Raw genomic sequence first — 65,146 nt, 5'->3', positions numbered from 1 at the left:
TAATGTTAGATGAGTAGTGGAAATTTGCAGCAGCGTGCTAGTGACAAGAATGTTTTAATAGTGTCATAGAAATCACTTTGTTATGCAAAATAATTGCCGCGTTTGTTTTGAAATTGTTTAAAGCTTTCTAAATACTTTTATGGAAAACTCCATGTGGGTCTAAATTATCCCATATAGGATTTTTTTCCCCTTTTGTCCCTTTATAATTGTTGAAAACTTACGGAATTTGAATTTCAAGAATCATAGCAGCGTTACTGCGACAGATCTAAATTAAATATGGATTTACAAAAAAATAAAGAATATTTTAAATTCAGCTTTTTTTTTCTCGTCGAAATATTAAATACTAGTTGTGAGATATAAGGAATCTAGAAAATGAGTATAAACAATTCCTATGAATACTATCAGCTGAGTTTGGTATGATGGAGAGATTATAGTAGCTGTTTGAATGATACATGTCAATTACCAATCAGATGAACTGGCTTATTTTCATCCAATACATATATACCAGAAACTATGTATAATTGTTGATATTTATCTCTCATTGTGTAAAGAATTTTGTAAATATTGTAGAGAGAATGTTATTGTTAGTATATAACACATGCTAATAGATAGTAGAGATAATGTGATGGACTTAACACTGATGTAAGGATAGGCGTCCGTGGTGAGTTTTCACCGTGGTGTGTACGTGTGCTCGGTCAGATTTTGTTGCCCATATATGGTGGTGTTGAAAAAGACTTTGTTGCCCGTATATGGTATCGACAAGATATTGTTTCCATATATAGTAAATAAGAGTTTGTTGCCCATACAAATATGGTGTTGTGTGGAAATTGTATGGACAAGCTTTTGTTTCTTATATATGATAATGTGTTGGAAAGATTTTTCCATATATTGAAATTGTGTTGAAGAATTTGTTAACCTTATATAGTATTGGCAAGATTTTTGCTGTCTGTGTATGGTAATGATAAGATTTTTTCCCATATATGGAAATTGCATTGAAAAGATATTGCTAAACATACCAGTATGTGGTGTTAAGATTTAGTTAGCTGGTGAAAATTTTGTTGCCATTATATGGAAATGCCTTGTTAAGATTTGTTGCCCATATATGGTAATGTATTAAGAAGATTTTGTCCATATATGGTGTTGTGTTATGTCCACAATCACTGAGCAGTCATAGTCTGTGTTTTATCTGTCTTTCAATGGAAACTGAACCTAAATATGTATGAAAATAAAAACAGCAACATGATAACTGGCTTGGGTTTTCTTTCTCTACCAAATTCCTTTAATGTGCCGTATCTCCTTTGTACCTATCTTATGTAGGAAACACCGGACCATATCCACAGGATTTAAATGTGTCAATTTGGTATTTTCAGAGGAAAATTAATGCTTCAGACTTCAAAATTCTTAAAACAGTTTTATTCATTTGCCAAGACATGACTAACGTGTTTACCAGAAGGGCTTGCATCATCCCTAATTTTGTTTCGGATTAAATCATTTTCTCAGAATCCAGATACACTGATGAACCTAGCAAAGCCTTTTGGTGACATCAACCTTCTCAAGGTTTTGGTCAGAGAATCTTTGATGTCATCGACCTTCTCAAGGTTTTTGGTCAGAGAATCTTTGATGTCATCGACCTTCTCAAGGTTTTTGGTCAGAGAATCTTTGATGTCATCGACCTTCTCAAGGTTTTTGGTCAGAGAATCTTTGATGTCATTAACCTTCTCAAGGTTTTTGGTCAGAGAATCTTTGATGTCATTAACCTTCTCAAGGTTTTTGGTCAGAGAATCTTTGATGTCATCGACATTCTAAATATATACATATTGATAATATGAATATGAAGTCATCAAAAAAAATGGAAAAAGTCAGTAGAGGCAAAGATCAAGATGGCTGCTATCTTGGATGTCTGTTCAAAATAAATATAAGTAAGACATACACAGTGTGGTATCTGATTAATGGTCACCATTTATACAAAATTGGTTTCCCTTCCCCTATGGATGCTTCTGACCAGATTTAATAATTGAAAAATCTTGATCTACTTTTAATATAATATGCGGCAAATGGTGTTAAAATATAAAACAGTGGTGATTGAGTTATCATTGAGGCGTTCAGTGTCCAGATATTTGGCCAATATTCTTTTATGATAATTGGCTAATTTGATATACAGTAATTATATAAGTCCAAGGATATACACAAACACATAGAAAAAAAAAGAACAAAGTCTTCAAAATTTGGTTTTAGATTTATTCCTTTTTTCTGTGTGATTATTTTCAAAATAACCTCACTGAACATAACAAACATCTATAACACAGGATAGGAGAAACTCGCCTACTAGGAGGCTAGTTATACAAAAAACCTTCTCCGTACAAATTACAAATATTTCAATCACCTGATAATAGATGTAAACTAAAGTTTTAAGTAGTTTATATGAGCAACAATATGGCATACAAATTAAATAGGATTGATGAGGAGAAAACTGAACAAATGTCAATCTAAATGGTTTTGAAAATATCTAAATTATTTTTTAAGAACAGTACATGTATTATAAATTTGAAAACATGAATCTTCATACTCGAGTAAGAGCTGTATTATCGATCTTGATTAAGACTAAATGAAAATGCCCCAGAGCTCAACTTCATGATGAGAAAGTATGCAGAGCTCGTTCATGATGAGAAAGTATCCAGAGCTCGTTCATGACCAGAAAGTATGCAGAGCTCGTTCATGACGAGAAAGTATGCAGAGCTCGTTCATGACGAGAAAGTATGTAGAGCTCGTTCATGACGAGAAAGTATGCAGAGCTCGTTCATGACTAGAAAGTATGTAGAGCTCGTTCATGACTAGAAAGTATGTAGAGCTCGTTCATGACGAGAAATATGTAGAGCTCGTTCATGACGAGAAAGTATGCAGAGCTCATTCATGACGAGAAAGTATGCAGAGCTCGTTCATGATGAGAAAGTATGCAGAGCTTGTTCATGACAAGAAAGTATGCAGAGCTCGTTCATGACGAGAAAGTATACAGAGCTCGTTCATGACGAGAAAGTATGCAGAGCTCGTTCATGATGAGTAAATCAAATCACCAAGCAAACATGTCATTAATTTGTTAAAAATTAAGAGGATGGTTCATATGATTTTAAAATAAAGGGAAATTTGTTACCCGAGGGTCACGAGATATTTATAGAACTTTCTGACATCTTTATTATTAATGCCAGTACCCAAAACGGATCACAGCCTGAACATTTCAATAAGTTTCACTTCAAATGAATATTTTTTTGTAAGCACACAGGTACCATTACTTCAGAATGATTTGCGGAATTTGTATGAATAGAGTATTTCTATTAAAAATGTAGCTATATTTCAAACCTTAAACTCAAGAAATAAAATCTATTCCAAGGAAAAATTATGTATGGGTACACGTTCTAAGAATATATAACTTTAAACATTGATTTTGGTGGACAATTGTATATTTAATATTTATAGTTTTTTGAAATGTGATCTGTTTTAGGTACCAATTCATGGTCCTCTTGTCTAAATGTATAAATCAATGGTAAAATCATTTAGTTTAAATTTCATACCAGTAATGTTCCTATGTCTTTTCGAAAGATGTTTGATTTGGACAAAAATTTTATTCAAATGAATTTTACAAAAGTAGGTCCAATTAAATATTATCAAAATGAAGGATATAAAGATTGGTATGGCTGGTTGGAGATTCTTTTTCTGTCATAGGAATTTAATAATGATTGATACAGATCGAGACTTATTGATTGATGGAAGTAATTATTCTATACACACTTGATGATAGTAAATGTCAAAATACATATTACTCTAGTAACCTTTCAACTCAATTATGATACATGATTATTTAAAGCTCTATATAGTTTCCATTTGATGAACATTCTGGATACTCTTAATAACATTTGTTCATGAGCATGAATTATACTTCTAAAAGCAAAAGAATTATTACAAATAACAAAATTGGTACAGCAAAGCTAATTAACAAACCATGTTTTTATCATTTACAGGAGTATTTCAGCAGTATATCTAGAGTTACCTCCCCTTAAAATTGCCAGCTGTAATTCAAACATCATGTTATATAGATTTACGTGTAACCATAGTTATCCTGTAACTGTAATAAAGATTTACTTGTTACTATAGTTATCCTGTAATTGTAATAAAGATTTACTTGTTACCATAGTTATCCTATAATTGTAATAAAGATTTACTTGTTACCATATTTATCCTGTAACTGTAATAAAGATTTACTTGTTACCATAGTTATCCTATAATTGTAATAAAGATTTACTTGTTATCATAGTTATCCTGTAACTGTAATAAAGATTTACTTGTTACCATAGTTATCCTGTAACTGTAATAAAGATTTACTTGTTACCATAGTTATCCTGTAATTGTAATAAAGATTTACTTGTTACCATAGTTATCCTGTAATTGTAATAAAGATTTACTTGTTACCATATTTATCCTGTAATTGTAATAAAGATTTACTTGTTACCATATTTATCCTGTAATTGTAATAAAGATTTACTTGTTACCATAGTTATCCTGTAATTGTAATAAAGATTTACTTGTTACCATAGTTATCCTGTAATTGAGATAATTATCCAGGGGGACAGAACATCAACTTTGACACAATGTCGGGGGTGGGCTTGTTACAGGACAATAAAACAGCATTTTTCCTGAAGAACTGTAATTTACTGTGTATTGCCTACACAAGCCGAAACAATTGTTTTATAATTAAAAGTCTATGATAGATAGCCCACTCTAGTGCACTGCCTATGGGATACCTGAACGCATATTATATAGTCCACAGTTTTCATGTTTCTTGGAAGAGATTTTGTCAGATAATCCACTCAGACAGTCCCCTTCATCAGATAACCGGCAGAAGGCATTCTCAAATTTCATAGACCACAGACAATACACAGACTGTACAAGATATGGGTGGGCTTATTGACAGACATGGTCACATCACTGGATACATACAGAATACCATTTCAATTCTTTCTTGTATAGTAAACATCTCCACGAAAAAAGTAGACTTGGTTGTCAATCGAAATAAGGAGATAACATTCAAGAATGATTGAATGGTGTATAATTAATTTAATAAATACTTATTATTGGCTTTTTGATAATATTATATTTATCATAATAATTTATTTAAAAGAAATTTTTATAAATATATAAGTACGGGTGATAATATTTAGAATTTAGCATTTAAAAATAATGCCCAAAATCATTGTTTTCTGTACTTCAACAATATTAGAGGTTCAACTCGGTGAGAAACTTTAATTGACAGGTGTCGTATGTCGACACAAAAACGTCGGATAATAAATCGGCCGGCCTGCAGCATCCTATGACATATAGTAGTGTTTTCAGGTGATTCACGCTATTTTAAAGCAGTAATATTCCTGACGATTTAAACATTATAAAGATACAATGGTATCTTATCAGTCTAAGATCATCTGTCTAGCTGTACAAGTTTGGAATCATTTTTTTGATTCCAGGTTTTTACCTAGAAACAATATCTACAGCCCAACCAATGAGGCTTCACTCTGATGTATTTCATCAAATGTTTTCTGTTTGGTGTGTTAAAAGTTTAGAACCCGGGACTTTGGAACAAATTCTGAACCCATAGTCAATAAATATGTAATAGAATCTTCATAATAAATTACATATAAATAGACCATGGGTTCAGAATTTGTGCCAATTCCTTGTGGGTTAACACATCAGTTTACAGACAAATGAAAAACACAGTTTTTTCTTCACCTTAATTTATAAACCTGTCAAACTTAAATTTAAGAACACTTGCATAGCTTTTGTTAGTTTTTATAAATAGAATCAAAACTTATATAGCACAAATTAAACAGCTAAAAACAATTATCTGAACTTCTACAAACAGTAAGTTGATAAAAATATATTGCAGATTTGGTGTAACCATAAATAAATCTATAACTTAACAAGTGCTTGGAAAACAAGAAAATGAAAATATTTCACAAATAATAATTGTGTCACATATCAGGCAAAACAGAAAAATTAAACAATACTCTTGTCACATCAGGTGAAACAGAAAAATTAAACAATAATCGGGTCACATTAGACGAAACAGAAAAATTAAACAATAATCAACAGTCTCTAATCAAACATTCAGACATATATCTGTACCAAGCATACTGTATATTAGAAAAAGATTTTTCTTTAATTAATTATAAGATCGGCCACCGTTCTACAGTGGAGTTTGGAAACTTACTGATGGAATGCAAAACTCTTACTAATGTAGTAGTATTATTTTACCTTGCAATTTTTAAGAAAAAGAAATAAAACTTCCTTGGACAAAATGTATTTTTGGAGTTCAAATTTCATCAATTGATAATTTACAAAGTCCCGAAGGAAAATTTCATCTGTAAAAATGGTTGATCCTAAAGTTAAAATAAAAATATTCAATATATTTCAATGTTTTGGAGCAAGGTCATTGTTGATGAATAAAATTATTTATCAACATCATAAGCAAATTTCTGAATGTAACGATAATTTCTACACGAACAAATATATTATGACATGTTTATAGGCAAAAACGTTATATATACATTATTGTATCACAGTGAAAATACATTGTTGTATTTGTGTATCAAGCTAAAAATAACATACTAGCAGCAGACATGTACAAGCTTTCTCACTGGTAACACGGGGGCCTGTGTACAGGGATTGAGAAATGAACTATGGATATTGATAAGGGATACACCTATATCCAACTTAGTCACAAAATGAACAGACACACCTTACAGGTCAATAACTTTAGATTAAAACAAAGAGTTGCTCTTCCAATTTGAATTGGAAGTACATTTTCCCATGTTTATGGTATTTTCGTATCATATTTCAAGGTTTTTCAAGACCACAGAATAGTATTCAAGACTTTTCAAGACTAAAAGTGAGTTTAATAAATTTCAAAACCACACACAACAATATTCTGTGTGAGGACACGGCCCACTGGTCACGTCCTGTGTGAGGACATGACCCACTGTTCATATTCTGTGTGAGGACACGGCCCACTGGTCACGTCCTGTGTGAGGACACGGCCCACTGGTCACGTCCTGTGTGAGGACAAGACCCACTGCATGGTCACATCCTGTGTGAGGACACGGCCCACTGGTCATATTCTGTGTGAGGACACGGCCCACTGGTCATATTCTGTGATAGGACACGGACCACTAGTCATATTCTGTGATAGGACACGGCCCACTGGTCACGTCCTGTGTGAGGACACGGCCCACTGGTCACGTCCTGTGTGAGGACACGACCCACTGGTCATATTCTGTGTGAGGACACGGCCCACTGGTCATATTCTGTGTGAGGACACGGCCCACTGGTCACGTCCTGTGTGAGGACACGGCCCACTGGTCATATTCTGTGTGAGGACACGGCCCACTGGTCATATTCTGTGTGAGGACACGGCCCGCTGGTCACCAGTAAGATAATATAACACTGCGATGCTGTATGTACACAAATTATATACAAGGAATTCTGTATAACATGAAACGCTTGGTGTGTATAAACTTTCGTTATTTTTTGTGTGGTTGCTATGGAACTACAAATATAAATATAACAAATATTGTTTTATATATTATTGTTACATTATTTTTGCATTACAGTTTGTAGCCATGACATATTTTGAAAGCTCAAAATCAGGAAAGAAAGTCCACACTAACATTTCATGCTGTACAGTGGAGAACTGTTTTACAGTGAACACAATGAGAACATCTACATCCCTGTCATTTATAACCAATTCATTAAACCTGATGATTAGAAATAATTCTATTCACAAGAAAACTGGAGACAGAATGTGAATGTTTAAAATTTGCAGGATCAAGTGAATTTTTTTTATTGGTATAAAAACACCATGTTTCAAACTCAATTTTGTTAGCTGTAGTAGAAAGATCACTGAGGATTTCAGAATGAAATTATTGGAAAAAAAAGAATGAATGACTTTTAGTTCAGGAAATAATCAACAAGGAGTGTGATGGTGAAAAGATGTATCAAACACAGCCAAACCTCTGTATCTCGAAGTCAGCTCGGGTAGTGAAAACACTTATCACATGAATTCAACCGAGTATGCTTTACGTAAAATATTTACTGATTAAACTGAATTTATACTTCGAGTTATCAGACAACTAAGTTTGATTGGAGAGGTGTATTGTATGATTCTTTGCATGATTCTAACAAACAAATAGTAATGTTTGTTGAGAAATCATGTATTCTTCATATACTGACCTTGTCACCAGTGTTTGGAACTGATTTACTTGACAATGTTCACATCAAGAAATAAAATGATTTTAAATGACAGGGTTTTGGTAGCAAAATTTTGGCACACACAAAAAATAGGGTATTAATGAAAGTAGTTATTTGTCCTATATATATCCAAAAACAAATTCAAATCATCTCAGACATCTGTAAACTGTTGTGTTAGGCATCAATCTTAGACTATATATAAAACTAACTATGGCTGTCTTGTCCCTCGGAATCTGATTCATTCTACCAGTTGGTCATTAAAACCTCACATTCGAGGATAATCCGATTTATATTTGTAGATTTTAAAAAGTTTGAAATGCCTGTGATAAAAATCTTGTTTGAAAGCCAGGAGAAATGATTATACAAAGGACATTACATGATTTTCTATTTTGTATAAGATCGATTAAGATTATCAAGCTGAGTGAAGTAAGTCCAATGATAGGGCACTGTTTTCAAACTATATCTCATTCTTTGGTGATAAAATAATAGGAACCTACAGGAACAGCCACAAGGGTTATTACACATCCATAACAAATGTAATGAGTGTCACCTCAATGATAACAGGGTGGTTATGTAATGAGTGTCACCTCAATGATAACAGGGTAGTTATGTAATGAGTGTCACCTCAATGATAACAGGGTGGTTATGTAATGAGTGTCACCTCAATGATAACAGGGTGGTTATGTAATGAGTGTCACCTCAATGATAACAGGGTGGTTATGTAATGAGTGTCACCTCAATGATAACAGGGTAGTTATGTAATGAGTGTCACCTCAATGATAACAGGGTGGTTATGTAATGAGTGTCACCTCAATGATAACAGGGTGGTTATGTAATGGGTGTCACCTCAATGATAACAGGGTGGTTATGTGATGGGTGTTATAACACTGATAACAGGGTAGTTATGTAATGAGTGTCACCTCAATGATAACAGGGTAGTTATGTAATGAGTGTCACCTCAATGATAACAGGGTAGTTATGTAATGAGTGTCACCTCAATGATAACAGGGTGGTTATGTAATGAGCGTCACCTCAATGATAACAGGGTGGTTATGTAATGAGTGTCACCTCAATGATAACAGGGTGGTTATGTAATGAGTGTCACCTCAATGATAACAGGGTGGTTATGTAATGAGTGTCACCTCAATGATAACAGGGTGGTTATGTGATGGGTGTTATTACACTGATAACAGTGTAGTTATGTTATGGATGTTATGACACTGATAACAGGGTAGTTATGTGATGGGTGTTATGACACTGATAACAGGGTAGTTATGTGATGTGTTATGACACTGATAACAGGGTAGTTATGTGATGGGTGTTATAACACTGATAACAGGGTAGCTATGTTATGGGTGTTATGACACTGATAACAGGGTAGTTATGTGATGGGTGTTATAACACTGATAACAGGGTAGTTATGTGATGGGTGTTATGTCACTGATAACAGGGTAGTCATGTTTGGGTGTTATGACACTGAGAACACGGTAGTTATGTAATGGGTGTTATGACACTGAGAACACGGTAGTTATGTAATGGGTGTTATGACACTGATAACAGGGTTGTTATTTTATGGGTATTATGACACTGATAACAGGTAACTATGTGAAAATTATTTGCCGTCTTCAAGACTTCAATTAAATAATGGCTACTATTTCTCAACAGAGTATGTAATGAACAACATCAGTATAATATGACTACAAAACTATTTAAAACACAATCACAGGTATAAAGTTTACAAACACGGTGAGGAATATACATAATCATAAAAATAATCTTGAAAATTCATGGCATAAATAAAGAATGTAATACACAGCATGAACAGATCTAGCGAAACCAAATCTGTTCCGCTCGGCCTTCAGCACATTGAGTCTTTTTCTCCTGTATCCCATTTCTGTACTGTTGGTTTGAGGTAATGGGGAAATCCCTCTGATGTTGGCGGAATCCAATAAGAATTCAGCTTACAAAACTCAGCTGGCCTTTGAGGTCATGTGACATGATTGTCAATTGCTACAATTGCAGAGAACCAATCAGAAATCAGCTTAGAATATAAGCTTGATGTCTAGTGATGTTCCTGCACTCCTCTCATATCGCATTGGTATAGTGGTCTGACAGACGTGTGTAACAAGTGTTTTCATTGGACGAGAAATTGAGCTAGAGAGGTTATTTATGCAAAGGTCGTGCAGCAAAAATTCAAAGCAAATAAGTTCATCAAGTTCAAAGGTCACAGCATGAGATAATAAGTTCAAAATGCACACAACATCAACTTAGCTAGTACAACTGTATCTTAGATATTCCGTTCCCTTAATTATGCACAAATATATAGGCATAAAAAGTGTACAAATAAAAAAACTCAAAGTTTTTAACTATCACATAAATCAACTCAAATCTATACTGAAAGTTTCATGCCAATAAAACAACTACAACAATTAAGTTATGAAACAAGTTTGACTTGATCTAAATTTGATAAAGAACGCTCTCTTTTAAAATTCATTTAAGTTTTTAGATTTCTATATCATACCTTAGTAATCGTCATGTTCAACAAAAATTCAAAAAGATAAACTTGTGGGTAATGTTATTAATATTCAAATCAAGATGAACATGTTGTTTTTACACAAATAAAATGTAACTTGGTTACAAAGTGATTTCCTTCTCCTTCTGAGCTTCAGTAAATTTGCTCGACATTGTTTTTAATTATCTTTTTAGCCATGAAGCATTAGTTTTAAGAGAACCAAAAATTGAACACAAGATAAACTGCAGAAAAATCACTCTAATCATTACCATGGCTGTACTCATACCGTATACCATGAACAAAGTTCGTGTTTTCCATCAGTAATGCCATATAGCTCAGGACTGAATATTTCTAAATTCCTTCACTTTTGGAAATAACTCAAAAAGATAAACTTTAATGCCCTTTTTATGTGGATGAATGTCAGAATAGATTGATTCAGCAGACAGATTTACTTAAGCAGTTTGTTATTTCCAATTACTTAAATTAATATGCATCTTTAGCTGTAAAATGAATTTAGTCATTTTGAAGAAAAATATTTCAAATGAATAGAAGATGATTAGATCCAGCCAATGTTACACGTGGGAGAGTATAACTGGACCCAAGCCTCTCACAATGATTAAGGGACATCATCATTTGTTTCTTTTTGTTTTGGCATTCATATTGACTATAAACACCATGACTAGTACATCAAGGAGACTAAAACACAGATGAGATTTCTGTCCTAACAAGACGGGGGGGGGGGGGGGGGGGGGGGGCAAACAAATTATAATTTAGATGTGAACACTGCAATATTGGAATAATGTTAACTAATCAGTCATGTGATATCACGATTACCTCCCTTGGTTAGTGTAGCACAGGGGCAAGAAATTATATTCGTTAAATAATTGTGTTATATCTCGATTACCTCCCTTGGCTAGTGTAGCACAGGGGCAAGAAATTATATTCATTAAATAATTGTGTGATTTCTCATCTTAGGTTAAATGGCTCTTGTATCTCTAAGAAATAAAGTTTTGCCCCTGTGTAAAGTTTTATTATCACAATTAGCTTCACAAGGACAATTAAAAATGAGCACTTCAACATTTTTGATCATCGTATCATCTGTCACTACTGTGAGTATGCTTATATCTACTTAGTAGAAAGTCCATACATCAAACCAGCCTAAAATGTTATACAGAAATATAAAAGTCATATTTTTTAAAATATGCCACTTTTTCTAATTGAGGTCAATGCACCAAGAACTCCACCCCCAGACGCTCCTCCTCCAAATATTGTTGCAGCAGATTTTGACTTGGAAGCCTCAGCTCCGCCCTCTGGTGGGGCGGCAATTGTCACAAGATTATCAACAGAAGATGACTGAGTCGGTGACACAGACACTTTAGGAATCGCACCTTTCTGTGAAGTGTTTTTCTTCTCGTTAAGTTGTTCCGGTAATGACACCACAGAGTCTGTCCTTTGGCCCATTTTCCCGAGATAACCATACAGTGAAAAACCTGTGTTTTTGATACGATTGAGGAGATTTCCCTCCTGGTAGTCCACACCCGCCAATGAATGAGTCCTCTCCGGTGATGTTTTTGTTGGAGAACTGGTTGTCAAGGCAACACCAGTTCCAGAGGATGAAGTCACTGTTACGGCTTGTGCTTTTGACTTTGACAAATCAAAGTGAGACTCGGACACCAAACAGCCCGATGTTCGTGACGCCTGGCTGGCTCCTGATGTATTGACTTTCTTGTCAGAAGAACTCGCAAAGTCACGCTCATTTAAGATGGCTGCTAGTCCCAGCGACATGCTATAGGTCGTCGTTCCGCTCGACTGAACCATTGAAGTGAGCCGAGGTGTTGAAGATTTTGTTGATGTTGATCTACAAAAAAAAAAATCATTTTTTTGATTCTGTATTTAAAAATAAGAAATTTCTCAACATATATTAGCTATTGAAAATAAGTAAATATTCAATAGTGATCTCATTTTGCTAAATCAATTTTTATGTGAACTTTATATGTACTGACAAACAATACGTTCAATACCGCAGTACCAGTATTTGACAAATACAGTATATAGTTGGTATATTTGAGAGGAATTCAATTTCACCATATTCCCCATCATTAATATATGTATTTTTCTATATAATATGATCGATTTAGAAAGTTTACTGCAGAATGTTTATAAAAGTGTGCTTGCACAAAATTTAATATCCTTGAACTAGGTCAGACAGAGCAACCACGAAATATATTGACCCTTTGAAATTGATAAATAAGGTTAATAAGTCACAAGCAAAAGGCTGAACTTAACAAACTCTACGCTGCCTAAATGGCTATAACACTACAGACTAGGTCTGACCCTACAGACCGTCCTAATACATTAGTACTCTCAATAGTAGGATATATCAGCTGGCCAAGCCATGTAACATAAATAGAGCTATATACTTGTTTAGTTCAATGACATTTTGAATTCTTGCAGGAATTGTAATCTACAGGTAGATTTATTTTCCTGACTTTTGGGTGAAAATTTGTGCGGGGTGAAAAATTTAGTGATTTTCATTTAAAATGGAAGCATCAAATTTTAATGAATTAAAAATTTCACAATCTGGCTATTGGGGATATCTTATCTTTTTGAATTAGTAAGAGACTTGTTCTGAACAGTTCAGCCAGATTTGATAACTCTTTATGCTTATAACGACAACCATGTTTTTTTGTTATCATGTAACATATCATCTGTTATATATATAAACAATTATAAATGTCAAAATAACCTTTAATGAGTGGCTGTATCATCTCCCAAGAGAATTTACAACAAGTTCGCAAATAGCGTGTAAACAGTATTATAAGACAAAATAAATTATCAAAAAAATTAAATGTTTTCACAATCTTTGTAGTTACATATTAAACAAAAGAATAAACTTATGAAGAACATGAGAGTCAGCCATCATCGTACACCTGTAATTAGTTCACCTATAGTAGAAATAGTCAATTACTCTGGATCCTCCTGTGAAAATTCAATATGATAAATGCTGATGTAGTTTATAATACTGAAATTTACCAAACAACTCTAAACCAAGCCATTAGCATATAAAGCGTATAACTATCAGGTACCAAACATGCATGCATTACTGAATTAAACATGTTAATGAAGAAAAGACTTCAGGGAAAAACGTGGTACTTTTACTGTGAGTGACATCACAAATCAAATCATGCTTCTCAGGGCAGAGGCAGCTCTGTGTCCATCAAAAAAGGTGCATGCACTATAAACAGCTAAGACCACAACTGTGATTATGTAATCTGAAGTTGTGAAGTTACATCAAAGCAGACAGCCGTAAGAGCCTTACTAAACCATGACATTTTGTAATACTGGTCAATTGTAGCTTGTTGATGGGGAATTAAAATAAAAAAAACTTTTTGAGTTGGAATTATACATATTAGTAGAACTTCTACAGATTTTCAAAAAAAAAAACATTTTTTTTTCTCTCTCTTTCTTTCCAACATCATTTAGCCTATCATATATATATTTCCACTACTGTGTATCTGTGAATTGGATGAGCTAACAGATATGGTACGTTTTGAGTGGTGAAATGTCAGTTTGGATGGTATACAGATTCTTTCTGATTGAGAAACTTGTAGCGAGGTACTATGATGCTGTTAGGGAAGGTTTGGAAGGAGAGGAAGTGTGGGCCATACATTTAGATACAGGGAGCTACAATTGACTAGGTTTTTTTCTTTTTTCTTCTTTGGCCTTGGGATGAAATTTTGAAAATTCCAATTCAATAGCAATTGATTGCCATAAGTCAACTTACTCTATACATTCTACGTCAGAGTCAAGCTCCGATTCCTCCTCACTGTAAACAAATGATGGCACATTATCACTACAGTACTGCCATCTAGTGGTCAGAATCTTAAGGAAGGGGAGACAACTAACATCTTTGAATAATTGTGCAGAAAAAAAACTTTCTAAAAATGTCCATGCATTTAATAACTGGTACAAACATGAAGCAGAAAATTTCATGTCTACTGGTAGGGCTTAGTCCGACTCTAAAATTAATGTAATAGCTAAAACTGAAATCAAGATAAATCATCAAATCAACAGAAATTTGTAACAGAAATAAACTGCAATATTAAAAATATTTCAAAAAGTGTTTCACGAAAACAACAATATGGCACATACATCACATGACTGGATTGGAATCAGAAACAATAAGGTAGAATCGTAAACAGCGACGACAACACCGAAGCTCACTTACCCGACAAGTTGTGTTGGATGTTTCACTGTGGAGTTTGTGTAGGTGTTTATTGTGGAACTCTCCTGGAATCTCTTGTAGCACTCTCCGTTATCCTCGTAATCCTCTGTAACATACCAGACATTTTATGACTCTCGATGTGAGAGGAAAACGTGATATAAAGAATCATGTGACATCAACCAAAATACTGGTTTTCTTTGATAACAGCAACATGTGATCATTAGTTGTTATCATTCATCAAGTTATTATTTGTCTGTGAACCTCCTGATGTGATAATCTTTTAAAAAATTTTAACTGACATTTTCTGTTTCCCATTCCTTTATACTGACATTTTCAGTTTTCTATTTCTCTATACTGACATTTTCTGTTTCCCATTCCTTTATACTGACATTTTCAGTTTTCTATTTCTCTATACTGACATTTTCTGTTTCCCATTCCTTTATACTGACTTTTTCTGTTTCCCATTCCTTTAAAATGACATTTTCTGTTTCCCATTCCTTTAAACTGACATTTTTTGTTTCCCATTCCTTTATACTGACATTTTGTTTCCCATTCCTTTATACCGACATTTTCTGTTTCCCATTCATTAAAAAGACATACCATCTTCCTCTAAGTCACTAAGATTGTACACTTCTTCATTCAGTTCCAGTTTCCTCTCGCCCTTAATTTGAACCCCTGGACGAGACTCAAAGATTCCTCCCAGGTGGGGCGTGGCCAGCTGTTGCCAATGGCGCAGAGTGACAGAACCTGGGGTCAAAGCAAAAGGTCAAACCTTTATATGGTAATAATTTACACAAACACTCTAATCACACCATGTGACAGTTTTAAGGTGATGGTTTCTGAAATTCTCACAGATTTATACAGATTAAAAAACTTTATCAAAAACATCTATATCCGAAACAAAAGGCATTCTCTTCAACTGATTTGAATACAGACTTTCAAATTTTAACAGCAATAATTGGGAAAAGAATGGACTGAAAGGTTACATTGTCAATGATTACTGATTTGGATTACCTTGGATATATCTACAGAACTTCAACAGAAATAGCAGCTTAACATGTGTAGTTTTAAGGTATATGTGTGTCATAAGTCCCTATTTAATTTACTTTTCCTGGGATTATAAATTGAACATCCAAAATTTCACTTATGGAAATTCCAGTAAGTGGACAAGGATTGCTACAGTGCTAAAACTCCTACCCTCTAGTGGCTTGATGATCTTAAGTTTCTCCGGGAGTCGATAGTGTGAGCTGTTACTTCCTGGATAAGAAAACTGGGAGAATCCAGATCGGAAACTTCCAGTGGAAAGTGTACTGTCTGGAGTTGGACACATCCCGGGGGTATCAGTTGATTCCTGGGCATCTGACTTACCGGTATCAGATCTGGATATCAAAGATAAACAAATAAATTATACATACAAGATGCTACAATGTAATATGTTAAAAGGCTCATGAAAATATCATATATTACATTGACAAGAGTGTGAGATTACATTTATCATAAACCTGGTACATGTAACTCATATTCATGAGAAAATAAGGGGGGGGGGGGGGGGGGGGGGGGGGGGAATCAAAAATTCGAATAAGATCGGCGCACTGCATATTTGTGATATATACGATGTCAACTAAAATTCAAACTTAACAACCTGAAGAACAAGTTTCATAACACAAGGTTTAAAATTTATGCCATCAAATGAGATTTTATAAAAAAATCATATATTGTGTGATGCAATTTTTATTTTTCATCAAATTTATATAAACATATTAGTAATATACTGGTAATAACCAGGTATAAATGTCCATTACCCCGTCCTTACCTGTGGTAATAACCAGGTATAAATGTCCATTACCCTGTCCCTACCTGTAGTAATAACCAGGTATAAATGTCCATTACCCCGTCCCTACCTGTGGTAATAACCAGGTATAAATGTCCATTACCCTGTCCCTACCTGTAGTAATAACCAGGTATAAATGTCCATTACCCCGTCCCTACCTGTGGTAATAACCAGGTATAAATGTCCATTACCCTGTCCCTACCTGTAGTAATAACCAGGTATAAATGTCCATTACACCGTCCCTACCTGTAGTAATAACCAGGTATAAATGTCCATTACACCGTCCCTACCTGTGGTAATAACCAGGTATAAATGTCCATTACCCTGTCCCTACCTGTAGTAATAACCAGGTATAAATGTCCATTACCCTGTCCCTACCTGTGGTAATAACCAGGTATAAATGTCCATTACCCCGTCCCTACCTGTGGTAATAACCAGGTATAAATGTCCATTACCCCGTCCCTACCTGTGGTAATAACCAGGTATAAATGTCCATTACCCTGTCCCTACCTGTGGTAATAACCAGGTATAAATGTCCATTACCCCCGTCCCTACCTGTAGTAATAACCAGGTATAAATGTCCATTCCCCCGTCCCTACCTGTGGTAATAACCAGGTATAAATGTCCATTACCCTGTCCCTACCTGTAGTAATAACCAGGTATAAATGTCCATTACCCCGTCCCTACCTGTAGTAATAACCAGGTATAAATGTCCATTACCCTGTCCCTACCTGTAGTAATAACCAGGTATAAATGTCCATTACCCCGTCCCTACCTGTAGTAATAACCAGGTATAAATGTCCATTACCCCGTCCCTACCTGTAGTAATAACCAGGTATAAATGTCCATTACCCCGTCCCTACCTGTAGTAATAACCAGGTATAAATGTCCATTACCCTGTCCCTACCTGTAGTAATAACCAGGTATAAATGTCCATTACCCCGTCCCTACCTGTAGTAATAACCAGGTATAAATGTCCATTACCCTGTCCCTACCTGTGGTAATAACCAGGTATAAATGTCCATTACCCCGTCCCTACCTGTAGTAATAACCAGGTATAAATGTCCATTACCCTGTCCCTACCTGTGGTAATAACCAGGTATAATGTCCATTACCCTGTTTCTACCTGTGGTAATAACCAGGTATAAATGTCCATTACCCTGTCCCTACCTGTGGTAATAACCAGGTATAATGTCCATTACCCTGTTTCTACCTGTGGTAATAACCAGGTATAAATGTCCATTACCCTGTCCCTACCTGTGGTAATAACCAGATATAAATGTCCATTACCCTGTCCCTACCTGTGGTAATAACCAGGTATAAATGTCCATTACCCCGTCCCTACCTGTGGTAATAACCAGGTATAAATGTCCATTACCCCGTCCCTACCTGTGGTAATAACCAGGTCTAAATGTCCATTACCCCGTCCCTACCTGTGGTAATAACCAGGTCTAAATGTCCATTACCCCGTCCCTACCTGTAGTAATAACCAGGTATAAATGTCCATTCCCCCGTCCCTACCTGTGGTAATAACCAGGTATAAATGTCCATTACCCTGTCCCTACCTGTGGTAATAACCAGGTATAATGTCCATTACCCTGTTTCTACCTGTGGTAATAACCAGGTATAAATGTCCATTACCCTGTCCCTACCTGTAGTAATAACCAGGTATAAATGTCCATTACCCCGTCCCTACCTGTAGTAATAACCAGGTATAAATGTCCATTACCCTGTCCCTACCTGTGGTAATAACCAGGTATAAATGTCCATTACCCCGTCCCTACCTGTAGTAATAACCAGGTATAAATGTCCATTACCCTGTCCCTACCTGTGGTAATAACCAGGTATAATGTCCATTACCCTGTTTCTACCTGTGGTAATAACCAGGTATAAATGTCCATTACCCTGTCCCTACCTGTGGTAATAACCAGGTATAATGTCCATTACCCTGTTTCTACCTGTGGTAATAACCAGGTATAAATGTCCATTACCCTGTCCCTACCTGTGGTAATAACCAGATATAAATGTCCATTACCCTGTCCCTACCTGTGGTAATAACCAGGTATAAATGTCCATTACCCCGTCCCTACCTGTGGTAATAACCAGGTATAAATGTCCATTACCCCGTCCCTACCTGTAGCAATAACCAGGTATAAATGTCCATTACCCTGTCCCTACCTGTGGTAATAACCAGGTCTAAATGTCCATTACCCCGTCCCTACCTGTAGTAATAACCAGGTATAAATGTCCATTCCCCCGTCCCTACCTGTGGTAATAACCAGGTATAAATGTCCATTACCCTGTCCCTACCTGTAGTAATAACCAGGTATAAATGTCCATTACCCCGTCCCTACCTGTAGTAATAACCAGGTATAAATGTCCATTACCCTGTCCCTACCTGTAGTAATAACCAGGTATAAATGTCCATTACCCCGTCCCTACCTGTAGTAATAACCAGGTATAAATGTCCATTACCCTGTCCCTACCTGTAGTAATAACCAGGTATAAATGTCCATTACCCCGTCCCTACCTGTAGTAATAACCAGGTATAAATGTCCATTACCCCGTCCCTACCTGTAGTAATAACCAGGTATAAATGTCCATTACCCCGTCCCTACCTGTAGTAATAACCAGGTATAAATGTCCATTACCCTGTCCCTACCTGTGGTAATAACCAGGTATAAATGTCCATTACCCCGTCCCTACCTGTAGTAATAACCAGGTATAAATGTCCATTACCCTGTCCCTACCTGTGGTAATAACCAGGTATAATGTCCATTACCCTGTTTCTACCTGTGGTAATAACCAGGTATAAATGTCCATTACCCTGTCCCCACCTGTGGTAATAAGCAGGTATAATGTCCATTACCCTGTTTCTACCTGTGGTAATAACCAGGTATAAATGTCCATTACCCTGTCCCTACCTGTGGTAATAACCAGATATAAATGTCCATTACCCTGTTTCTACCTGTGGTAATAACCAGGTATAAATGTCCATTACCCTGTCCCTACCTGTGGTAATAACCAGGTATAAATGTCCATTACCCTGTCCCTACCTGTGGTAATAACCAGGTATAAATGTCCATTACCCTGTTTCTACCTGTGGTAATAACCAGGTATAAATGTCCATTACCCTGTCCCTACCTGTAGTAATAACCAGGTATAAATGTCCATTACCCCGTCCCTACCTGTAGTAATAACCAGGTATAAATGTCCATTACCCTGTCCCTACCTGTGGTAATAACCAGGTATAAATGTCCATTACCCCGTCCCTACCTGTAGTAATAACCAGGTATAAATGTCCATTACCCTGTCCCTACCTGTGGTAATAACCAGGTATAATGTCCATTACCCTGTTTCTACCTGTGGTAATAACCAGGTATAAATGTCCATTACCCTGTCCCTACCTGTGGTAATAACCAGGTATAATGTCCATTACCCTGTTTCTACCTGTGGTAATAACCAGGTATAAATGTCCATTACCCTGTCCCTACCTGTGGTAATAACCAGATATAAATGTCCATTACCCTGTCCCTACCTGTGGTAATAACCAGGTATAATGTCCATTACCCTGTTTCTACCTGTGGTAATAACCAGGTATAAATGTCCATTACCCTGTCCCTACCTGTGGTAATAACCAGGTATAATGTCCATTACCCTGTTTCTACCTGTGGTAATAACCAGGTATAAATGTCCATTACCCTGTCCCTACCTGTGGTAATAACCAGATATAAATGTCTATTACCCTGTCCCTACCTGTGGTAATAACCAGGTATAAATGTCCATTACCCCGTCCCTACCTGTGGTAATAACCAGGTATAAATGTCCATTACACCGTCCCTACCTGTGGTAATAACCAGGTATAAATGTCTATTACACTGTCCCTACCTGTGGTAATAACCAGGTATAAATGTCCCATTACACCGTCCCTACCTGTAGTAATAACCAGGTATCAATGTCCATTACCCTGTTTCTACCTGTGGTAATAACCAGGTATAAATGTCCATTCCCCTGTCCCTACCTGTGGTAATAACCAGGCATAAATGTCCATTACCCTGTCCCTACCTGTAGTAATAACCAGGTATAAATGTCCATTACACCGTCCCTACCTGTGGTAATAACCAGGTATAAATGTCCATTACACCGTCCCTACCTGTGGTAATAACCAGGTATAAATGTCCATTACCCTGTCCCTACCTGTGGTAATAACCAGGTATAAATGTCCATTACACCGTCCCTACCTGTGGTAATAACCAGGTATAAATGTCCATTACCCTGTCCCTACCTGTAGTAATAACCAGGTATAAATGTCTATTACCCCGTCCCTACCTGTAGTAATAACCAGGTATAAATGTCTATTACCCTGTCCCTACCTGTGGTAATAACCAGGTATAAATGTCCATTCCCCGGTCCCTACCTGTGGTAATAACCAGATATAAATGTCCATTACCCTGTCCCTACCTGTGGTAATAACCAGGTATAAATGTCTATTACACCATCCCTACCTGTGGTAATAACCAGGTATAATGTCCATTACCCTGTTTCTACCTGTGGTAATAACCAGGTATAAATGTCCATTCCCCGGTCCCTACCTGTGGTAATAACCAGATATAAATGTCCATTACCCTGTCCCTACCTGTGGTAATAACCAGGTATAAATGTCCATTACCCTGTCCCTACCTGTGGTAATAACCAGGTATAATGTCCATTACCCTGTTTCTACCTGTGGTAATAACCAGGTATAAATATCCATTACCCTGTCCCTACCTGTGGTAATAACCAGGTATAATGTCCATTACCCTGTTTCTACCTGTGGTAATAACCAGGTATAAATGTCCATTACCCTGTCCCTACCTGTGGTAATAACCAGATATAAATGTCCATTACCCTGTCCCTACCTGTGGTAATAACCAGGTATAATGTCCATTACCCTGTTTCTACCTGTGGTAATAACCAGGTATAAATGTCCATTACCCTGTCCCTACCTGTGGTAATAACCAGGTATAATGTCCATTACCCTGTTTTCTACCTGTGGTAATAACCAGGTATAAATGTCCATTACCCTGTCCCTACCTGTGGTAATAACCAGATATAAATGTCTATTACCCTGTCCCTACCTGTGGTAATAACCAGGTATAAATGTCCATTACCCCGTCCCTACCTGTGGTAATAACCAGGTATAAATGTCCATTACACCGTCCCTACCTGTGGTAATAACCAGGTATAAATGTCCCATTACACCGTCCCTACCTGTAGTAATAACCAGGTATCAATGTCCATTACCCTGTTTCTACCTGTGGTAATAACCAGGTATAAATGTCCATTACCCTGTCCCCACCTGTGGTAATAAGCAGGTATAATGTCCATTACCCTGTTTCTACCTGTGGTAATAACCAGGTATAAATGTCCATTACCCTGTCCCTACCTGTGGTAATAACCAGATATAAATGTCCATTACCCTGTTTCTACCTGTGGTAATAACCAGGTATAAATGTCCATTACCCTGTCCCTACCTGTGGTAATAACCAGGTATAAATGTCCATTACCCTGTCCCTACCTGTGGTAATAACCAGGTATAATGTCCATTACCCTGTTTCTACCTGTGGTAATAACCAGGTATAAATGTCCATTACCCTGTCCCTACCTGTAGTAATAACCAGGTATAAATGTCCATTACCCCGTCCCTACCTGTAGTAATAACCAGGTATAAATGTCCATTACCCTGTCCCTACCTGTGGTAATAACCAGGTATAAATGTCCATTACCCCGTCCCTACCTGTAGTAATAACCAGGTATAAATGTCCATTACCCTGTCCCTACCTGTGGTAATAACCAGGTATAATGTCCATTACCCTGTTTCTACCTGTGGTAATAACCAGGTATAAATGTCCATTACCCTGTCCCTACCTGTGGTAATAACCAGGTATAATGTCCATTACCCTGTTTCTACCTGTGGTAATAACCAGGTATAAATGTCCATTACCCTGTCCCTACCTGTGGTAATAACCAGATATAAATGTCCATTACCCTGTCCCTACCTGTGGTAATAACCAGGTATAATGTCCATTACCCTGTTTCTACCTGTGGTAATAACCAGGTATAAATGTCCATTACACCGTCCCTACCTGTGGTAATAACCAGGTATAAATGTCCATTACACCGTCCCTACCTGTGGTAATAACCAGGTATAAATGTCCATTACCCTGTCCCTACCTGTGGTAATAACCAGGTATAAATGTCCATTACACCGTCCCTACCTGTGGTAATAACCAGGTATAAATGTCCATTACCCTGTCCCTACCTGTAGTAATAACCAGGTATAAATGTCTATTACCCCGTCCCTACCTGTAGTAATAACCAGGTATAAATGTCTATTACCCTGTCCCTACCTGTGGTAATAACCAGGTATAAATGTCCATTCCCCGGTCCCTACCTGTGGTAATAACCAGATATAAATGTCCATTACCCTGTCCCTACCTGTGGTAATAACCAGGTATAAATGTCTATTACACCGTCCCTACCTGTGGTAATAACCAGGTATAAATGTCCATTACCCCGTCCCTACCTGTGGTAATAACCAGGTATAAATGTCCATTACCCTGTCCTTACCTGTGCCTTTGTCGTTTCCTATTTTCCTCATCCTCAAAGAAGTCCTCCTCATTGAGTTCATTAGCTCGACGGATAGACAACTTCCGAAGTGCCGTTTCTAGGTCGTTAGAGCCTGGTATACCCGGTCGTCCGAGGCTGTGCTTCTTTACGTCACTGTCATAAAGATTGTATACATTGATTACATGTGTTCTTTTTACAACCTAAAGTTGTCCTTTGGAATGTCTAACTGTTATCTCATTTTATTATGGAATTAAGGTTTCGGAATTACATACGAAAAAAAACAACATATAATTTCCCTCCAATCTAGGATAGTTGACTGGTATGATACAATTACTTTGATTTGATATGATAATGAACCCCTAATCAAGTTCATAGCCGATCAGAGAAACCACTCACCCTTAGAGGCTGTCCAGATCAGCCGATCAGAGAAACTACTCACCCGTAGAGGCTGTCCAGATCAGCCGATCAGAGAAACCACTCACCCGTAGTGGCTGTCCAGATCAGCCGATCAGAGAAACCACTCACCTGTAGTGGCTGTCCAGATCAGCCGATCAGAGAAACTACTCACCCGTAGTGGCTGTCCAGATCAGCCAATCAGAGAAACTACTCACCCGCAGAGGCTGTCCATATCAGCCAATCAGAGAAACTACTGACCCGTAGAGGCTGTCCATATCAGCCAATCAGAGACACTACTCACCCGTAGAGGCTGTCCAGATCAGCCGATCAGAGAAACTACTGACCCGTAGAGGCTGTCCATATCAGCCAATCAGAGACACTACTCACCCGTAGAGGCTGTCCAGATCAGCCGATCAGAGAAACCACTCACCCGTAGAGGCTGTCCAGATCAGCGGTGTACCCATCACTCTGCACAGACTCAGTTTCCGAGAAATACATGGAACTTCGATTGGACATGTTCGCTGACAGAGCCCCGAGTTTTCCGACAGATGAGGCAACTCCAGACATAGCAGGAGAGCGAGCACCTGAATCCAGACTGTCATTGAGACTGAGTGTGGAGAGTCCGGACAGACCAGACATTCCGGAGATTCCAGAAGTCTTCTCCGTCCCAAAGCTGTTACTGTTACTGATACCATTGTGTTTACTGCTCGCCTTCTTTGCTGCCTTGGCGGTCTCAAAAATCCTCCAGTTATGAACTCTGCAAGTCCAGTTTTAAGGAATTAATATATTATACCATAAAATAGTAATATTAGCAGATTTATCCCCTTTAATAACTAAACCTAATAAATATGTATTGAATTGGAGTTATCTCCCTTTCCTAAGTTTGATCTTATTTACATACTGGAAGTATTATTTTATCTTATTTGAAACCCCCTTTAATTATTAACCCTTATGACAATCGTATAATATAGCTCTGTAATTCCAATGCAGTTATGCCCCCTTAATAACTTTACCTAATATTGATATGTACACATCATACATTTGTAATTATATTGGAGTTACCCTTTTATACAGTCAAACCTGTCTATAGCGACCGCCCAAGGGGAGGCAGAAAAACGTTCACTATAGACAGGTTGCCTTTATAGACAGGTCAAAATTATTGCACCAACCAATTTACTTAAACCTGCCATAAATAAATTGTCATTGAACAGGGCATTCAGAAGACCAGTCAGAAGTTAAATAAATGCATAAACTTTATAAATCTGAAGGGTTTAATATTTAATGATTTGTGGACCCAAACACAAAATATAACTCAAAATGGTCTTATGGATAATTTTTTTTAAATATTTTGTTCTGAAATAATGCTTTATGTATCTATCAAATTATCTCCCTTTCTTTCATAAATAAAGAAAAAGAATACACAATAATTAATAAATTAATTATATTTGTGTTACTACTAATTATTTTGTGTTATAGTCTTACTTCTTAAAACCAAAATTTTTTTTTTTCTGACCCAAATTGAAATCCGGATATTTGTGTCAGTTTACGACTTTTTATTAGTATTGACTAATTAAAGATGGCGGCAGTACAAACGCTAGTACCGACAGCTACGATTAAGAAAGGCATTATTGGCTTTCATGTGAGTAAATCTTGTTGACAGATATGACCAGTGTTTGTTATTGAAGTGATGTATCCTAGTTGTAATCACAAAATTAACTGACCGTGTCAAATGAAGCCACCTGTGCAAAGTTGTAATGTAATACCGACACGCATAGTGACCCGACTCCTCTCTTACCGAGCCCCAGGCCAGGGCAGCTACAGTAATTATAGGCTAACAGGTGGTAGGGGTCTTTTGTTTATATACTCAGGCCAGGGTTGTGGTGGTCCTTTGTTTGTATAATCAAGCCAGGGTCGATGTGTCTGAATTTTCCGGGGATTTTATGAGGGATGACTGCCGAGAGCAGAAGATGGCTGACAGAAATCGGTCGCTATAGAAAACAAATTAGCGACCGCCGTTCCGAAATCACCGGTCGTTAGCCACATTAGACAGGTAGTTGCTATACAGAGGGTCGTTATATAGTAAAATCTCACGGGGAATCTTAAAACCGGTCGTTATAGACAGGCAGTCGTTATATACAGGGGGTCGTTAGAGCAGGTTTGACTGTTTTCCTTCCCCTTACCTGTATGATTATATTAGAGTTATACCTCTTATATATCTTACCCTTACCTGTATAATCCATCACCTTACCTGTATTATTATATTAGAGTTATCCCCCCTTATATTCCTTCCTCTTACCTGTATTATTACATTAGAGTTATCCCCCTTATATTTCTTCCCCTTACCTGTATTATTATATTAGAGTTATCCCCCCCTTATATTCCTTCCCCTTACCTGTATTATTATATTAGAGTTATCCCCCTTATATTCCTTCCCCTTACTTGTATTATTATATTAGAGTTATCCCCCCCCCCTATATTCCTTCCCCTTACCTGTATTATTATATTAGAGTTATCCCCCCTTACATTCCTTCCCCTTACCTGTTTAATTATATTAGAGTTATCCCCCTTATATTCCTTCCCCTTACCTGTATTATTATATTAGAGTTATCCCCCCCTTATATTCCTTCCCCTTACCTGTATTATTATATTAGAGTTATCCCCCTTATATTCCTTCCCCTTACCTGTATTATTATATTAGAGTTATCCCCCTTATATTCCTTCCCCTTACCTGTATTATTATATTAGAGTTATCCCCCCTTATATTCCTTCCCCTTACCTGTATTATTATATTAGAGTTATCCCCCTTATATTCCTTCTCCTTTCCTGTATTATTATATTAGAGTAATCCCCCCTATATTCCTTCCCCTTTCCTGTATTATTATATTAGAGTTATCCCCCTTATATTCCTTCTCCTTACCTGTTTAATTATATTAGAGTTATCCCCCCTTATATTCCTTCCCCTTACCTGTTTAATTATATTAGAGTTACCCCCCTTATATTCCATCACCTTAACTGTATAATTATATTAGAGTTACCCCCCTTATATTCGTTCACATTAACTGTATATAGTTATCAGTTTATACTCACTTCCTCTCTGCTGGTGAGTAACCTATAGGAAAGTCTATTTCTGATTTGAGAGATGACTCAAGTTCCGAGGCGATGGAGTCATTCGGAATACTGAGTAGTGATGTCGACAGGTAGCTATGTTTAGCTACGTTAGGTTTCTGTTGCCGTCGCAGCTTCCGTAACTCCTCCTGGTTCTCCTCCAGTAATTCCAATACCTCATCATGTTTATCTTTGTACTCGGCAAGCTGTAATACACCAATTAAATATCAGTTTACATCAACTAGCTGCCCCACACCAATCAAATATCAGTTTACATAAACTAGCTGCCCCACACCAATCAAATATCAGTTTACATAAACTAGCTGCCCCACGACAATCAAATATCAGTTTAGATCAACTAGTTGTACCACACCAATCAAATATCAGTTTACATCAAGTGGCTGTACCACACCAATCAAATATCAGTTTACATCAGCTAGCTGTTATACACCAATCAGATATCAGTTTACATCAACTAGCTGTTATACACCAATCAAATATTAGTTTACATCAGCTAGCTGTACAACACCAATCAAATATCGGTTTACATCAGCTAGCTGTACAACACCAATCAAATATCGGTTTACATCAGCTAGCTGTACAACACCAATCAGATATCAGTTTACATCAACTGGCTGTAACACACCAATCAAATATCAGTTTACATCAGCTAGCTGCCCCACACCAATCAAATATCAGTTTACATCAACTAGCTGTACATTACAACACCAATCAAATATCAGTTTACATCAGCTAGCTGTACAACACCAATCAAATATCAGTTTACATCAGCTAGCTGTACCACACCAATCAAATATCAGTTTACATCAGCTAGCTGTACCACACCAATCAAATATCAGTTTACATCAGCTAGCTGTACCACACCAATCAGATATCAGTTTACATCAACTAGCTGTTATACACCAAACATAAGTCTGTTTGCCTCTTGGTCTTTTACCTCGACATCCTCAGATATAATGAAGATTTGACCTTGACCTTGACCCAAACTTACCTCCTTTGTCAGGTGTTTCTGTGATGACTGTGAGGCCTCAAGGTGCTTCTGGAGCTCAAGGTTTTCTGCTGTTAGCTAGACAAAAAGGCAATTTCTTCAAACAATGTCTGGATACAGTCCCTTAAAACACAATACTACTGTCTACAGAATGTTTACTCCCCTTCAACTTGAACGGAAATGGAAATCAAAACATATTAAGAGTTGGAGAAAAATTCATCGTTACCATTATATACTTACAACTTTACATCATTATTATTATATACTTACAACTTTACATCGTTACCATTATATACTTACAACTTTACATCGTACCATTATATACTTACAACTTTACATCGTTACCATTATAAACTTACAACTTTACATCGTTACCATTATATACGTACAACTTTACATCGTTACCATTATATACTTACAACTTTACATCGTTACCATTATATGCTGACAACTTTACATCGTTACCATTATATATGTACAACTTTACATCGTTACCATTATATGCTGACAACTTTACATCGTTACCATTATATACTTACAACTTTACATCGTACCATTATATACTTACAACTTTACATCGTACCATTATATACTTACAACTTTACATCGTTAGCATTATATGCTGACAACTTTACATTGTTACCATTATATGCTGACAACTTTACATCGTTACCATTATATACTTACAACTTTACATCGTTACCATTATATACTTACAACTTTACATCGTTACCATTATAAACTTACAACTTTACATCGTTACCATTATATGCTGACAACTTTACATCTTACCATTATATACTTACAACTTTACATCGTTACCATTATATACTTACAACTTTACATCGTTACCATTATATATGTACAACTTTACATCGTTACCATTATATATGTACAACTTTACATCGTTACCATTATATACGTACAACTTTACATCGTTACCATTATATACTTACAACTTTACATTTCCGCTGGAGGTCGACTAGCTGAGCTAAAAGGTTGGTGATCTCCTCCTTTTGAGAATATGTTTCTTCTGTCTTTAGAGCAAGTTCTTGTGAGTAAACTTCAATCTGGTCTTTTACTTCCCCTACAGATCAAACAAAAATAATAACTAGTCGATAAAGATTCCATTTCAAACAGCTAGCTAAATCACAATGAAATTACTTTTAGAAGTTTACATTTTATTTTATTATTAAGAACAAATTAAGTTGATGTTTCGATTACACGAGAATGAGATTTATTAAAAGACAAAGATTTTTAACATGATCATGGTATTCATCCATCAGCAAAACCATAACTGGTAATAAGCCCATGCCTGGCAATAAATCCACCCAGGACTATTACATTTAAAGGAAATACTGACAAATGCTATTTCATTCTCATGTAATAGGCCAAACATCCTCTTGTATGAGCCAATGTTTATGAGTAGGCCCCCGGCCCATCTCCCTCTATCAGCCAAAGCTTATGTAGAGGTCCCCTTGCCCATCCCCCTCTATCAGACAAAGTTTATGTACAGCCCCCCGGCCCATCTCCCTCTATCAGCCAAAGCTTATGTAGAGGTCCCCTTGCCCATCCCCCTCTATCAGACAAAGTTTATGTACAGCCCCCCGGCCCATCCCCCTCTATCAGACAAAGTTTATGTACAGGCCCCCTGGTCCAACCCCCTCTATCAGACAAAGTTTATGTACAGGCCCCCGGTCCATCCCCCTCTATCAGACAAAGTTTATGTACAGGCCCCCTGGTCCATCCCCCTCTATCAGACAAAGTTTATGTACAGGCCCCGGTCCATCCCCCTCTATCAGACAAAGTTTATGTACAGGCCCCCTGGTCCATCCCCCTCTATCAGACAAAGTTTATGTACAGGCCCCCGGCCCATCCCCCACTACGAACAAAAGTTTATGTACAGGCCCCCTGGTCCATCCCCCTCTATCAGACAAAGTTTATGTGCTAGTCCCCCTGGCCCATCCCCCACTACGAGCAAAAGTTTATGTACAAGCCCCCTGGTCCATCCCCCTCTATCAGACAAAGTTGATGTCCAGGCCCCCTGGTCCATCCCCCTCTATCAGACAAAGTTTATGTACAGGCCCCCTGGTCCATCCCCCTCTATCAGACAAAGTTTATGTACAGGCCCCCTGGTCCATCCCCCTCTATCAGACAAAGTTTATGTACAGGCCCCCTGGCCCATCCCTTTCTATCAGACAAAGTTGATGTCCAGGCCCCCTGGTCCATCCCCCTTTATCAGACAAAGTTTATGTACAGGCCCCCCTGGCCCATCCCCCTCTATCAGACAAAGTTTATGTACAGGCCCCCTGGCCCATCCCTTTCTATCAGACAAAGTTGATGTCCAGGCCCCCTGGTCCATCCCCCTTTATCAGACAAAGTTTATGTACAGGCCCCCTGGCCCATCCCCCTCTATCAGACAAAGTTTATGTACAGGCCCCCTGGCCCATCCCCCTCTATCAGACAAAGTTTATGTACAGGCCCCCTGGCCCATCCCCCTCTATCAGACAAAGTTTATGTACAGCCCCCCGGCCCATCCCCCTCTATGAGACAAAGTTTATGTACAGGCCCCCTGGTCCATCCCCCACTACGAGCCAAAGTTTATGTTCTAGTCTCCCGGCCCATCCCCCTCTATCAGACAAAGTTGATGTCCAGCCCCCCGGCCCATCCCCCTCTATCAGACAAAGTTTATGTACAGCCCCCCTGGTCCATCCCCCTCTATCAGACAAAGTTTATGTACAGGCCCCCGGTCCATCCCCCTCTATCAGACAAAGTTTATGTACAGGCCCCCTGGTCCATCCCCCTCTATCAGACAAAGTTTATGTACAGGCCCCCTGGTCCATCCCCCTCTATCAGACAAAGTTTATGTGCTAGTCCCCCTGGCCCATCCCCACTACGAGCAAAAGTTTATGTACAGGCCCCCTGGTCCATCCCCCTCTATCAGACAAAGTTTATGTACAGGCCCCCTGGTCCATCCCCCCTCTATCAGACAAAGTTGATGTCCAGGCCCCCTGGTCCATCCCTTTCTATCAGACAAAGTTTATGTACAGGCCCCCCTGGTCCTCCCCCTCTATCAGACAAAGTTTATGTACAGGCCCCCTGGTCCATCCCCCTCTATCAGACAAAGTTTATGTACAGGCCCCCTGGTCCATCCCCCTCTATCAGACAAAGTTTATGTACAGGCCCCCGGTCCATCCCCCTCTATCAGACAAAGTTTATGTACAGGCCCCCTGGCCCATCCGTTTCTATCAGACAAAGTTGATGTCCAGGCCCCCTGGTCCATCCCCCTCTATCAGACAAAGTTTATGTACAGCCCCCTGGCCATCCCCTCTATGAGACACATGTTTATGTACAGGCCCCCTGGCCCATCCCCCTCTATCAGACAAAGTTTATGTACAGGCCCCCTGGCCCATCCCCCACTACGAGCCAAAGTTTATGTTCTAGTCTCCCGGCCCATCCCCCTCTATCAGACAAAGTTTATGTACAGCCCCCCTGGCCCATCCCCCTCTATCAGACAAAGTTTATGTACAGGCCCCTGGCCCATCCCCCTCTATCAGACAAAGTTTATGTACAGCCCCCCGGCCCATCTCCCTCTCCCCTCTATGAGACAAAGTTTATGTACAAGGCCCCCTGGTCCATCCCCCACTACGAGCCAAGTTTATGTTCTAGTCTCCCGGCCCATCCCCCTCTATCAGACAAAGTTTATGTACAGCCCCCTGGTCCATCCCCCTCTATCAGACAAAGTTTATGTACAGGCCCCCGGTCCATCCCCTCTATCAGACAAGTTTATGTACAGGCCCCCTGGTCCATCCCCCCCTATCAGACAAAGTTTATGTACAGGCCCCCCGGCCCATCCCCCACTACGAGCAAAAGTTTATGTACAGGCCCCCTGGTCCATCCCCCTCTATCAGACAAAGTTTATGTGCTAGTCCCCCTGGCCCATCCCCCACTACGAGCAAAAGTTTATGTACAGGCCCCCTGGTCCATCCCCCTCTATCAGACAAAGGTTGATGTACAGGCCCCACCAGCCCATCCCCCTCTATCAGAAAAAGTTATGTACAGGCCCCCTGGCCCATCCCCCTCTATCAGACAAAGTTGATGTCCAGGCCCCCTGGTCCATCCCCCTCTATCAGACAAAGTTTATGTACAGGCCCCCTGGTCCATCCCCCTCTATCAGACAAAGTTTATGTCCAGGCCCCCTGGTCCATCCCCCTCTATCAGACAAAGTTTATGTTACAGGCCCCCCGGGTCCATCCCTTTCTATCAGACAAAGTTGATGTCCATGCCCCCTGGTCCATCCCCCTCTATCAGACAAAGTTTATGTACAGGCCCCCTGGTCCATCCCCCTACTATCAGACAAAGTTTATGTGCAGGCCCTCTGGCCCATCCTCCTCTATCAGACAAAGTTTATGTACAGCCCCCCGGCCCATCCCTTTCTATCAGACAAAGTTGATGTCCAGGCCCCCCTGGTCCATCCCCCTCTATCAGACAAAGTTTATGTACAGGCCCCCTGGTCCATCCCCCTCTATCAGACAAAGTTTATGTACAGGCCCCCCCTGGTCCATCCCCCTCTATGAGACAAAGTTTATGTACAGGCCCCCTGGCCCATCCCCCTCTATCAGACAAAGTTTATGTACAGGCCCCCTGGCCCATCCCCCTCTATCAGACAAAGTTTATGTACAGCCCCCCGGCCCATCCCCCTCTATGAGACAAAGCTTATGTACAGGCCCCCTGGCCCATCCCCCTCTATCAGACAAAGTTGATGTGCTAGGCCCCCCTGGTCCATCCCCCTCTATCAGACAAAGTTTATGTACAGGCCCCCCCTGGCCCATCCCCCTCTATCAGACAAAGTTTATGTACAGGCCCCCTGGCCCATCCCCCTCTATCAGACAAGTTTATGTAACAGGCCCCCCGGCCCATCCCCCACTATCAGACAAAGTTTATGTACAGGCCCCCTGGCCCATCCCCCTCTATCAGACAAAGTTTATGTACAGCCCCCCGGCCCATCCCCCTCTATGAGACAAAGTTTATGTACAGGCCCCCTGGCCCATCCCCCTCTATCAGACAAAGTTGATGTGCTAGGCCCCCTGGTCCATCCCCCTCTATCAGACAAAGTTTATGTACAGGCCCCCTGGTCCATCCCCCTCTATCAGACAAAGTTGATGTACAGGCCCCCTGGCCCATCCCCCTCTATCAGACAAAGTTTATGTACAGGCCCCCCCGGCCCATCCCCCACTACGAGCCAAAGTTTATGTTCTAGTCTCCCGGCCCATCCCCCTCTATCAGACAAAGTTGATGTCCAGGCCCCCTGGTCCATCCCCCTCTATCAGACAAAGTTTATGTACAGGCCCCCTGGCCCATCCCCCTCTATGAGACAAAGTTTATGTACAGGCCCCCTGGCCCATCCCCCTCTATCAGACAAAGTTTATGTACAGGCCCCCCTGGCCCATCTCCCTCTATCAGACAAAGTTTATGTACAGCCCCCCGGCCCATCTCGCTCTATGAGACAAAGTTTATGTACAGGCACCCTGGTCCATCCCCCTCTATAGTCAAAGTTTATGTACAGGCCCCCTGGCCCATCCCCCTCTATCAGACAAAGTTGATGTGCTAGGCCCCCTGGTCCATCCCCCTCTATCAGACAAAGTTTATGTACAGGCCCCCCCTGGCCCATCCCCCTCTATCAGACAAAGTTTATGTACAGGCCCCCTGGCCCATCCCCCTCTATCAGACAAAGTTTATGTACAGGCCCCCCCGGCCCATCCCCCACTACAAGCCAAAGTTTATGTTCTAGTCTCCCGGCCCATCCCCCTCTATCAGACAAAGTTTATGTACAGGCCCCCCGGCCCATCCCCCACTATCAGACAAAGTTTATGTACAGGCCCCCTGGCCATCCCCCTCTATCAGACAAAGTTTATGTACAGGCCCCCTGGCCCATCCCCCTCTATCAGACAAAGTTTATGTACAGGCCCCCTGGTCCATCCCCCTCTATCAGACAAAGTTTATGTACAGGGCCCCCTGGTCCATCCCCCTCTATCAGACAAGTTTATTGTACAGGCCCCCTGGCCCATCCCTTTCTATCAGACAAAGTTGATGTCCAGGCCCCCTGGTCCATCCCCCTTTATCAGACAAAGTTTATGTACAGGCCCCCTGGCCATCCCCCTCTATCAGACAAAGTTTATGTACAGGCCCCCCGGCCCATCCCCCACTACGAGCCAAAGTTTATGTTCTAGCCTCCCCGGCCCATCCCCCTCTATCAGACAAAGTTGATGTCCAGGCCCCCTGGTCCATCCCCCTCTATCAGACAAAGTTTATGTACAGGCCCCCTGGCCCATCCCCCTCTATGAGACAAAGTTTATGTACAGGCCCCCTGGCCCATCCCCCTCTATCAGACAAAGTTTATGTACAGGCCCCCTGGCCCATCTCCCTCTATCAGACAAAGTTTATGTACAGCCCCCCGGCCCATCTCGCTCTATGAGACAAAGTTTATGTACAGGCCCCCTGGTCCATCCCCCTCTATAGTCAAAGTTTATGTACAGGCCCCCTGGCCCATCCCCCTCTATCAGACAAAGTTGATGTGCTAGGCCCCCTGGTCCATCCCCCTCTATCAGACAAAGTTTATGTACAGGCCCCCCCTGGCCCATCCCCCTCTATCAGACAAAGTTTATGTACAGGCCCCCTGGCCCATCCCCCTCTATCAGACAAAGTTTATGTACAGGCCCCCTGGTCCATCCCCCTCTATCAGACAAAGTTTATGTACAGGCCCCCTGGCCCATCCCTTTCTATCAGACAAAGTTGATGTCCAGGCCCCCTGGTCCATCCCCCTTTATCAGACAAAGTTTATGTACAGGCCCCTTGGCCCATCCCCCTTTATCAGACAAAGTTTATGTACAGGCCCCCTGGCCCATCCCCCTCTATCAGACAAAGTTTATGTACAGGCCCCCTGGCCCATCCCCCTCTATCAGACAAAGTTTATGTACAGCCCCCCGGCCCATCCCCCTCTATGAGACAAAGTTTATGTACAGGCCCCCCTGGTCCATCCCCCACTACGAGCCAAAGTTTATGTTCTAGTCTCCCGGCCATCCCCCTCTATCAGACAAAGTTGATGTCCAGCCCCCCGGCCCATCCCCCTCTATCAGACAAAGTTTATGTACAGGCCCCCCCTGGTCCATCCCCCTCTATCAGACAAAGTTTATGTACAGGCCCCGGTCCATCCCCCTCTATCAGACAAAGTTTATGTACAGGCCCCCTGGTCCATCCCCCTCTATCAGACAAAGTTTATGTACAGGCCCCTGGTCCATCCCCCTCTATCAGACAAAGTTGATGTGCTAGTCCCCCTGGCCCATCCCCCACTACGAGCAAAAGTTTATGTACAGGCCCCCTGGTCCATCCCCCTCTATCAGACAAAGTTTATGTACAGGCCCCCTGGTCCATCCCCCTCTATCAGACAAAGTTGATGTCCAGGCCCCCTGGTCCATCCCTTTCTATCAGACAAAGTTTATGTACAGGCCCCCCTGGTCCATCCCCCTCTATCAGACAAAGTTTATGTACAGGCCCCTGGTCCATCCCCCTCTATCAGACAAAGTTTATGTACAGGCCCCCTGGTCCATCCCCCTCTATCAGACAAAGTTTATGTACAGGCCCCCTGGTCCATCCTCCTCTATCAGACAAAGTTTATGTACAGGATCCCTGGCCCATCCGTTTCTATCAGACAAAGTTGATGTCCAGGCCCCCTGGTCCATCCCCCTTTATCAGACAAAGTTTATGTACAGGCCCCCTGGCCCATCCCCCTCTATGAGACACAGTTTATGTACAGGCCCCCTGGCCCATCCCCCTCTATCAGACAAAGTTGATGTACAGGCCCCCTGGCCCATCCCCCTCTATCAGACAAAGTTTATGTACAGCCCCCCGGCCCATCTCCCCCTCTATGAGACAAAGTTTATGTACAGGCCCCCTGGTCCATCCCCCACTACGAGCCAAAGTTTATGTTCTAGTCTCCCGGCCCATCCCCCTCTATCAGACAAAGTTTATGTACAGCCCCCCTGGCCCATCCCCCTCTATCAGACAAAGTTGATGTGCTAGGCCCCCTGGTCCATCCCCCTCTATCAGACAAAGTTTATGTACAGGCCCCCCCTGGCCCATCCCCCTCTATCAGACAAAGTTTATGTACAGGCCCCCTGGCCCATCCCCCTCTATCAGACAAAGTTTATGTACAGGCCCCCCGGCCCATCCCCCACTACAAGCCAAAGTTTATGTTCTAGTCTCCCGGCCCATCCCCCTCTATCAGACAAAGTTTATGTACAGGCCCCCCGGCCCATCCCCCACTATCAGACAAAGTTTATGTACAGGCCCCCTGGCCCATCCCCCTCTATCAGACAAAGTTTATGTACAGGCCCCCTGGCCCATCCCCCTCTATCAGACAAAGTTTATGTACAGGCCCCCTGGTCCATCCCCCTCTATCAGACAAAGTTTATGTACAGGCCCCCTGGTCCATCCCCCTCTATCAGACAAAGTTTATGTACAGGCCCCCTGGCCCATCCCTTTCTATCAGACAAAGTTGATGTCCAGGCCCCCTGGTCCATCCCCCTTTATCAGACAAAGTTTATGTACAGGCCCCCTGGCCCATCCCCCTCTATCAGACAAAGTTTATGTACAGGCCCCCCGGCCCATCCCCCACTACGAGCCAAAGTTTATGTTCTAGTCTCCCGGCCCATCCCCCTCTATCAGACAAAGTTGATGTCCAGGCCCCCTGGTCCATCCCCCTCTATCAGACAAAGTTTATGTACAGGCCCCCTGGCCCATCCCCCTCTATGAGACAAAGTTTATGTACAGGCCCCCTGGCCCATCCCCCTCTATCAGACAAAGTTTATGTACAGGCCCCCTTGGCCCATCTCCCTCTATCAGACAAAGTTTATGTACAGCCCCCGGCCCATCTCGCTCTATGAGACAAAGTTTATGTACAGGCCCCCTGGTCCATCCCCCTCTATAGTCAAAGTTTATGTACAGGCCCCCTGGCCCATCCCCCTCTATCAGACAAAGTTGATGTGCTAGGCCCCCTGGTCCATCCCCTCTATCAGACAAAGTTTATGTACAGGCCCCCCCTGGCCCATCCCCCTCTATCAGACAAAGTTTATGTACAGGCCCCCTGGCCCTCCCCCTCTATCAGACAAAGTTTATGTACAGGCCCCCTGGTCCATCCCCCTCTATCAGACAAAGTTTATGTACAGGCCCCCTGGCCCATCCCTTTCTATCAGACAAAGTTGATGTCCAGGCCCCCTGGTCCATCCCCCTTTATCAGACAAAGTTTATGTACAGGCCCCTTGGCCCATCCCCCTTTATCAGACAAAGTTTATGTACAGGCCCCCCTGGCCCATCCCCCTCTATCAGACAAAGTTTATGTACAGGGCCCCCTGGCCCATCCCCCTCTATCAGACAAAGTTTATGTACAGCCCCCCGGCCCATCCCCCTCTATGAGACAAAGTTTATGTACAGGCCCCCTGGTCCATCCCCCACTACGAGCCAAAGTTTATGTTCTAGTCTCCCGGCCCATCCCCCTCTATCAGACAAAGTTGATGTCCAGCCCCCCGGCCCATCCCCCTCTATCAGACAAAGTTTATGTACAGCCCCCCTGGTCCATCCCCCTCTATCAGACAAAGTTTATGTACAGGCCCCGGTCCATCCCCCTCTATCAGACAAAGTTTATGTACAGGCCCCCTGGTCCATCCCCCTCTATCAGACAAAGTTTATGTACAGGCCCCTGGTCCATCCCCCTCTATCAGACAAAGTTGATGTGCTAGTCCCCCTGGCCCATCCCCCACTACGAGCAAAAGTTTATGTACAGGCCCCCTGGTCCATCCCCCTCTATCAGACAAAGTTTATGTACAGGCCCCCTGGTCCATCCCCCTCTATCAGACAAAGTTGATGTCCAGGCCCCCTGGTCCATCCCTTTCTATCAGACAAAGTTTATGTACAGGCCCCCCTGGTCCATCCCCCTCTATCAGACAAAGTTTATGTACAGGCCCCCTGGTCCATCCCCCTCTATCAGACAAAGTTTATGTACAGGCCCCCTGGTCCATCCCCCTCTATCAGACAAAGTTGATGTACAGGCCCCCTGGTCCATCCTCCTCTATCAGACAAAGTTTATGTACAGGATCCCTGGCCCATCCGTTTCTATCAGACAAAGTTGATGTCCAGGCCCCCTGGTCCATCCCCCTTTATCAGACAAAGTTGATGTACAGGCCCCCTGGCCCATCCCCCTCTATGAGACACAGTTTATGTACAGGCCCCCTGGCCCATCCCCCTCTATCAGACAAAGTTGATGTACAGGCCCCCTGGCCCATCCCCCTCTATCAGACAAAGTTTATGTACAGCCCCCCGGCCCATCTCCCCCTCTATGAGACAAAGTTTATGTACAGGCCCCCTGGTCCATCCCCCACTACGAGCCAAGTTTATGTTCTAGTCTCCCGGCCCATCCCCCTCTATCAGACAAAGTTTATGTACAGCCCCCCTGGTCCATCCCCCTCTATCAGACAAAGTTTATGTACAGGCCCCCGGTCCATCCCCCTCTATCAGACAAAGTTTATGTACAGGCCCCCTGGTCCATCCCCCTCTATCAGACAAAGTTTATGTACAGGCCCCCGGCCCATCCCCCACTACGAGCAAAAGTTTATGTACAGGCCCCCTAGTCCATCCCCCTCTATCAGACAAAGTTTATGTGCTAGTCCCCCTGGCCCATCCCCCACTACGAGCAAAAGTTTATGTACAGGCCCCCTGGTCCATCCCCCTCTATCAGACAAAGTTGATGTACAGGCCCCCCAGCCCATCCCCCTCTATCAGAAAAAGTTTATGTACAGGCCCCCTGGCCCATCCCCCTCTATCAGACAAAGTTGATGTCCAGGCCCCCTGGTCCATCCCCCTCTATCAGACAAAGTTTATGTACAGGCCCCCTGGTCCATCCCCGTCTATCAGACAAAGTTTATGTCCAGGCCCCCTGGTCCATCCCCCTCTATCAGACAAAGTTTATGTACAGGCCCCCTGGTCCATCCCTTTCTATCAGACAAAGTTGATGTCCATGCCCCCTGGTCCATCCCCCTCTATCAGACAAAGTTGATGTACAGGCCCCCTGGTCCATCCCCCTACTATCAGACAAAGTTTATGTGCAGGCCCTCTGGCCCATCCTCCTCTATCAGACAAAGTTTATGTACAGCCCCCCGGCCCATCCCTTTCTATCAGACAAAGTTGATGTCCAGGCCCCCTGGTCCATCCCCCTCTATCAGACAAAGTTGATGTACAGGCCCCCTGGTCCATCCCCCTCTATCAGACAAAGTTTATGTACAGGCCCCCCCTGGTCCATCCCCCTCTATGAGACAAAGTTTATGTACAGGCCCCCTGGCCCATCCCCCTCTATCAGACAAAGTTTATGTACAGGCCCCCTGGCCCATCCCCCTCTATCAGACAAAGTTGATGTACAGCCCCCCGGCCCATCCCCCTCTATGAGACAAAGTTTATGTACAGGCCCCCTGGCCCATCCCCCTCTATCAGACAAAGTTGATGTGCTAGGCCCCCTGGTCCATCCCCCTCTATCAGACAAAGTTTATGTACAGGCCCCCCCTGGTCCATCCCCCTCTATCAGACAAAGTTGATGTACAGGCCCCCTGGCCCATCCCCCTCTATCAGACAAAGTTTATGTACAGGCCCCCTGGCCCATCCCCCACTACGAGCCAAAGTTTATGTTCTAGTCTCCCGGCCCATCCCCCTCTATCAGACAAAGTTGATGTCCAGGCCCCCTGGTCCATCCCCCTCTATCAGACAAAGTTTATGTACAGGCCCCCTGGCCCATCCCCCTCTATGAGACAAAGTTTATGTACAGGCCCCCTGGCCCATCCCCCTCTATCAGACAAAGTTTATGTACAGGCCCCCTGGCCCATCTCCCTCTATCAGACAAAGTTTATGTACAGCCCCCCGGCCCATCTCGCTCTATGAGACAAAGTTTATGTACAGGCCCCCTGGTCCATCCCCCTCTATAGTCAAAGTTTATGTACAGGCCCCCTGGCCCATCCCCCTCTATCAGACAAAGTTGATGTGCTAGGCCCCCTGGTCCATCCCCCTCTATCAGACAAAGTTTATGTACAGGCCCCCCCTGGCCCATCCCCCTCTATCAGACAAAGTTTATGTACAGGCCCCCTGGCCCATCCCCCTCTATCAGACAAAGTTTATGTACAGGCCCCCCGGCCCATCCCCCACTACAAGCCAAAGTTTATGTTCTAGTCTCCCGGCCCATCCCCCTCTATCAGACAAAGTTTATGTACAGGCCCCCCGGCCCATCCCCCACTATCAGACAAAGTTTATGTACAGGCCCCCTGGCCCATCCCCCTCTATCAGACAAAGTTTATGTACAGGCCCCCTGGCCCATCCCCCTCTATGAGACAAAGTTTATGTACAGGCCCCCTGGCCCATCCCCCTCTATCAGACAAAGTTTATGTACAGGCCCCTCTGACGAGCAATCATGATGAGCTACCCCCCTGGCTCATTCACTTTGACGAGCAATGTTGATGAGCAAGCTCACTTGGATTACTCATCATCATACAACAGATAAGGGTTTTCTTACCGAGCTGTTCCAGACAGTCAGTCACCAATTTTTGCTCCTTTTCCTCGAATTCTGATGTTTCAGCACTTAGTTGTACCGTCTGAAAAAATAAAGACAAAAAAATACATTAAAATCTTTGACAGGTTCTTTGTTCTCCTCTTTATATGTGTAAGAATTCACTGTAAATTATTAAGCAAGTATTATATTTAATTATTAGTATTGTTTGCCTTTCTCTGATTGTCTGTATTTTTCCAATATAAGTTACAAACGTGTAAATATTGATGCGTTGCCAAAAAAAAACCCTGCCAATTTCACATCACTAATTCTTAAAAATTCACGAAAATATTGTAATAGTACCAGAACAAACAAGCAAACAGGGTATTTCTAAGGCATTACGTATCCCTATCAGTAAAATAGTAGCAGTAACCTTGACCTAAAAACCTTCAAACTCAAACTTGTCTGAGATATTATGGTCCTTTCTAATTGTGTGAAGCTTGATCAAAATCCTTCAATGAATGAAACTGCTAGAGTGCTGACAAACTTTAAAGTTACACTACATACAAGATGGACAAAGAGGAAACTTATAGTGCCACCGGTTTCAGTGGTAGGGGACATATAAACTCTCTAAATAAACAATGATTCAGTACATTACTGTATCCCAATAACAAATCAAACCATTGTCATTCCTCAACATTCCAGAAATCCAACAAGCCTGACAAGGTTCCAGACTCAATGTTCTCTCATTACACTTCTTGTATCCTGCATTATCACAGCAGCATTAACAAGCATGCTGGGTATTGCTAAATCAATACATGTCCCCTCTCAGCCCCTGCTAAAAATAGTAACAGTGATCTTGACCTTGACCTAAAAACCCTAAAACTCAAACTTGATCTGTAGAAACTCCAACTGAAGTGACATACCAACTTTCACTAACATACCTTGAAGCATGGCTGAGAAAAGTGCAGAAAACTGAGTGGACGGACGGACAGACAGACAGACAGACGGGGAGGAAACCTATAATCTCCCGACTTTTCATTGGTAGGGGAGTAATAAGGCGGTCTCAAACAAAAACATCAGACTTACCTCAATGCGGAGTTTGATATTTTCTTCTTCCAGGGATTTAACCTTTTTCTGTAAACTTGTGGCCCCCAAGACATAAAGGCCTTCTGTGTTTCCACTGTGAGACAAAACATTATGTCATATGGTTACAGAGTAACACTGTGAGACAAAACATTATGTCATATGATTACAGAGTAATACTGTGAGACAAAACATTATGTCATATGGTTACAGAGTAATACTGTGAGACAAAACATTATGTCATATGGTTACAGAGTAATACTGTCAGACAAAACATTATATCATATGGTCACAGAGTAATCAAACTGATGATTTTTGTTTTGTTTTACCTGTTTATTTGTGACTATCATTGTAAAAATCAACAGATGATTTTCATACATCCAAGACCAACCAGCAAATCAACTTATATACTGCTACACTTTAATACAATGTTGATCTGTGTTATGTATATACTGTGTATCTATATAAAGTCTAATTAGTTATCTGTGTTATGTATATACTGTATATCTATATAAAGTCTAATTAGTTATCTGTGTTGTGTATATATACTGTATATCTATATAAAGTCTAATTAGTTATCTGTGTTGTGTATATACTGTATATCTATATAAAGTCTAATTAGTTATCTGTGTTATGTATATACTGTATATCTATATAAAGTCTAATTAGATATCTGTGTTGTGTATATATATACTGTATATCTATATAAAGTCTAATTAGTTATCTGTGTTATGTATATATACTGTATATCTATATAATGTCTAATTAGTTATCTGTGTTGTGTATATACTGTATATCTATATAAAGTCTAATTAGTTATCTGTGTTATGTATATATACTGTATATCTATATAAAGTCTAATTAGTTATCTGTGTTATGTATATATACTGTATATCTATATAAAGTCTAATTAGTTATCTGTGTTATGTATATATACTGTATATCTATATAAAGTCTAATTAGTTATCTGTGTTATGTATATACTGTGTATCTATATAAAGTCTAATTAGTTATCTGTGTGATGTATATACTGTATATCTATATAAAGTCTAATTAGTTATCTGTGTTGTGTATATATATACTGTATATCTATATAAAGTCTAATTAGTTATCTGTGTTATGTATATATACTGTATATCTATATAAAGTCTAATTAGTTATCTGTGTTATGTATATACTGTATATCTATATAAAGTCTAATTAGTTATCTGTGTTATGTATATATACTGTATATCTATATAAAGTCTAATTAGTTATCTGTGTTATGTATATACTGTATATCTATATAAAGTCTAATTAGTTATCTGTGTTATGTATATACTGTATATCTATATAGTCTAATTAGTTATCTGTGTTATGTATATACTGTGTATCTATATAGTCTAATTATAGTTATCATTATCATGTAGAGGACCTCGGAGAGTGGCAAAATTCATTTATTTTGGGAATATTTGTGGGAACTTGAGTGGCCAAATGTATTTATTTTAAGTTTGTATTCAAGTTCTACAGGCCAAACCTACAAGCTTAATCTCAATCTCTGTTGAGCCTTGTCAAGCTGCAATATATATTCATATGGGTAAATATAAGTTTTTTATTTTTTTACAAGAACCTAATTCATCCTACCAAATATTAAGATCCAGTACTTCACAGTATGGTGGGTACCAACAAAATTAATAACCTCTTAGCCACATTGTCATATTAACACAATGTTCCAAGGTTGTTTTGACATCCAACCTAAGACAAATAGAGTTATGTGCCCTTACTTCGGAGAATCATCTGTAGGTGTGCTGTCAGACTCAGAGTGGGTCAGAGCTTGGAGGAGCTCATCCTTGCGTAGAATTTCATGTTTAAACTGGTTGAGCTGTCAAACAAAAATGAGTGTGGTAATGACCATTATAGGGTAATCATAGTCAAACTCAAATATCTCGATCTTACAACATAGAATTATATGGGAATCATAGTCAAACTTAAATATCTCTCGATCTTACAACATAGAGTCTTACAGTTATCATATAGTCAAACTCAAATATCTCGATCTTACAACATAGAGTTGTACAGTTATCATAGTCAAACTCAAATATCTCGATCTTACAACATAGAGTTGTACAGTTATCATAGTCAAACTCAAATATCTCGATCTTACAACATAGAGTTGTACAGTTATCATAGTCAAACTCAAATATCTCGATCTTACAACATAGAGTCGTACAGTTATCATAGTCAAACTCAAATATCTCGATCTTACAACATAGAGTCGTACGGTAATCATAGTCAAACTCAAATATCTCGATCTTACAACATAGAGTCGTACAGTTATCATAGTCAAACTCAAATATCTCGATCTTACAACATAGAGTCGTACCGTAATCATAGTCAAACTCAAATAGAGTCATAGTCTTTATACACTGTCATCCATAGTTCCTATACACTTTAACTGCAGAAAATGTTTTGAAATTCAGTAAATAGCTACTTATGGTGATTCTGTTATAGTCAATCAATAGCCGATATGGTTATTCTGTATCTGTATATTACTGAAAGAAATCAAATTTTAGGGTGATCTACAAATCCTCAACATGTAACATATTTGTCATATCAATATGTCTTTTTAGAAGTTTTATTAAACTCAGAGCATAACTTGGAAAATCGGCCCCTTTCTTGAACCCACCCTACCCCACCCCTCATCGGGATGGGATATTCTCATAAAAAATTCCCATTGTCAAATGAGTAATCTTCAAGAAAATGCAAAATTGATTAAGTTTCTGATTCACTTATATTTCAACAAGTCAAAATATATAGTTCTGATTTTATTGATGGCAGTTTATTTCTTAAACATGAACACGTTTTAATGATAAAGCATGAATTGATTTCAAATTTTACATTTTGTCAACTGTTCCTGGGTAATTCTGTCCATTTCTAACATACCAGGTACACTGTACATTCAAATAACATCAAATTTACAACTTCCTTTACTTTATCAAATCTTCACAAAGGGAGATAAACCTACACTGGTTGTTATATCAAATCTTCACAAAGGGAGATAACCCTATGCTGGCTGTTATATCAAATCTTCACAAAGGGAGATAACCTATACTGGTTGTTATATCAAATCTTCACAAAGGGAGATAACCCTATGCTGGTTGTTATATCAAATCTTCACGAAGATAGATAACCTTATGCTGTTCGTTATATCAAATCTTCACAAAGGGAGATAACCCTACGCTGGTCGTTATATCAAATCTTCACAAAGGGAGATAACCCTATGCTGGTCGTTATATCAAATCTTCACAAAGGGAGATAACCCTACACTGGTCGTTATATCAAATCTTCACAAAGGGAGATAACCCTATGCTGGTCATTATAACTCACCTTTTCTGTTGCCTGGGAAACCTGTTCCTCTAACGATTCATTTTTGTCTGTTAGGTCCTGGTTTTTCTGGAGAAGTGTCTGACCTATACGGGCAGCTAGTTCAAGGTCACGCTCTTTCTGAAAACCAATCAGAATATCCAGTGTGTCATAATTGTAAACCCCCAGGAAAATGTCTCTTTGTAATCTGATGTAAGACTGGAGTGTTTAAACTAAAATACATTTTGTCAGGAGCAGTTTCCAAACTGATACATGATTTTAAGATACATGAGCACAGAAATCTAATTACACAAGACACAATTTAACAGTATATTCAAATGCTTCTCAGAAAATTGGATTTTCTAAAAAATAACTGCTGTGGTCAAACCTGATTATCACTCTCAGCTAGCTATATATTCCAATAAGTCAGTAAGTGTGTTTAATTACTCAACGCAAATAAATCTGATCTTCATTAAGAGGCCACCAATACAAATAGGCTTACCAAATTAATCTTATTTCTGAGTTAATTATACAAAGAACATCTTCAAAAGGCATGGGTTCTTTCCTCAGCACTTTCTTTTTTAATAGTTGCATTTTATTTTTTTTTTATTTTTTTTATCATTTTGATTTTATTGATTTTCGATATCACATAAGAAGTAATACAATATGGAGATATGTAAGTATCGACAACATCAACAAATGGGTAAGTTACAGGTATAAAATAATCCATTGTACTTATCTAATCACCTTACATTATGCACTATATATTACAAGAAAAGACTTAAACCGATATAATATATAACAATAATCATATACCCGGTAAGGTAAATTTTATGTCTACACATACAAATTGTATGTGTGTAGCATCCTATATCTACATTACACTGACTGTGTGTGTATGGATTTCCTTCAGGTTTTGTAAGGTAGCATACCTTTAATTAACATTTAAGTAAAAAAACAGTTTTGATAATACAATTTGACAAATAGCCTTCCCCAATGAATGTTAGTAAGTATATGGCAAGAATGGAACATTTTCTTTTCTGTAGGACAAAGGTCAATTTGTAGGTAAACTTAAAAGTGATCTATTTTTTCAACATGAAACACTGGCTCACGTAGAAAGTATGAAGTACCATCGAAAAGAAGTGTAGGACATGGATTCAAACTAAAGATGGAAGATGGAAAGACTGCTGGACAGATAAAGACAATGAAGCCCCCCCCCCCCCCCCCCCCCCCCCCCCCCCCCTTCCCCTGCCTTTTCTCTTGGGGGATTCAGAAACTAACAGTCCATCAAATCCTTCAGAAATCATTACTTACAAGATATTAGATAATAGTCATTATTATGATGATAATATATTTCACAGTAATTTTACAATTATCAGGAAATGCTGAGTTTAAACCAGGTTGAGATTATAACATGAGAAAAATGCAGGTTTATTATCCAAGTAACGAAAATACAGGTTTATTATTTATTATCCAAGTAACGAAAATACAGGTTTATTATCTAAGTAACGAAAATACAGGTTTATTATCCAAGTAACGAAAATACAGGTTTATTATCCAAGCAACGAAAATACAGGTTTATTATTTATTATCCAAGTAACGAAAATACAGGTTTATTATCTAAGTAACGAAAATACAGGTTTATTATTTATTATCCAAGTAACGAAAATACAGGTTTATTATCCAAGTAACGAAAATACAGGTTTATTATCCAATAACGAAAATACAGCAGCAATGGCTGTCTGTCTCCTTCCCGAGTCGCCCAGAGAAGCAATGCCATTCCAAGTCTTTGCATTTATTGATTTTACATTTCCTTAGATAATTGCAGACTGTTTTGTTACTTAAACTGGTCATGAAATAAAATAAACACATATTAGAATTAATGACATTTTCTCTCAGTCATTCTAGGAATGCCCTACAATTTGTTGTTGTGCTGCTTCTCAAGAAAAATTAGTAAAAAAAAAAGATCTCACTTTCTATTCATTACCTATACTGTAAACAAAACACTAGCAAAACAAGTGGTACGTGCAATACTCTGTATTGACAATGGCGACAAGTCATGATAAATGAGCGAATGTTGTGTTCCTAAAGCCGGATTTCAAGTTCTAGGGCAAAGACAAACATCTTGTTAAATTGTGCTGATTCAAAAATAAATCTTAGACTAGGTTACAAAAAAAGGTCTGTCAGATCTGCCTGGTAATACAGCTATGGCCGGTTCAGGATACCGAACATAAATCTAATCTTATTGGAGGATGTTGTGTAATATTCAAATAATGGGGTGGAGAAAATCATGTCACCTGATTTTTATGCAGATTGATAGGTTTTATATCCATACACACACAAGAGGTAGACAAAACAAAAATATTTCAGTTCCAAAAATACTAAAGAGGCCTGAAATTGAAAAAGTAGGACGGAGGATTTTTATATGAAGCAATAAGAAAATTGATCTACATGTATTTACTTTTTCTCTCAGAGTCGTTTTTTTAAGTTCCAGAAAATGACATTTACCTTAAAACACTTTATTTAAGTATTGATTATCACGGCTTAACATTTCACAGGTAAATTACTTTTTTTCCTTTTTTTTCTTTTTTTTTTCTCCAAGCATGAAAACTGATTTATTTCAATATTGCAACATGAATGACTAATTTAGAGTTTGTTCCTAAAAGATTTAGGATTTAAAATACATAACACATTTAATGTGAATTAATATATTTGATGTTTTATGATGAGAATTTGAAATAATATATCAATATAGCTAGATCATTGTAATGCTTTTTCGCTCTTGTTAAAATATGAAAACCTTATTATTTGGTAACGAACATTCAAAAAAAATATTTTCCAACATTTTATTATAAACCTTGTAAATTTAGTTAAATTGAATCCTTTTTAAATTACAACAACTGATAAGGATTTATACTTATTCATAATTATTTGACTCTATATCTAAACAATAACCACTTCTGTTGTTCTTCTGGTATATAGGACTATGTCAATTCTAAAATACATTGTCTATTTTTATGGAATTATATTTGGGCTTTTTCTTCTGTACATGTCACGTTAAAATCATAATAGTCTTTCCCTATAATATAGAGTTTTAACAAATAGTTTATTCATAAACTGTGATATAAAATTGTATATATATTTAATTATAAAGTGCAATTTGTCTATTTCTATATTTTTGAAAATAAGTTGTTTTGTTTTATAATTCAACAATACATTATCTATTTATTGATTTATAATTTTTTTTTTTTCCTTTATGCTATAGAGTGAAATAGATTGTCTATAAACTTTATAATAACTTAATTGTCTATAAACTTAATAATTAATTATCTACAAACTTTATAATAACTTGTCTATATCTACAAACTTTATAATAAATAGTCTGTATCTATAAACTTTATAATAAATAGTCTGTATCTACAAACTTAATAATAAATTGTCTGTATCTACGAACTTTATAATAAATAGTCTGTATCTACAAACTTTATAATAAATAGTCTATATCTACAAACTTTATAATAGTCTGTATCTACAAACTTTATAATAGTCTTTATCTACAAACTTTATAATAGTCTATATCTACAAACTTTATAATAAATAGTCTGTATCTACAAACTTTATAATAAATAGTCTATATCTACAAACTTTATAATAGTCTGTATCTACAAACTTTATAATAAATTGTGTGTATCGACAAACTTTATAATAAATAGTCTGTTTCTACAAACTTTATAATAAATAGTCTGTATCTACAAACTTAATAATAAATAGTCTATATCTACAAACTTTATAATAAATTGTCTGTATCTACAAACTTTATAATAAATAGTCTGTATCTACAAACTATATAATAGATAGTCTGTATCTACAAACTTTATAATAAATTGTCTGTATCTACAAACTTTATAATAAATAGTCTATATCTACAAACTTTATAATAGTCTATATCTACAAACTTTATAATAGTCTATATCTACAAACTTTATAATAAATAGTCTTTATCTACAAACTTTATAATAAATTGTCTATATCTACAAACTTTATAATAAATAGTCTGTATCTACAAACTTTATAATAAATAGTCTATATCTACAAACTTTATAATAAATTGTCTATATCTACAAACTTTATAATAAATGGTCTGTATCTACAAACTTTATAATAAATAGTCTATATCTACAAACTTTATAATAAATAGTCTGTATCTACAAACTTTATAATAAATTGTCTGTATCTACAAACTTTATAATAAATAGTCTGTATCTACAAACTTTATAATAGTCTATATCTACAAACTTTATAATAGTCTGTATCTACAAACTTTATAATAGTCTGTATCTACAAACTTTATAATATATTGTCTGTATCTACAAACTTTATAATAAATAGTCTGTATCTACAAACTTTATAATATATTGTCTGTATCTACAAACTTTATAATAAATAGTCTGTATCTACAAACTTTATAATAAATTGTCTATATCTACAAACTTTATAATAAATAGTCTGTATCTACAAACTTTATAATAAATAGTCTGTATCTACAAACTTTATAATATATTGTCTGTATCTACAAACTTTATAATAAATTGTGTGTATCTACAAACTTTATAATAGTCTATATCTACAAACTTTATAATAAATAGTCTGTATCTACAAACTTTATAATAGTCTATATCTACAAACTTTATAATAAATAGTCTGTATCTACAAACTTTATAATAAATAGTCTATATCTACAAAATTTATAATAAATTGTCTGTATCTACAAACTTTATAATAAATAGTCTGTATCTACAAACTTTATAATAAATAGTCTATATCTACAAACTTTATAATAAATAGTCTGTATCTACAAACTTTATAATAGTCTATATCTACAAACTTTATAATAAATAGTCTGTATCTACAAACTTTATAATAAATAGTCTATATCTACAAACTTTATAATAGTCTATATCTACAAACTTTATAATAAATAGTCTGTATCTACAAACTTTATAATAAATAGTCTATATCTACAAACTTTATAATAAATAGTCTGTATCTACAAACTTTATAATAAATAGTCTATATCTACAAATTTAATAATAAATATAAGTCTATATCTACAAACTTTATAATAGTCTATATCTACAAACTTTATAATAAATAGTCTATATCTACAAACTTTATAATAAATATAAGTCTATATCTACAAACTTTATAATAGTCTATATCTACAAACTTTATAATAAATAGTCTATATCTACAAACTTTATAATAAATAGTCTGTATCTACAAACTTTATAATAGTCTATATCTACAAACTTTATAATAAATAGTCTGTATCTACAAACTTTATAATAAATAGTCTATATCTACAAACTTTATAATAAATAGTCTGTATCTACAAACTTTATAATAAATTGTCAGTATCTACAAACTTTATAATAAATAGTCTATATCTACAAACTTTATAATAAATTGTCTATATCTACAAACTTTATAATAAATAGTCTGTATCTACAAACTATATAATAAATAGTCTATATCTACAAACTTTATAATAAATTGTCTGTATCTACAAACTTTATAATAAATAGTCTGTATCTACAAACTTTATAATAAATAGTCTGTATCTACAAACTTTATAATAAATAGTCTATATCTACAAACTTTATAATAAATAGTCTGTATCTACAAACTATATAATAAATAGTCTATATCTACAAACTTTATAATAAATAGTCTGTATCTACAAACTTTATAATAAATAGTCTGTATCTACAAACTTTATAATAAATAGTCTGTATCTACAAACTTTATAATAGTCTATATCTACAAACTTTATAATAAATAGTCTGTATCTACAAACTTTATAATAAATAGTCTGTATCTACAAACTTTATAATAAATAGTCTGTATCTACAAACTTTATAATAGTCTATATCTACAAACTTTATAATAAATTGTCTCTATCTACAAACTTTATAATAAATTGTCTGTATCTACAAACTTTATAATAAATAGTCTGTATCTACAAACTTTATAATAAATAGTCTGTATCTACAAACTTTATAATAGTCTATATCTACAAACTTTATAATAAATAGTCTATATCTACAAACTTTATAATAAATAGTCTGTATCTACAAACTTTATAATAGTCTATATCTACAAACTTTATAATAAATAGTCTGTATCTACAAACTTTATAATAAATAGTCTATATCTATAAACTTTATAATAAATAGTCTGTATCTACAAACTTTATAATAGTCTATATCTACAAACTTTATAATAAATAGTCTGTATCTACAAACTTTATAATAAATAGTCTATATCTACAAAATTTATAATAAATTGTCTGTATCTACAAACTTTATAATAAATAGTCTGTATCTACAAACTTTATAATAAATAGTCTATATCTACAAACTTTATAATAAATAGTCTGTATCTACAAACTTTATAATAAATAGTCTATATCTACAAACTTTATAATAAATAGTCTGTATCTACAAACTTTATAATAGTCTATATCTACAAACTTTATAATAAATAGTCTGTATCTACAAACTTTATAATAAATAGTCTGTATCTACAAACTTTATAATAAATAGTCTGTATCTACAAACTTTATAATATATTGTCTGTATCTACAAACTTTATAATAGTCTATATCTACAAACTTTATAATAAATAGTCTGTATCTACAAACTTTATAATAGTCTGTATCTACAAACTTTATAATAAATTGTCTGTATCTACAAACTTTATAATAAATAGTCTGTATCTACAAACTTTGTAATAAATTGTCAGTATCTATAAACTTTATAATAAATAGTCTGTATACACAAACTTTATAATAAATTGTCAGTATCTATAAACTTTATAATAAATTGTCAGTATCTATAAACTATATAATAAATAGTCTATATCTACAAACTTTATAATAAATAGTCTATATCTACAAACTTTATAATAAATAGTCTATATCTACAAACTTTATAATAAATAGTCTGTATCTACAAACTTTATAATAAATAGTCTGTATCTACAAACTTTATAATAAATAGTCTGTATCTACAAACTATATAATAAATAGTCTATATCTACAAACTTTATAATAAATTGTCAGTATCTACAAACTTTATAATAAATAGTCTGTATCTACAAACTTTGTAATAAATTGTCAGTATCTATAAACTTTATAATAAATAGTCTGTATACACAAACTTTATAATAAATTGTCAGTATCTATAAACTTTATAATAAATTGTCAGTATCTATAAACTATATAATAAATAGTCTATATCTACAAACTTTATAATAAATAGTCTGTATCTACAAACTTTATAATAAATAGTCTGTATCTACAAACTTTATAATAAATTGTCAGTATCTATAAACTTTATAATAAATTGTCAGTATCTATAAACTTTATAATAAATAGTCTATATCTACAAACTTTATAATAAATAGTCTGTATACACAAACTTTATAATAAATAGTCTGTATCTACAAACTTTATAATAAATAGTCTGTATCTACAAACTTTATAATAAATTGTCAGTATCTACAAACTTTATAATAAATAGTCTATATCTACGAACTTTATAATAAATTGTCTGTATCTACAAACTTTATAATAGTCTTTATCTACAAACTTTATAATAGTCTATATCTACAAACTTTATAATAGTCTGTATCTACAAACTTTATAATAGTCTTTATCTACAAACTTTATAATAGTCTATATCTACAAACTTTATAATAGTCTGTATCTACAAACTTTATAATAGTCTTTATCTACAAACTTTATAATAGTCTATATCTACAAACTTTATAATAAATAGTCTGTATCTATAAACTTTATAATAAATAGTCTATATCTACAAACTTTATAATAAATAGTCTGTATACACAAACTTTATAATAAATTGTCTGTATCTACAAACTTTATAATAAATAGTCTGTATCTACAAACTTTATAATATATTGTCTATATCTACAAACTTTATAATAGTCTATATCTACAAACTTTATAATAGTCTGTATCTACAAACTTTATAATAGTCTGTATCTACAAACTTTATAATATATTGTCTGTATCTACAAACTTTATAATAAATAGTCTGTATCTACAAACTTTATAATAAATAGTCTATATCTACAAACTTTATAATAAATAGTCTGTATCTACAAACTATATAATAAATAGTCTATATCTACGAACTTTATAATAAATTGTCTGTATCTACAAACTTTATAATAAATAGTCTGTATCTACAAACTTTATAATAAATAGTCTGTATCTACAAACTTTATAATAAATTGTCTGTATCTACAAACTTTATAATAAATAGTCTGTATCTACAAACTTTATAATAAATAGTCTATATCTACAAACTTTATAATAAATAGTCTGTATCTACAAACTATATAATAGTCTATATCTACAAACTTTATAATAAATAGTCTGTATCTACAAACTTTATAATAAATTGTCTGTATCTACAAACTTTATAATAAATAGTCTGTATCTACAAACTTTATAATAGTCTATATCTACAAACTTTATAATAAATAGTCTGTATCTACAAACTTTATAATAAATAGTCTATATCTACAAACTTTATAATAAATAGTCTATATCTACAAACTTTATAATAGTCTATATCTACAAACTTTATAATAAATAGTCTGTATCTACAAACTTTATAATAAATAGTCTGTATCTACAAACTTTATAATAAATTGTCTGTATCTACAAACTTTATAATAAATAGTCTGTATCTACAAACTTTATAATAAATAGTCTGTATCTACAAACTTTATAATAAATAGTCTATATCTACAAACTTTGTAATAAATAGTCTGTATCTACAAACTTTATAATAAATAGTCTATATCTACAAACTTTGTAATAAATAGTCTGTATCTACAAACTTTATAATAAATAGTCTATATCTACAAACTTTATAATAGTCTGTATCTACAAACTTTATAATAAATAGTCTGTATCTACAAACTTTATAATAAATAGTCTATATCTACAAACTTTATAATAAATAGTCTGTATCTACAAACTTTATAATAAATAGTCTATATCTACAAACTTTATAATAAATAGTCTGTATCTACAAACTTTATAATAAATTGTCTGTATCTACAAACTTTATAATAAATAGTCTGTATCTACAAACTTTATAATAAATAGTCTATATCTACAAACTTTATAATAAATAGTCTGTATCTACAAACTTTATAATAGTCTATATCTACAAACTTTATAATAAATAGTCTATATCTACAAACTTTATAATAGTCTATATCTACAAACTTTATAATAAATAGTCTGTATCTACAAACTTTATAATAAATTGTCTATATCTACAAACTTTATAATAAATTGTCTGTATCTACAAACTTTATAATAGTCTATATTTACAAACTTTATAATAAATAGTCTATATCTACAAACTTTATAATAGTCTGTATCTACAAACTTTATAATAAATAGTCTGTATCTACAAACTTTATAATAAATTGTCTATATCTACAAACTTTATAATAAATAGTCTATATCTACAAACTTTATAATAAATAGTCTGTATCTACAAACTTTATAATAAATAGTCTATATCTACAAACTTTATAATAAATAGTCTGTATCTACAAACTTTATAATAGTCTGTATCTACAAACTTTATAATAAATAGTCTGTATCTACAAACTTTATAATAAATAGTCTATATCTACAAACTTTATAATAAATTGTCTGTATCTACAAACTTTATAATAAATAGTCTGTATCTACAAACTTTATAATAAATAGTCTGTTTCTACAAACTTTATAATAAATAGTCTATATCTACAAACTTTATAATAAATTGTCTGTATCTACAAACTTTATAATAAATTGTCTGTATCTACAAACTTTATAATAAATAGTCTATATCTACAAACTTTATAATAAATAGTCTGTATCTACAAACTTTATAATAAATAGTCTATATCTACAAACTTTATAATAAATTGTCTGTATCTATGAACTTAATAATAAATAGTCTGTTTCTACAAACTTTATAATAAATAGTCTGTATCTACAAACTTTATAATAAATAGTCTATATCTACAAACTTTATAATAAATAGTCTCTATCTACAAACTATATAATAAATAGTCTGTATCTACAAACTTTATAATAAATTGTCTGTATCTACAAACTTTATAATAGATATTCTGTATCTACAAACTTTATAATAAATAGTCTATATCTACAAACTTTATAATAAATAGTCTATATCTACAAACTTTATAATAAATAGTCTGTATCTACAAACTATATAATAAATAGTCTATATCTACAAACTTTATAATAAATAGTCTGTATCTACAAACTTTATAATAAATAGTCTATATCTACAAACTTTATAATAAATAGTCTGTATCTACAAACTTTATAATAAATAGTCTATATCTACAAACTTTATAATAAATTGTCAGTATCTACAAACTTTATAATAAATAGTCTATATCTACAAACTTTATAATAAATTGTCTATATCTACAAACTTTGTAATAAATAGTCTGTATCTACAAACTTTATAATAGATATTCTGTATCTACAAACTTTATAATAAATAGTCTATATCTACAAACTTTATAATAAATAGTCTGTATCTACGAACTTTATAATAAATTGTCTGTATCTATGAACTTAATAATAAATAGTCTGTTTCTACAAACTTTATAATAAATAGTCTGTATCTACAAACTTTATAATAAATAGTCTATATCTACAAACTTTATAATAAATAGTCTATATCTACAAACTTTATAATAAATTGTGTGTATCTACAAACTTTATAATAAATAGTCTGTATCTACAAACTTTATAATAAATAGTCTGTATCTACAAACTTTATAATAAATAGTCTGTATCTACAAACTTTATAATAAATTGTCTATATCTACAAACTTTATAATAAATAGTCTATATCTACAAACTTTATAATATATTGTCTGTATCTACAAACTTTATAATAAATAGTCTGTATCTACAAACTTTATAATAAATAGTCTGTATCTACAAACTTTATAATAAATTGTCTATATCTACAAACTTTATAATAAATAGTCTATATCTACAAACTTTATAATAAATTGTGTGTATCTACAAACTTTATAATAAATAGTCTATATCTACAAACTTTATAATAACTTGTCTATATCTACAAACTTTATAATAAATTGTCTATATCTATAAACTTTATAATAAATAGTCTCTATCTACAAACTTTATAATAAATTGTCTATATCTACAAACTTTATAATAACTTGTCTATATCTACAAACTTTATAATAAATAGTCTGTATCTACAAACTTTATAATAAATAGTCTGTATCTACAAACTTTATAATAACTTGTCTATATCTACAAACTTTATAATAAATTGTGTGTATCTACAAACTTTATAATAAATAGTCTGTATCTACAAACTTTATAATAAATAGTCTATATCTACAAACTTTATAATAAATAGTCTATATCTACAAACTTTATAATAAATAGTCTATATCTACGAACTTTATAATAAATTGTCTGTATCTACAAACTTTATAATAAATAGTCTATATCTACAAACTTTATAATAAATAGTCTCTATCTACAAACTTTATAATAAATTGTCTATATCTACGAACTTTATAATAAATAGTCTATATCTACAAACTTTATAATAAATAGTCTCTATCTACAAACTTTATAATAAATTGTCTATATCTACAAACTTTATAATAAATTGTCTGTATCTACGAACTTTATAATAAATAGTCTATATCTACAAACTTTATAATAAATAGTCTCTATCTACAAACTTTATAATATATTGTCTATATCTACAAACTTTATAATATATTGTCTGTATCTACAAACTTTATAATAAATAGTCTGTATCTACAAACTTTATAATAAATAGTCTGTATCTACAAACTTTATAATAAATTGTCTGTATCTACAAACTTTATAATAAATAGTCTGTATTTGTAAACTTATAATATATTCTCTACATCTATTATTATATATATAATACTTTGTCTGTATCTATAAACCTTATGATAAATTGTCTATAAACTTTTACAATTATTATGAATTGTCAATAAACTTAATCATAAGATTGTCTTTAAACTTTATATTGAATTGTCTATATCTATAAACTCTAAAATAAATTGTCTGTATCTATATACACTTTATGATAAATCATGATGAAAAGAATTGTTTATATTTATAAACTTTATGATATATTGTCTATAAAACTTTTAATTATTATAAATCGTCTATAAATGATAAACCTGATAATAAATTCTGTATCTTTTCAGATTTTACAATAAATTGTTTATTTTAGAGAGTTATAGTAAAATGTCTTTTTCTATCGATTTTATATCGAGTTGTATATTATCAAATTTATGAAAGAATTTTATAACAGATGTTATAAAAAGGTGCAAATAAATTTTATGATGAATTATAAATTAATCTTACAATAGATTGTCTACAAATTCTTTAATAGATTGTTTTCAAATTCTACAATTGTCCATAATTTTCAAACACAAAAATTATGTGTAATTATATGTGACTGCTGGCTTTGTCAATATCATAAAACTTTTTGAAAACTGCAGACATCCATAAAATATTTCAGTGCAGTAGGCTCCATTACCCATGACACATGTATGACTAAGGTTTGGTTAGTCTAGCTCTTATACTTTGTCAGAAAAAAACTTAAACGTAAAACCTTAACATTGATTTTCTTCTAAGTCCAGAAATTTGAGGTTTTTACCCAAAAAGTACAAAAATCATAGAAATGCAAGTTAAGAGTGTTAAAAGGCATTCAGTTATACATCTCAGGATACATGTATAACCTAAGTTTGGTTCCTCTAACTATTATAGTTTGTCAGAAACAGACTAATATTCAACAGCTAAATGCAAAACCTTAGCGCTTGATTTTTTTCCCAAGTCCAGAAATTTGGGATTTTTACCCGAAACATGGAGATATCCATGAAATACTTTTTGTGGTGTAGGCTCTACTGCCAATGCTACATTTATGATTGAGGTTTTTCTGGTTCAGCTTTTATCAGAAACAGAGATTAACACAAATCTTTAATATTGTTGACAAAGTCACCATCGAAAAACAACGCCTAAGTGCCACCTTTCTGACATCTGTCATAGGTGACACAAAAACTATCTATAAAAGGTGAAATTACCTCTTCTAGTAATCTATTGACAGCCTCTATGTCATTGTACGTCCTCGTCATCTGTGTCACACGCTCAGCACATAGGACTGTAAATAGATAAACAAATAGATAAACAAATAGATAAACAACACTGTCACACGCTCAGCACATAGGACTGTAAATAGATAAACAAATAGATAAACAACACTGTCATACACTCAGTACATAGGACTGTAAATAAATAAACAACATTGTCATACACTCAGTACATACGACTGTAAATAGATAAACAACATTGTCATACACTCAGTACATACAACTGTAAATAGATAAACAAATAGATAAACAACATTGTCACACGCTCAGCACATAGGACTGTAAATAGATAAACAAATAGATAAACAAATAGATAAACAACACTGTCACACACTCAGTACATAGGACTGTAAATAGATAAACAACATTGTCATACACTCAGTACATAGGACTGTAAATAGATAAACAACACTGTCATACACTCAGTGGACTGTAAATAGATAAACAACATTGTCATACACTCAGTACATAGGACTGTAAATAGATAAACAACATTGTCATACACTCAGTACATACAACTGTAAATAGATAAACATTGTCATACACTCAGTACATAGGACTGTAAATAGATAAACAACATTGTCATACACTCAGTACATACAACTGTAAATAGATAAACAACACTGTCATACACTCAGTACATACGACTGTAAATAGATAAACAACATTATCATACACAATATATATACAATTTCCTGACAGTGATCAGCCAAAAAATTGTAACAATTCTGTAATAATTAATTTTTCTTTGTTTTCATGGTAAATACCCAAATGTGATTGGTCGAAAAATTCTTTTCATTCTTCTATTAAAGAAATTCTGAGAATGGTGTGAAAAATGTGACGTCACAATACGACAATTGATGTTGCATATTGATTTGAGAAAAAGAATCCCATTTAAAACCAGTACAAGAGGCCGAATGGGCCTGTATCGCTCACCTGGCTCTACAGCAACTTTGAAGTTGGTTGAGGTCATTTCTACAGATACTATGCTGATTACTTCTTTATTCAAATATCATAGTAGGCTAGGTTTATTCATATTAATAAATTTTCTAGTCCTTTATTCCAGCATTCTATTGGCCTAATATCAGGTCTCAAAGGCTCTTGGCTATCGCAAAATTATTATTTACAGATTTCACCCCTGTGACCTTGAATGTAGGTCAAGGTCATTCATTTGAACAAACTTGGTAGCCCTTCACCCCAGCATGCTACAGGCCCAATATCAAGTCCCTGGGCCTCTTGGTTATTGAGAAGAAGTCGTTTGAAGATTATAGCCTATTTCACCTCTGTGACCTTGAATGAAGGTCAAGGTCATTTATTTGAACAAACTTGGTAGCCCTTCACCCCAGCATGCTACAGGCCTAATATCAAGTCCCTGGGCCTCTTGGTTATTGCGAAGAAGTTGTTTGAAGATTATAGCCTATTTCACCCATGTGACCTTGAATGAAGGTCAAGGTCATTTATTTGAACAAACTTGGTAGCCCTTCACCCCAGCATGCTACAGGCCCTTCGGGCAGGTGAGCTAATAAGTAAATGAATCTATTATATTATATGAATCATTATATTGATAAATGAACACTTGGCTAAAATTCAAAACAGAGAAAAACCAGTCATTGTTACTCCTTAAAATGCGTAGGGGCGAATATGAAAATAAATTTGCATTCAACTCTAGATTTTAGTGTTCTTTTTTGTCATTTTGTCTCAGCCAAGAAATAAAACAAAATATGTTATCAAGATCCTTTGCATGGCATTCCTATAAAAATAGTAACATTCGCAAAAGACAACATCAGACACAAGTTGGTGTACACCCACCGATGAAATACCTTCTGTATGAAATGAAAAACAAAATATGCAAATTGTCCAATGAAATATTGCCCCTTAAAATGCTCAATATGAAAATGATGATAAAGCCGACATAAAAATTCCAAGAGATCTGAAAAATGAGACTACAGATCTGATGGTTAAAATGCCTTAAAATATTCAAAGGGATCTGGAAAGTGGGACGTAATCTGAAAAATGGTTAAAAGACTTTGAAACATCAAAAACCAATATCTTTTTAAACGACCGACTCGAAATGCTGATTAACAAGCAAAACATTAAATACAAATGTTCATGTCACCAGTCAAAAAGTGAGAGAGGAAACTTTTGGACCAAATGTTTCTGAGCAACACATATAAACATAAAAATATTACCTATTTAAAACAGATTCATATACCCCTGGTACATAATTCAATTCTCGATGAGAGATAAGAACTTACTGTTGCTGAAGAACTCTTCAATATCGGACATACAAACTTCTCGGTCATTCCAACACTTATAGAAATGTCTATGACTGGTGTAAGTGGACCCCACACGACATGTCACAGGATCTCCTGCCAACCCTGGAGGATCAAGACAACCATCTACATGTTCCTCTTGTCCACAAACACCATCAGTAGTTTTGTCCCCACAAAGACCATCAGTAGTTTCGTCCATATTATTTGTCTCTGTACTCGACACAGTTGATTTTGATTTGGATCCCCTTTTGACAGAAGTCAAGAGAAATCTGCATTTTTTTCGCCTTGGAGAAGATCTGTTTTTCGTTTTGGCACTACAGTTTAAATTGTTCTGATAACCATTTGAAGTATCAGATAGCTTTATGCTCTTGTTTGGCTTACAGCTCTTCAATAATCTGTCTCGACTCGACTGTTTTGATTTAAATCGGTCGTAGGACATTTTTTGTTGACTTTCAAATCGTACACTTGTGTTTCTTTTGCTTCTATTTCGCATTGAACCATGAACAATCTTGCACTGTTTTCCTTGAACACTGTCACAAGTTTTAGTAACAACATGATTTCCATTCTCCGATTTGTTGTAATTTGATGTGGCCGGTACAGTATACACCATACTAAATGATTGTTCTAGTCCGTTTAAACAATTTGTATCTTTAATATTTCCTTGATCAACAGTCTCAGTGTGTTTATTGTTCTTATTGCTGCTAAAAGCCTCATTAAAAGCAGAATAGTCATAAATTTGAAATTGACTGTTGTTGGAATTCATTGTCAAAAATGCATTATCTTTATCTTTTAAATTTTCATTTATTACAGAGAATTGGTTGTCATTTCCAAATCTATCTGCACAAGATACTACAACCATTTGATCTCCTGATTCAGTAACAAGATTCCAGTTACCTTCACTAACGAGATTTTTGTTACCTGTAATACCTGACAAAGATTCCTTAGAGCCGTCTGGATGTACACCTACAATCTGTGTTTCCGGCTCTATCAACTTACTGTGTGTACTCTGTACAATATCGGGCACTGGCAGAATCATATTCTGGTTTTCATCCATCTTTTATAGTTTAGAGTGAACATCCACACAACAGAACAATCCCTAATGATCAGAAGAACAAATAATGAAAGTATTGGGAGAGTTGTACAATATACACAGAAACCAAAAATTTCCAAAAATGATCTGTTGAGATTGTATCACCACTACAATCTATCGTCAGCTATCTCATGAAAACCTTTAAAAATAAAACCACATCGATTCCCTGGAACTGCATTTCCTTTCCCGTATATGTATCAGATGCATTTTTGCACACTGGTACACAGCTCTACATGGTCTGTGAATAATGTTCCTATGCCAGCACACTGAAGCAGCCACGTTTATAACCGTGTCGATTATTTCACTGATAAATTATAAATAACAACAAGAAATGAAACATAACAAGTGATGTAGACTTTGTAGGTAAAACTACAGACCTGTTATACAATCCAATACTTTACCATGAAAAATACATTTATGGCTACAAGAACACAAGAGAAGTTATCCACCATAATGTAGAAAATGTCAAGACGATGTCTTTCCCCACAGTGGCGATATCAATTTCAAACTGTCATCGTCCACAGGCAGTCTCATGTTGATCAATATCTGTTTCAAACATTCACAAAATCAGTAAGTTGTTGTTTTCCGTCCGCCAGCCAGTACTGATAGAGTAAGGATTCAGCTGTTTTAGTATGACCGGGAGACAATAGCATAGATCTATACGGGATCTCCTACACAGTATAGAGAACAATGTCAACATATAGATTTGTCGGGACTTTTAAAGTCCATTATAGACACTGTTCAAACAGAGTATCATTAAATCAGCATAGCTAGTAAACATAAGGGTGTTTTTTTATCCAAAGTTATTCGTTTGACAGTTGATAAATTACTGCCGGCTGTCCCTCAATAAATGATCATGGAAATACAGGACTTTTTCTGTGTTTCCCCGGAGAGTGCTCTCCCCACCTCGTACCAGCTAATTATGGTGGGGCAGAAGTTATACCTACATCATATAACACTTTCCACTGATAAGTAGTTCGCCTTTAAACCATTCTGATAGCTCCGTAGTTACATAATCCACAGGCCTATTGCCACTGTAAACAGTGACGACCGAGACGTCATGTGAAAAACCGTGTCAGTCACGCCAACAGTGTGGCCCCCTCCTTTTTTACCTGACTTAAGAGGTATTTTAGTGTCAATCAATTCACTGGGTTACCTGGTATTCTGTTTATTTTCTCAGTGAAAAAACAAACTTGTGACAAAAACGCAAAAAATAACTAGTGCTGATGTTATGTACACATCAGCAGACAGAACTGCTGTGTCATATGTTTAGAACGATGTTCTTTAATTCTGCTCTATCAGGCTGAATGAAGCTGTATCATGCTGTAATAAATCATCAAGTTGAACAATGCTGTATCTTGCTCTATCAGGCTGAATGAAGCTGTATCATGCTGTAATAAATCATCAAGTTGAACAATGCTGTATCTTGCTCTATCAGGCTGAATGAAGCTGTATCATGCTGTAATAATCATCAAGTTGAACAATGCTGTATCTTGCTCTATCAGGCTGAATGAAGCTGTATCATGCTGTAATAAATCATCAAGTTGAACAATGCTGTATCTTGCTCTATCAGGCTGAATGAAGCTGTATCATGCTGTAATAAATCATCAAGTCAAACAATGCTGTATCTTGCTCTATCAGGCTGAATGAAGCTGTATCATGCTGTAATAAATTATCAAGTCAAACAATGCTGTATCTTGCTCTACGAGGCTGAATGACATTGTATCATGCTGTATAATGGGTTTTTTTCATTGCTCCATCGTCATTGATCCGTACATGAAGTTGTTACATTGACTCTTATAACCTGTGTTATTTACTGGTCCTCAAGAGTTCTGAGTCTCCAATTCAAGTTCTGACAAATAAATTAACTAAGCTAACACCTCCAAAAACCATCTGTCACTCATGATGGTATGAATGCACAATCCAAAACTTTTGTCACAGATCTCATGTGCTCACAGTTAGAAAAGCTGCAAGAATTGGAGAAATCTTTTTCACAGCTGTTTGAGGTGAAGCTAGAGTGATATAGCTTTGTTGTAACCATATCATCAGGACAAGGAAATGCTGTTTTAGTGTTCTCCAATGGTCTTCTTGTCAGAAGTTTTAACTTGTGCGAGAAACGATGGTATTCAAAGATCATTGGACCTGTCTTTGACCTGTCTATATATAAAGGTAATCTGCCCCCCTTGGGCGAACTTTATAGACAGTTTTGACTGTAATATTGTTTCATGCGGTATGATGTTATATAATAAATGTATTTAATATTACACTGTGTGACTCTGTGTCATTATTTTTTATTTTCCTATAGTGTCCTTGTAACATCAAAAGGTGTCCTGACCATAAGATATATCATACAAATAATAAATCTCCTTCTTATGTGTTGGCAATTGTCAAATCCTTCAAGAATTTTATCAAACACTTCCAAATGGAAAAGTCAACATCTCATGATAACAAATATTGAATCGTGGATATTTGCATGCACCACTTGAGGTGGTTGTTGAGTACCTATCATCCTCTCCTTCATACAGATGATAAGTTATAATCCAGGCACCAATGGTAAGCTGGCTGTAAGTTAGTCAGCTTATCCTCCGACTCAGCTGTGTCCACCTCAGATATTCCCATCAATCCACGGGAGGGCTCTACATATCCAGCTGACTTCGTCCTCCTCAGATATTCTTCCAGCTGATTTCAATAAAAACATCACAGAACTACTGCGCAATTGTAAACATTTCAGATCCCATGCTGCCTCCAGCCTCATCCTGTCAATCAACCGATTTGTCAGCCAATCAGCACAACTCTGCCCTCCCAAAATATAACTATAACGACAGCTCCGATCAATACTATATAAATTATCACTGCCAGACTCTTCAGTGTGTCCGGGAGTCTCTGGTAAAACATGTTGAGCAGAAAGGAAATATACAAATCGCCACTGAGAAATACCATATTTTTGCTTTAGAGAAAATGTACAAATCAACTCTGGGAAAGACCATCTATATCTATTGTAGTTATGTGTGAGACACACATACATTTCAACATTCAATCCAGCGTCAGCATTTTTGTACTTGAATAAACCCCCTCCCCTCGTGTAAAATTAGTATTAAAGTTTATGATTCTTCAAACATGAAGAAGGGGTATTAAAGTATTTGTGAGCAGATCACATAACTGTGGGTCTTTATAAATTACATTCACATTTGAATTCACTCAAAATATAAGAGTTTCTTCAAATTGAGCTTGGAATTATACCTCATAAACTGGGACATTTTATTATGAAATGATTTTCATGAAGGAGAGAACTTTTAGAATAATTCTAATGACATAATATGAAGTGTTTTGTTTGGAACATAAATCACACTCTCTAGATTCAGATATATAACATTCTTCTCTGTTGAGTTAGAAATAAATCAATTTCTTGTGTGAAGTTGTTATCAATGACGTACAACCCAGTCAACACGTCTTAAAAACAAAATTTGTCATCATACTGCAGCTGTGGC

The 65,146-nt window shown here is 36.4% G+C and overlaps 1 protein-coding gene and 1 long non-coding RNA gene across 2 annotated transcripts; both read right to left on the bottom strand.

The window, feature by feature from the left end:
• Window positions 1-6,209: 6,209 nt before the first annotated feature.
• Window positions 6,210-9,550, bottom strand: LOC117320927. Its single transcript, XR_004531183.1, has 2 exons — window positions 9,136-9,550; window positions 6,210-8,839 (listed from the first exon to the last, which is right to left on the bottom strand). It is a non-coding gene; the product is annotated as an uncharacterized LOC117320927 (long non-coding RNA).
• A 2,002-nt stretch (window positions 9,551-11,552) lies between these two features.
• On the bottom strand, window positions 11,553-61,622 carry LOC117320925 (trafficking kinesin-binding protein 1-like). The gene is made up of 16 exons (XM_033875405.1): window positions 60,551-61,622; window positions 58,230-58,306; window positions 45,006-45,122; window positions 43,403-43,500; window positions 41,643-41,736; window positions 40,581-40,659; window positions 28,933-29,063; window positions 27,980-28,054; window positions 26,950-27,173; window positions 24,293-24,619; window positions 23,467-23,619; window positions 16,224-16,405; window positions 15,627-15,773; window positions 15,030-15,132; window positions 14,586-14,627; window positions 11,553-12,659 (listed from the first exon to the last, which is right to left on the bottom strand). Exons 1-16 carry the CDS (start codon window positions 61,620-61,622, stop codon window positions 11,996-11,998), a joined length of 3,585 nt encoding a protein of 1,194 aa, XP_033731296.1. The 3' UTR covers window positions 11,553-11,995.
• Between the last annotated feature and the right edge of the window lie 3,524 nt (window positions 61,623-65,146).

This window comes from Pecten maximus, unplaced genomic scaffold, assembly GCF_902652985.1.
Source record: "Pecten maximus unplaced genomic scaffold, xPecMax1.1, whole genome shotgun sequence".
Classification (NCBI taxonomy): Eukaryota; Metazoa; Mollusca; class Bivalvia; order Pectinida; family Pectinidae; genus Pecten; species Pecten maximus.
Note: the sequence above shows the minus strand (reverse complement) of the source record. Positions and strands in the feature narration are given on the sequence as shown.

What these genes read in the sequence shown, in the direction of transcription:
- LOC117320925 (XM_033875405.1), bottom strand. Translation starts at nt 61,622, where the DNA reads ATGGATGAAAACCAGAATATGATTCTGCCAGTGCCCGATATTGTACAG. An exon ending in TCAATAGATTACTAGAAGAG is followed by an intron (nt 45,123 to 58,229) that starts GTAATTTCACCT and finishes ATTGGTTTTCAG; the next exon opens with AAAGAGCGTGACCTTGAACT. An exon ending in AGGAAACGACAAAGGCACAG is followed by an intron (nt 16,406 to 23,466) that starts GTAAGGACAGGG and finishes TTTGATATCCAG; the next exon opens with ATCTGATACCGGTAAGTCAG.